The sequence below is a fragment of the Danio rerio genome, chromosome 21, assembly GCF_052040795.2.
Source record: "Danio rerio strain M-AB ecotype USA chromosome 21, GRCz13ab, whole genome shotgun sequence".
Taxonomy (NCBI): domain Eukaryota; kingdom Metazoa; phylum Chordata; class Actinopteri; order Cypriniformes; family Danionidae; genus Danio; species Danio rerio.
In genome coordinates, this window is record NC_141041.1 from 15,117,737 (window position 1) to 15,189,825 (window position 72,089).

Here is a 72,089-nt window from a genome sequence, read left to right on the forward strand (position 1 = left end):
AAACAAAATGCAACGTCCCACAACGTTGGGGTACAACATCAGTCTGACGTTCTGTGCCTGCTGGGTGAACACAAGTTTATGACACTCTGATTTACCACAGAAAATAATGTGCAATCTATAGTATCTATGGTGCATTGTATTGTAATAATGTCACAATACGCACAGATTTGAAAGAATATTAGTAAGGCTTAACAATAAGAAAAAAAAAACATTATGACTATTTATACCTGATATTGATCATGGATCATCGTCAGTTATATAGTTTGTATGCATCACTTCAGACAATCTAAAATTTCGAGAATGAAGCATGGGCGCAGCTTAAAAACAATATTTTAATGCATCTCAATTGGCAAGAAGCGCATCGTAAGTTTTTAGAAGTTTGTCCATGAAGTGCCATTGAGCTGTTTCTAAAGCACTGTACACAAATATCCTCATAACAGAGTAAACTGGTTTAGCCCAAAATGTGCAATACATTTTGCCTTTAGCTCTCTTTGATATTGATCATGGATCATCGTCAGTTATATAGTTTGTATGCATCACTTCAGACAATCTATAAATTTCGAGAATGAAGCATGGGCGCAGCTTGAAAACAATATTTTAATGCATCTCAAATAGCAAGAAGCGCATCGTAAGTTTTTAGAAGTTTGTCCATGAAGTGCCGTTGAGCTTTTTCTAAAGCACTGTACACAAATATCCTCATAACAGAGTAAACTGGTTTAGCCCAAAATGTGCAATACATTTTGCCATTAGCTCTGTTTGAGATCATGTTTGAGATACAACCTCTTCAAGCAGAACTCAGTATGCTTGTTTGGTTCGCTTTTAGTGCACACTTGAGTGCGACTGCTGCATTCACACCTGCCCAAACAAACCACACCAAATCAAAAAACAAACTCTAGTGGGATTCAATCCAACTAAATATAGCAGGTGTGAAAGCACCCTAAAGGATCAGAGAACCTTCTTCCATTGTCCAAGGTCCAGATCCGATGGGTGTGTTTCAATTGTAAGTTCTTTTGATGGTGGACAGTTGTCATAATAGGCAATCTGATTGCATTGTTGTGACCTTGATTGGCTTTTACATTCATTACCCTTATGCATCTATGAGAATTGGGTGCCGAGTTTGTGGTCCCAACTTGGCCCAATGTGCATTCTCAGCACCTCTGACCGAGCATGCCTCAATTCTCACTGTTACAGTTGCTTTGCTATAAAAGTTAGGCCCTTGGTCACTGAGATCTTTATTCCTGTCCATTTCTCCTATCCAACAAGTTTATTATAGTGACTAATTGTTATTAAGACCTTAGTCTCTGACCTTAAGTGATAATCAACAATATTCCCTTCACTTCTGACAGATTTTAAATACTTTGGTTCGTCTGGGTGTGATTATTTGAAATAGTTAAGGGCCAATCAAGTCCATTGGGCTACTTGCTCTATAGACGTCCATTATAAGAGAATTGCAACATAAAAATATTTTGATGAACAAATTTCTTTCTGTGGTAAATCAGATTCTTTCAGTCACATATAACTTGAGTTTACTCTGAATATTCAGTCAAAAAAAAAAAAAACTGAATAAATTAACCCAACTATGAGTAAATCTAACATTTATATGCCAAGAAGTGCACAGAAACAATCTTCTGTAATACAGTGTTCTTCCAAATACTGTACCTGACTAAACTACTCACTAAACCATTGTACAGGAATGATCATTGCTCGACCCTATCAAGTGTCAGCCTGCTAAAGCTATATCCCTTTTGATTTCCCCCCTTTTTCAGTTGTTGTTTTGTGTTCGTAAAAGATCACACCATATGCAGTATGCCAGTCCTAACCCATACTGCAACATGAAACACTTTTTTGACTGCTCCAGCCATTTCTGAACAAATATATGGTTTGTTTTCATGGATGTTTTGTTTTAGTCCCGTTCATCTAGTTGAACAGCTACAAATCACATTGTGTATTTGATTAGCGATGAGCAAAACTGCATGTTTACATGATAGTAACAGTTAGAGTAAAACTGATTTGCCTCTTTATGCTGGCAACCCAAGTTGCATTGTAATTATACTCCATTTCAATCAATCGAGTTTTAGTTGCAATGTAATATTCGGAACATGCAGCTTTGCAAAACTATTTGTCTAGACGTGATTAGAATAACATTTGTCTCTTAGGGAACCAAATTATATTAGTCCCTACATCTGTTTTTCTGGTGACCCTGCGACACAAATGTTTTAGGGTAGGTTGAACGTACAGTATTAGAAATGTGTTTTCAGCTAATTATCTACTAAAATTCTGTTTGTATTTACATTATTTTTATATTTAAAAAAATTATATACTGTACACACACTACTGACTAAAAGGATATTTTTTTCAATATCTCACCAAATATGCGTTTATTTTAACAACAAAGTCTTTTGCAACAAAATACATACAGTTGAAGTGGAAATTATTAGCCTCCCATAATTGATTAATAGGTTTACTGCAGTTTGGAAAAGTCATGGTTTTGAAACCACTAAAATGTTTTGTTACCGTTTCTAAGGTATATGTATGTTTTTAAATGTGTTTTTTTTAAATGTGTTGTAAAGAAATATGTGTTTTTAAAACTAATGAAGAGAGCAAAAGTCAATGATTTGTTTTAATTATTTAGCCTGACACGTTTACTGTTCCAAAATATTATAAATGTTTTCTAATATAAAATGTATTTTATGTATTGTGGGAAAAAGTTACTTATTTTCAAACCCAGAGATATAAAAATAACTTATTTTAGAGTAGTTATCACAATAATGTGATATCGTGAATCTGTGATATTTTTATCCAAGGTTATTAAACTGTCAGCCTACTGTCATCATGGCAAAGATAACAGTTATTAGAAATTAGTTAGTAAAACTATTAAGTTTTGAAATGTGTTAAAAAAAAATATGGTTTCCGTTAAAAAGTAATAATACAACTTACAATAATTCTGATTTCAACTATACATTTGAAGTCAGAATAATAAACCCCCTAAAATGATTAAACCCCCTAAATTTGACCTTAAAAAATTAATAACTGCTTTTATTCTAGCTGAAACAAAACAAATAAGACTTTCTTCAGAAGAAAAAATATTATCTGACAAACTGTGACAATTTCCTTGCTGTGATTTAAAAAAGATTTTAAAAATTAATTTCAAGAAGGGATTAATAATTCTGATTTCAACTGTACATTAATTATCATCAAAATAAATGATTATTTTTTATGTTTTTGTATTAAAAAACTTTTTTTTTCTCTATAATTTTTTACAGTAATCTAATACATCTCTGTTAAATAAAACTTTACAACCTTAAACATTTGAATGGTAGTGTTTAATTAAACAAAAATCTATAATAATAACAACATATCGAATTATTGAAATTTGATATAGATAGATAAATAGACATATGGATAAATAGCTGACAACATATTGTTAAAGTGAATCTGACATGTGTGTGTACATTTCTGAATTTGTCCTCTTTGTTTCTCTCCCCCGGTGCTCATCTATGCAGGTTCGACCCATGTCGGCGGTCCCACCCAGCTTCTGGACGCTCTTAAGGCCATGAACAAACCCGACGAGGAATAAACAAGCTAAAAAAATAAAAATAAATCACAACTTCCTCCCCAAAAACCCCCCATCGCCCAGTAACCCTTTCCCCCTCCCTCCATACGTCACCCTGTAAATCTCCCCCGCTCCTATATAAATAGTGTATGCATCTTGCTTGAGAGAAAAAAAATTAAATAAAAAACAGATGATTGGTGACAATTAAAAAGAATATTCTATAAATTTATATATATTTAAATATATATATATAATGTTGAGATAAAATAACTGTTGCAAGTATTCTTCTGTTTTACAATGGATGCAAAACCATTAGACCGAGTTTTCATTATTTCAATTGCCATTTAAAAACCTTGAAAGTACCAAATGTTATATGTTACGGAACCTGCTAGAATGTGTAAATGGTAGAATTTTTGCATTCGTTCCTTATTTAACTCGGTGTGTTTTGTTTTACGTTTTCTTTGTTTGTTTTGGTTTAAAAGTGGTTGGGGGAGGGACTGGTTTGTATGCAAATAGACCAGTGAGGCAAAACGATGCATATCACTTCCTACACTGAAGGCTAAACTGCCGCTTTGGGTTTAATCGTTGTTTCATTTTAGATGTGCATGCCATGGACGCTACTATGTGGCCCTTTTGACATGTTTGAAAACGGTAACAAAAAAAAATATTAAGCTCTAGAAAAAGAAAATCAAGCATCTTTTTGGGACTCCAGTGATGAAGAGGAAGGAAGGAGGCCAACAGATCAAAAGCCTCAAGCTGAATAAGTGAAAAAGACACTGTAAATAAATATCCGACGTCACCCCTCCTTCAGTCCCGACTCCTGGAGCATTTACTCTCCATGTGCTTTTTCTTTTCACGTCTCCTTCCCAAGAGACCTCCTGATTTAGTGTGAAGAAGGCCGTTGCTTGCTGATTTTATGGAATTTAAAAAAAAAAGGGCCAGTTGTATTTCAGTATTGTATCTCGTCCAATTAAAGTCTTATCATTGGTTAGTAAACAATGTTTAACCGGGACATGCACTGAGTAGCGTGTTGATGTATATGCCATATGTTACTGTTTTTTCGTCTCACTGTTGACTGGTGACAATTTCTGACTGTGAAGTAGTAAAACTTTCCTTTGCCAATGTGAAGCCACTGTGTTTGTGACGTATTAGCTGTAGATGTAGTGATAAACTGGGAAAAAAAAAAATTATAATAGGTACTCTCTATCTTTGGTTTGTCCGTCCGTTTCTTTTCTGGTGCAATGTTAAATCTTCCACTGGCAAATGGCTTTGCAATGAGACGCAATCCCCCCTTTTTCAACATTTTATTTATTTTTTGGGTTTGTGTTATTCTGTTCTGGCAGAAAAGGTTGTATATTGCACTACGCGTTTTCTGTGATGCAAACGCTTTAATGGTTCTCTCTCTTTTTTAATTGCTACCTTAATTTTGGGTTTGCTGCCGTATAGCCGTGTCAACTGGATTGATTTCTATTACATTGCTTTTTTCAGAGAATATCAATAAATAAGAGCGTAGTCTGTCCTAAACCTGTTGATCTTACTGGGATTCTATGTTTGCGAGTGTTGAAGCACAAACTAAAGTATACTTTATGTGTACCAATGTACTAAGGCTGTCTAATAAATTGGCTTCCATTACAAATATGCAATCAGTACTTTTTTTTGTGACCCCTATTGACTATAATAGGATCAGATTTCTTATATGAATACATTCTGTAAGTGTATCAGTGGTGGAAATACTGAAAAATCATACTCAAGTAAAAGTACCATTACTTGCCTAAAAATGTAGTGCAAGTAAAGTAAAAGTATCTGTTGTAAATATCACTCAAAGTGTCAGTAAAAAAGCTTTAAAAAGTACTTAAGAGTAGTGAATAATACGCTGTTAAAAGCTGATGCATCTACATCTAATTTGTGGATGTGTGTAAACGTAATATTCTGTAGTGCATCAAGTTTTTGGCCAGCAGGCACACAACATCATTAGACGTTAATATAAGGTTAGATTTAGGTCATGACGTCAGGTGACCAAAATTCAATGTCCAGCCAGCGTCTAATGACAACATAAGTGAAACAATCCAGCATCGAGCCAACATTTTAAACCCACATCATATTGATGTCAAATACTGACATTTACCAGGTATGACAGCCAAAATCCAACGTCTGGTTGAAGTCATTGTGGTAACATCCACACAACGTCAAGCTGTAACATCATTAGACGTTGATAGTTTTAGGTTGAACGTTAGACATTGACGTTGGCATTGATGTTGAGTTCTGACGTCAACTCGATTTTCATTTCCAAAGAGAATGCAACGTACCCACAAGGTTAGGGTACAACGTCAATCTAATGTCATGTTGACGTCTTGTGCCTGCTGGGTGTTTTAGGCCATTTCGGTCATCTTACAGTAAACATCTGTCATCTTCTCATCAGTGACATGCGTCTAAACAGTCTCTGGGTCAATGTGGGTAAAGATTTTGAGATTTCAGAGTGTTGTTAAATAGTCAACAAAGATATCAACTACCTGACACTAACCTAAAAAATAATTTTAAAATGCTTGGGTCATATTTAATCCAGTGGAACAAAGGTGAGAGCAGATTTTAGGGTAACAGGATGGTTATGCTCAATTGTACCCTGCAAACATTGGAATATACAATATGTAACACAGGGGAACATTCTATGATTTTTTTTGTTTGTTTGCGTCTTATTATAAAAGCTTAAATCTGGCAGCTTTTCACTGATATTAAATGGCCAATGAGAATAATTCCAGACTAAATTTTGTGGCATGGACTATGTTGGGCCACCAACCTTAATGACAGGATTCTGAATGCATGACGCCCTGGCTGGCTCTCAAGACACATTTCTCTCCAAACAAACACCAGCAACTACATAGAGGAGGATTGAAGGTCCAGTTCTTTATCTTGAGAAACACATCAATCAACTGTGAGGATAAATAGTAGCAAAAGACACTATATCAAAAATTAATTTATAGTAGTGAATATAGTATAAACACACAACTTTGTAAATAAAAAAATACATAAGAGAAAAATACTATTAGAGAATCTAATCAGTTAACTTGATGATGCCTAAAACCATCCATTTGCTCATTTATATATATATATATATATATATATATATATATATATATATATATATATATATATATATATATATATATATATATATATATATACAGTTAAAAGAATCTCACCTGTTTGAAAATTATATTTAAAAAACGAGGCTATTATTAGTTCCTTAAAAGGAAACTGACATCACTGCTGCTACAAAGTCTTGTTAAAAATGCTGGATTACACTGTACATGTATACTGTTATATATAAACACAGATATACATGTCTAAAATAGCTACCTAGTTTTCAAATTTGGAATATCCTGGTAAACAAATACAGCATACAATTACTGTAACACAAAAAAACTCATTCACCTACTACACTTTACAATAATAAAGAGTTAAAAATCGGTCACTGACTTGTTCACATTTACACTTTGAAAGTTAATCTCGATCTGTCACAGTGTAAAACTCCAAAGCTTATAATGACATTATCTAAAAACACACACAATTTAATTTAAATATACTGCTTACGCTACAAAATAAAAAGTTAATTACAATTCACAAAAGTTTGTCTTTCCTTCTAGCAATTTTTGTGTAATTATGTAAACTTCATGTGTTAATATCTTGAGTTTTGTGTTATATTTTTGCAAGTGAGATTACAATATATCGCAATTCAGGTTTTTTTCCCCCACGAAAAAAAAAACAGTCTAAATTAAATGCAAAATAAAAAAAATAAAGTCTTTATTTAGAATTTAGGCAGAAACAGCCTTTTCATACTAAATCTAAATATTACTATTGCATATTAGTACTTTTTCCTTTCCAATGCAATCAAAATAATTATTTTTTATTCTTTTTTAAATATTTCTCAAATGATGTTTAACTGAGCAAGGGAATTTTTACAGTATGTCTGATCATATTTTTTCTTCTGGAGAAAGTTTTATTTGCTTTATTTCGGCTAGATTAAAAGCAGATAAAAAATTTTTAAATAAAATTTTAAGGTCAAAATTATTAGCCCCTTAGTCTACAAAACAAACCATTGTTATACAATAACTTGCCTAATTACCATAACCACCCTAGTTAACCTAATTAACCTAGTTAAGCCTTTAAATTTCACTTTAAGCTGTATAGAAGTGTCTTGAAAAATATCTAGTCAAATATTATTTACTGTCATCATGGCAAAGATAAAATAAATCAGTTATTAGAAATGAGTTATTAAAACTATTATGTTTAGAAATGTGTTGAACAGAAACTCTCCGTTAAACAGAAATTGGAGAAAAAAAATAACCGGGGGCTAATATTTCTGACTTCAACTGTATTTAAGCAAGTCTTAAGTGTTATAAATATTTTTTGAGGTCACTGTATTTCCATACCTGTAAATTGGTCACTGTATTTTCAAACCTGTAAATGCTACCATAACGCAGCTACTGCATCTACCTCTAAAAGCAGCTGTTCACCTGAAACAATTTACATTTTCTTTCATTTACATGTCATCAGTCACAACGAGATTTGTTTTATGTAAACTAATAAGTACAAACATCCCTCATTTCCATATGCAACACAATTAAGCAGCAGAACTAAATGAATAGATGTAGGTGTGTGTGTGTGTGTCAGTAGCTGCAGGATGCAGTGTGGAGGCTGCTGGCCATGCGCTGTGAGGCTTCTCTCATGTGTCTCGCTGCAGTGATGGCACGGGTCAAAGCGCTGCACATAGAATCCTGATGATACTCCATGGAGGAAGAGCGTCTGCGGTGACCTCTGACCCCTGACCTCTCAGGCCTGACGGGACTTGATGAGATGTTGAGGGGTTGTGGGTATGCCTGTGGAGTCATTGGGCTGGAGAAATATCTACAGGAAAATGACAAAGAATGAGTAATCTGTTGTCAGTATTTAAATGATTTTTTTTCAGCAAGGACACAATAGAAAGTGAGATTTGCATTTTGACAGTGTGGAAAATCCATATATTCATTTATTAATTTTCCTTCGGATTAGTCCCTTAGGGGTCTCTACATGAACCGCCAACTTATCAGATGCCCTTCCAGCTGCAACCCAGTACTGGGAAACATCTATACAAACTTATTCACAGACATACACTACGGCCAATTTAGTTTATTCAATTAATCCATAGCGCATGTCTTTGAACTGGGGGAAACCAGAGCACCCGGAGGAAACCCACACCAACATTGGGAGAAAATGCAAACTCCACATAGAAATACCAACTGACCAGATGGGACTCGAACCAGCGATCTTCTTGCTGTGTGGCAACAGTACTAACCACCGAGTCACCGTGTCACCAAAATCTATATATGCGACATCAAAGAAATCTTGGACACTTAACCTTCATCTTATATTACGAATGCCAATTTTAATGTAATTTATTCATTTGCTTGGTCTAAACTACAGTTATCCTGTTATTCCTGATGTGCATTTAATGGGGTGGGGGGATGGGGGGTATATACAGGGCAATAGCTGTTAAAAGTACTTCTATCTGACTGTAAAATCTGATATATTCATTTTGGAAAATAGGATGGGACGGTGGCTCAGTGGTTAGCACTGTCGCCTCACAGCAAGAAGGTCGCTGGTTCGAGTCCAAGCTGGGTCAGTTGGCATTTGTGTGGAGTTTGCATGTTGTCCCCGTGTTGGCGTGAGTTTCCTCCAGGTGCTTCCCCCCACAGTCTAAAGACATGCAGAATAGGTGAATTGGATGAACTAAATTGGCCGTAGTGTATGAGTGCGTGTGTACAGTATGAGAGTGTGTCAGGGTGTTTCCCAGCACTGGATTGCAGCTGGAAGGGCATCCGCCATGTAAAACTGGAAAGCTGGAATAGTTGATGGTTATTTTGCTGTGGCGACCCCTGATAAATACGAATGAATGAATTTTGGGAATAAAAAATTCATTACAAAAAAAAAAGTGAGATCTGTGATGCTACTAAAGATTTGCATTTCAAACAATGTTCATTTGCATTGAAAATTCATGTTCTTGTAAACTTTATGCTCAAAGAATTGTATATAAAATAAAGAATCCACAACTCAACATTAATGCCAGTTTTGACTAATAACACAAATTATATCAAGCTATCTAGTGATGTTTGCATGTGGATTTATTTAGGGATATTTTGTATTGAAAATATTAACCCAAAGACTTACACTATACAGTCGGGTACCTATTTTTGACCGTCTTTGACTCCTAAATCTTACATTCAGCTTAAATTATACTTAAATAATTTAGTAAATAAAGATGAAAACTGGGATAAGTAACCATTTATCTAAACATGACTCATCTATTATCTGTATTATTTGCAATTTCAGTAATAAAATATACAGTTTGTGTCTGTCCTTGCTTTCTGGTCAAATGTGTTACATCAGTTATATCTATGTATGTACTGTATGTATATATGGGGCGAAACGGTGGCTAAGTGGTTAGCACTGTCGCTTTACAGCAAGAAGGTTGCTGGTTCAAGTCCCAGATGGATCAGCTGGCATTTCTGTGTAGAGTTTGCATGTTCTTCACATGTTGGCCAGGGTTTCCTGCAGGTGCACCGGTTTCCCCTACTGTCCAAAGACATGTGCTATAGGTGAATTGGGTAGGCTAAATTGTCCATAGTGTATGTGTGTGAATGAGTGTGTACAGAACTGGGCATCTGCTGTGTAAAACATATTCTGGATAAGCTTTCTTCTGTGGTGACCCCTGATAAATAAAGGGACTATGCTGAAGGAAAATTAATCAATTATATATATATATATATATATATATATATATATATATATATATATATATATATATATATATATATATATATATATATATATATTTATTTATTTATTTATTTTTCCCAGTCATTTAATGTGTTGTGATGTTTAATTTGGTCCAAATGGTGTGTTGTAGTACTGTTTATGTGGTAATGGTTATGTTAATGGTGGAAAATGAGTTTCCCCTCACAGGGATTCATATAGTTCTCTCTACTCATAAAAAGGCAAAGCAATAAAGCACTAATAGATATAGCATGTGACTTGCTCCAAGTGATGTCACTTCCTCTGGCTGGAAACTCTGGAAGGCATTGAGGTATATCATTATTCTTCTCTCATTTACTTGTACAAAAAGTTATGTTGTTGATACATGAATAGTAGTTTAATTATGTCAACTCTGTTATTAGGATATTTCAGTGATTCTCAAATTCACTTTATGAAAACAATAATATGATGAAAATACAGAAACCCATTTTAAAAAGTAGTGATGGAAATAAAGCATTTCATTTAAAATATTGAAATTGGTTTCCCGGTACTGGGTTGTGGCTGGAAGGGCATCTACTTGCCAGTTCTACTTGCTAGAGTAGTTGCCAGTTCATTCCACTGTGGCGACTTCTGATAAATCAGGCACTAAGCCGAAGGAGAATGAATGAATGTTTCTTCATTTTGCATTTTTCGAATTACCACAGAAATACTCAGACCAATTGCATTTAACTCAGAACAGAATGTTGAAATTGTTCAAAAGTGATAATTCCTTTCATTTCTCTAGACAGATCTATTGCCAAAGCAATCTAATAAACATTTTTTTTTAAATAGTACTTACAGAGTTGAAGGATATACAGGCACATATGGGACAACTGGAACAGCTCTCTGCAATAAAGGGGGAGGAGCCACTGTCACGTTCACGCCTCCTTTTTCTCTCTGTAAGGATCTCATTGGCTGACTCGCTCTGGGACTGGAGACTGGAGCTAAATAGCCACACATATAGTAAGTGTTGTTTCTTAAAAGCCATATTAGATGAAAAGTTTAATGAAAGCATTTCATATATAGATAATGAAGCACCAAACCTGGCTTAGAGGCTCTTTGAATGGCTTGTAATGCACCACACAATGGGCAATGGCTACAGGAAGTCTGTGCAAGATGTGGAGAGCTCCTGCTCCTCAGGAGACCTTTCAATAATAAAAGAGGTTTGCTTATAAAAATATAGTTTTTGTACAGACCTGTTTTTTTCATATAATGAACAGAAAATGCTTACGTGTCAAAGCACTGGTACGATCGGATATGCAATCAGGACACAGAGATTCTGCTCCTCCGTTTGGTTCTGCTTCATCGCTGTTGTCAGATCTGCCTGCTGATGTTCAGTTAAAATGACCACAAGTTATTAATGATCAGTGTTGGGTACTCTTCAGTAATTAATTTACATTAAGTCATCGATTTTACTAATTTAAGACCTTAATTTCTAATATCTATGCTTTAACAATTGAGTCAAGAAATTAAATAACTTCTCAGACAGTAATAAGAAATTAGTCATTAGAATTTAGAAATTAGGCAGCATGGTGGGGCAGAATAGCACTTTCGTCCCACAGCAGGAAGGTCGCTGGTTCGAGCCTCGGCTGGATCATTTGGCATTTCCGTGTGGAGTTTGCATGTTCTTTCCTTGTTCGTGTGGGTTTTCTCCAGGTGCTCCGGTTTCCCTCACAGTCCAAAGACATGCGCTATAGGTGAATTGGGTAGGCTAAATTGTCCATAGTGTATGTGTGTGAATGGAAGTGTATGGGTGACTCCCAGCAATGGGTTGCTATTTGCTATTATGGCAGACTTTTTGTAAGTGGAAAAACTAAATGCTTCACTAGCAAGGAAACAGTTAAACAGACCATCTGCAGCGCAAAGATAAAGAACAAGCCTCCTCCATACATCCTCTTTACTTTCTCTTTACTTTACTCTTACTCTTTACTCCTTTACTTTTTTGGATAAGGAAACGGTGTTGTACTCAATCCACCGAAGGCATCCATTAGCCTACATCTTTCATTTCGTTTGATAAGGGCAAAGATTTGTTTAAAAACTATTTCTAAATTCAGCTCTAATTTCCAGCAAACGAATAATGAACAATAAAACGAAGTGTTATATCCAAACACACGTCCTATTCTTATGCCCCATATGATAATGTATACGTCTCCAAAACCCGACAGGTAGACAAACCTATCTTGTTTTTATTAAAAAATATATAAATATGCATATAATAAATAATACTACTACTAATAATAACAACATGATACAAATGCAAATTGTCATGAATAAACTGAAAAAACAACAATTCGCCTTAACACACCAGACCAGCACACATGAGTCCACAAAATGGCGCAAATGGATTTGCTATTCAAAAAACGTGGCGCAAAACGTGAAAATTAGTGTTGCACTGGTCTAAAAAAAGCAACAAATGGTGACATACATGTATTGTGCCTTAGTGCACTGGGTGTATTATAGAGCCCATTATGTATCAAAACCTAAAATGTTTTTTTGTAAAAAAACAAAAAAAAAAAACAAAAAAAAAAACAACAGCATATTTCAAACACCTCTATATATTGTCATTAATTAATTTCAGACTCATAGTTTAGAATTTATAGTTTCTAAAGCATGTGAAATTGTCAGATAAATGTAACCTTCTTTAGTTGAAAAGCTTCATTATTATAAAAAATATCGGAATAGCATAATAAACGTTTGTTGCTGTTTCTCTAAAATCATACCATATATTGTCAGGAACTAATTTTTGATTAAAATTTTTTTCTTAATCATGTTCAGTGGTCTTTATAAATATAACCTTTCTTTAATCAAGAAATCTAATAATTCTGCAAAATATATTTGTATAACCAAAAATACATTTACTCTGCTCCTATGAATTGATTTATACAGAACTGTTATATTTGCATACAGTATTTTAAAGAGCCCATATTATACATGAAATAGGGTCATATCTTGGTTGTAAGGGTCTCCAACAACAGTCTAATATGCATGCAAAGTCAAAAAACACTTTCATGGTCTTATAATCTGCATTTATTTTTACCTAATTATCCCAGCGACTCCTGTATGAATCGTCCACTGATTCATTTGTTCCCAAACCCCTCCTTAGCGCGAAGCTAATCTGCGCTGATTGGACCGATGACAGTCTGTCACGATTGGTCGACTGCCTTCAGTCAGAGAATGAAATGCCCAATAGCTAATCAGCAATATAAAAAGTAATCACAGTTCATACGCGCTCCATAGTGTAGGCGTGGATTTTAGCTGCCACACACACACACACACACACACACACACACACACACAAACACACCTCTGGACGGCAACGCTCCCGCTTCCGCCCGCACCCGCCAGGTTTTAGCCACTCCCGCTTATATTTAGAATTTCTTGTCCCGGTGCCCGAACCGCCCCGTTTTCTGCCCGCCGCGCCCGATCCCGCTAAAGAGCGGGGGAGAACATAACCGAAAATCACCCAGCTAAACAGTCCAGAGACAGCCAGACAGAGCTCTCTCTCTCTCTCATACGCGCGCACTAACACATACACACAAGCGCCAAGCAGACACACAGGCAGGCAAAGCTCTGTCCCATTCGCATAGCAATATCCACGATATTGCTAGACAGCCCGCTCCCGTCCCAAATTAAACCTGTTACCGACCGCTCCCGCGATTGATTCAGAAATTTATTCCCGCGCCACAGAAATCTGGCGCGGGGACAGCCGCGGGAATGCAGACCTCTACCACGGAGCTCCGTAAACAAACAGCACGCGTCGCGTTTTTAACGTGACTTTGCACGCGATAAGAGAATATAGCCAGTTAACCTGATACAGTACACGCGGTTACAAGTAACAAATCACAACTAAATACATTTGCAAGCTAGAGTAAACGAGGCAACTTTAATCGCACGTACTTACACTTGAGAAATGGAGGAAGAAACTCATCCTGACGTCCATTAGTAAGTTATTCTTTACTGATCCTTACTTTAACAAACGCAGATGAAGTATTCTTTGTAGCATGTAGTTTCCAGTAGTTTCCAACTGCTTGGTTATAATGCTGAGGTTTCATCTCTGGGTAGAGAATTGATAATGTCCATCTGCAGTGTGACTTCAATCGACCGGCATGTTTGTGTGCGTGTGTTTGTGGGTGTGTGTGTGTCTGGGTTTCTGCGTCAGAGGGCGGGGCCTCAGGTTTGAAATCTCCCGGGTTTGCGCGTGCACGTGAATAACTTGGTTTCGTTCATACGTCATGGCGAAACACCAAATGAATCGGTATCAAGGCGACTCGTTTGAAGCACTATGAGTCGACTCTTTTATAGATGAATCAACCGTTTTAAACACTGTACACTAACAGATTTAAGCCTTAGCTGGATACTTCACTTCACTTAGAGCTGTGTTACACACTACATGGAGGGGAATTTTCAAAAACCCATAATATGGGCTCTTTAAAATGTATTTATTTACAACATTCTTAGTAACTGTAATTAAATTACCTCATTATGAAAAGCAATCCTTTACGTTTTCAGCAGAAAAGTAATTAACTTACAGTAACCCAACACAGTTAATAGCCATATTTTAAAATTGTATTAAATATTTTCTTACATGTACTATCCTCTTTGTGACATTCAAATCTCCTGGTTTGTCTTCTTCCTCTTGATTTCACAGGCGACACTGGGACATATCTAGACGTTGATGGTCTTGGCTCAGATTGAGCATGCTCAGAATCAGATGCTGCAGGATTAACAAGAACAATAACTGATGCAAACAAGCAGCATCCAAGTGTTGTCATGTATAATCATTTAAAAAACCTCTCTGTTCATCCATAAACAATGTCAAGCAATATACTGTACTTATTCCACAGAGAATCTCAAAGATGTACATATAGTCAAACATACTCATATCAGTTTCAGGCCGATGTCGAGGTAAAGATGCTGATCTTTGTCTGAGGACTGGTCTAGGTGAAATTCCTCTCTCTTTTTCTCCATTGCCAGCTCTCTCTGTCTGCCTTCTCCTCCTCTTTAAAGACCTAATTTGTTTAGTTTGAACCAAAATTTAAGGAGTAAGTCAAGTTCTGTAAACACACTGTACAATAATTTAGCTACCAACTGAAATGTGTTGTATTTATAGTGGTTGAAATTATCCAGTTGTCTGCTTTTATTATTTGTTATTAAGTAGTGGTTTTGAAGGTGACATCAGATAACATTTTCACTTGTGTAGAATATTTTTTGTTAGCTGAAAAAGTTGAAAAGAAAACACAGCTATTATATGTGTATGTACACTCACCGGCCAATTTATTAGGTACACCTTACTAATACCAGGTTGGCCCCTGTTTTGCCTTCAGAATTGCCTCAATCCTTCGTGGCATAGATTTACCAATGTACAAAAAATATTCCTCAGAGATTTTGGTCCATATTGACATGATAGCATCATGCAGTTGCTACAGATTTGTTGGCTGCACATCCATGATGTGAATCTCCTGTTTCACTACATCCCAAAGGTGCTCTACTGGATTGATTTCTGGTGACTGTGGAGGCCATTTGAGTACAGTGAACTCATTGTCATTTTCAAGAAACCAGTATGAGAAAATTCACGCTTTATGACATGGCGTGTTGTCCTGCTGGAAGTAGCCATCAGAAGATGGGTACACTATGGTTATAAAGGGCCGGACATGGTCAGCAACAATACTCAGGTAGGCTGTGGCTTTGACATGAAGCTTAATTGGTGGTACTAATGGGCCCAAAATGTGCCAGGAAAGTATCCCCCACTCCAATACACCACCACCACCAGCCTGAACTGTTAATATAAGGCAGGATGGATTCACGCTTTGATGTCAAATTATGACACCTACCATCTGAAAGCTGCAGCAGATTGTCTTGACCATGTCTGCATGCCTAAATGCATTGCATTGCTGCCATGTGATTTTCTGATTAGAAATTTGCATAAAAGAGCAGTTGGACAGGTGTACCAAATAAAGTGGCCAGTGGGTGTATGTGCCATAATTGACCTGCTTGACGTTTTTTTTTTTTTTTTACCTACAATTTGTCTGAAAGATGTAAGTCATTTTTTTATACATAATTTGTGTTCATTTCGTTTGGTTATTATCTAAAGCCAGCTTCAGGTCACTTGTGTTTACAATCAGATCATCATCCTTCATTTGCAGAGTGTTTGTCAGTGTGTCTTTGATTTACACAGTAACCACCTCAGAAACTACAGCTAAACATTTGTTTGTACAGTCACCTTTCATAATGTATAGATGTTTGTTTGAATACATTTTACATCGATAATGGAAAGCTGTACTGTTAAGCAATGACAAATTATACACAAGTGACAGTGAATATTGTGGAAAATGACATGAAATAATCCTAAATATAGGATAATATGTGTATGTTTGTGAGACAGAACAGACTGTGTAAACAGAAGTATACCCAAAGCTTTAGTTCAGAATGCCTACAATAGTTTACCTTAAATCATGCCTCTGAGGTGTTGATGTCTGTGGATGTGTGTGACCTCTGGTGTCTTCAGAGGCAGAAACTTCTGTTCTCATAGGTCTGGCAGGTTTTGATAGTCTCAGATTTCCCTCTAATCTTTTTTTCAATCGGTTCACTTCTTTTTGCAGAGATTGAAGAGCCTCTCTGAAATGCATAAATAAAAAAGCCATTTTTAATATTTTGAAGAGAGAACAAAATAAGATGTTCAGTTCTAATTACATTTTTACAAACATATCTTTATCAGAACGTCAGTTGGAAATTATAAGAAATGAGAATAATTAGAAACTGTGACAAAAACAACAACAACAACAACAACATGCCATTGAACATCTAAAAATGGCATTTTCTGGATCTTTTTAGGTACACTAATATAAGAGTAGTTTTCACATTTTGCACCACGTTGTTTAAATAGCGAATCCATTTGCGCCACTTTGAGGACTCATGTGCTGATGTAAAAAGGAGGTGTGTAAAGGCGCATTGTTGGTGCCTTGCTATTTTGAAGAACTGAAATCAACCACACCATTGACCAATTGAAAGCAGGTCTAAAGTCCAGCGCAGAGTGTGTTAATCATGCGCCTGTGCAGGTCCAAATGCTTGCACATTGCCTTCTTCACCTCAGGGTGCTTTTTTCACTTTATTCATAACAATCTGCATTTGTATAATGTTATTATTATTATGAGTATTATTTATAATATGTATATTTATATTTGTTTGAATAAAAACAAATTTAGATTTGTCCACCTGTCAGTTTTGGAGATGTACCGTATGCATCATCATATGGGGCATAATAAGACGTGTGTTTGGATATAACCACACTTCATTATTTTCATTAATTGGTTTGCTGAAAGTTAGAAATGAATTCAGAAATAGTTTTAAAACAAATATTTGCATTTAACAAACAAAATTAGATATGTAGGCTAATGGATGTCTTTAGTGGAGTGTGAACAACACCGTTTCTTTATTCATGAAAGTAAAGGAGTAAAGAGTAAAAGTAAAGTTGAGGAGACTTGTTCTTCATCCTCTCACTGCAGATGGTCTGTGTAACTTTCCTTGCTAGTGAAGCATTCAGTTTTATCACTTACAAAGTCCACCATGTAAATAGCAAATGCGCCATGACGCAACGCAACTGACTTTTAAAGGGAATGTGAGAAGAGACTCTGATTGGTTTAATTCACGTTATGCTCAAAACACACCCATAACTCATTAAGAGAATAAGCACAACCATGTTAGATCATGTGCCACATACTTTTCCATCTTTAAAATAGCAAAAGTGGATTCGGATAAGCCCTGAATGCTTTTCTGCACTGCGCTTTAGACTTTGCGCATAGATCGTTAAAATTGAGCCCTTAGTGTTAGAAGGCCACAGCAATTTTTAGACAACTTTTTAGTGTAGAAAACAGAATACAATGTAAGTAATAAAAGCATTGTTACTATTTTGCAATGCTCTTTACAAACAAATTGTACTTCAAATCATGTTGCATGTGGGTTAGAGTCAAGTGGTCAATGTAAGCTCTAGTCTGGACCAGACCTATTGCTGGCAGTAAAATGGTGTGATTAAATGTTTTACGGCGCTTGAGTGTTCATATTGGATCTGCAGATATTTTGAGTCTCTGTTAGTGTTTAGATCAACACAGGTTTTTAGAAATAACCACTCCATTTTTGGCAGTGCCAAACATTGTGGGTGTGTGGATGTGGGTAGGTGAACCATTCCAACCATTAAAACGCATTCCAACCATTAAAACGCACATTTGGCTAATGTTTAATTAATAGCTAAAAGTGATAAATACTGATTTATTGATGCGCAGCTGAATACATACTAGCGAGCTTTGACATCGACTCCTGCTGAATCAAAGAAAAAGGAAATAATAAAAATTAAATCTAATTATCCAGATGGAGGTCTGGCTGCTGGGAAGTGAAAAATTATTTCATGGAGATCACTTAATATGGCTGTAGATTTTCCCAGCAGTCCCTTTTACAGTAGAGCATTTGCTCAAAAGAGTGGCTGTAAATCTCTGCTTGTTTGTGCTGCAGTGGCCGGGTCAGCCTTTAGGAAACTCACTGGTGATTTGTTAGCTGAGCAGAACTGTGGTGATAAGGCCTGTGGAGGGAGGGGCTTCTGTGAGAGCGGAGTTGCTGATTGGTCGGTTGTGGGTATTTGTCTTTCTGTGCTTTTTCTTCTTCTGATAAGAAATGGACAGAAGAGAGATGATAAAAGAAGGATATGGAGAGAAAATATTCAAATATTAGCATTATATACATTGATTGTATGGTAAGTTCACTAAAAGACAACATTTTTGGGTATAGACCAAAATAGTTTTTTTAAATATCAAATATAAATATATTTTTAAGCATAAATCAGGGTTCCCACATCTTCAGGAATAATAGATTCAAGGACTTTTTAAACCACCTTTAATTTTAAATAAAGCAATCACCTTTGTAATTCATACCCCAGCATATGTAGTGCCATAAAAGTCCTTACTGTACTTAACATTTACATTTAAAAAAATTATATTTATGTTAAAAACTTCAGAGGAATTTTCAAAAATTACAGTTTTAAAAAGTAAATTTTAAAGAACTTTAATAAAATTAATATTGAATTCAATACTGTTAATCTTCAATTGTAATTTCTGAAATATTAATTAAAAATGCTTTATTTGTCAGTGTTATTGTACAAGATTTAAACGTTAGATATATAATTTAAGAATTTCTCAGTTTTTTTGTTTTGTTTTTGACAATGAAGTACAACTGTTGAATAAAACCATAAACAGTTTATATTTTATATTTAAAATGTAGTTCAAGCATTATAAAGGACGTGTGTTTGTTTTTAAGTACTTTCCAGACCTTGAATCCATGTGTCTGACATTTAAATACTTTCAAGAAGCGTGGGAACCCTAATTAATAAAGAGCTTTAAAATATATTATCCTAAAATATTGTCCTGTTTAGTTAGATGTTTTTTCTACTTTTGATAATTTGCAGAAGACACCTAAAAAATGTCATTAATATTAAGAGTAATTATAATTGTAAAAATCATTTGACATGTTAATTGTAGAAATTTCCAAATAAAGAATCACAGTGCAGCCTCCAAAATATTGATTAACGTTACCCTTTCACACAGTAGTACTGGTAAATATCCGGAAAATTTCCTAAATGACTTTACTGGTAAACTTAAATAAGCACTGTTCACACAGGCAGGGATGTTACGGAATTTTTCCGGAAAAGACCATTCACACATCCATTCAAAAATACCGTTAAATTCTGACATAATTAACCAGAAATGAGCTCTAAACGGCTACACTTGTATTCGTAAACATTTTACTACATTACAAACTGTGTGGATGGATAGGTATTGTGAACAACTTTGATGAAAACATAGAGAGGAACTCATCACATGTTGAGATGTTCATAATATGTGTGTGTGCTGGTGCTCACTGGCTGCTTTACGTGTACACACGTCAAGCAACTGAAGAAAGCAGAGCTTGAAGGTAAACAAGCAGCGGTTTATCTTAAGCATTTTATCGGTAATTTTTTTTTCACAGTTGGCATTAAGAAGGAACATAGACTATATCTGACTAAAATCTAGCAAATTTTCTGTAATTTTCTGGAAAGGTCTGTATGTGTTAAAGGGGCTTTTGACTCTATTTTTCAAACTACTAGGTTTCACCCATTTGTGAACTCTGTTCCACTGTTAAAGATCTATAAAACATTAATAAATCCAACAGATTAAGCCTCCTTATGAAATGCTATGAAATACAATCATTTGACAACAATCTAAATACAGATTATTTTGATTTGATTAGGTTTTAGTTCTTTCTTATGGTGACACCCACCCTCATCAGCTCCACGCTCTGATTGACTGGTCAGGCTGCTTGTCCAGGGCAGAATGCTGCTACGTGGCCAGTGAAGGGGGGATAAGGAGGAAGAAAGACTGGAAAAAGAACACCTTTCCTCCCCTCCTATTTTCTTATAAGGACCTGTGCATTTTCCTGATGTATCAATGTGCTTTTTTGTGGTGTTTGGAGAAGGTTGGGATGGAGAAGGAGAGACAATGAAAGGCTGACCAGAAGGAGAAGCAGACTCTGGTCTCTCTGTGTCCTTTGTGTGAGGGTCAGACAGTCTGATGGAGCTAAAGAAGATATCACACAAAGAAAAATGCAGAAATAAAAGATGAGTATTTGAGATGTTTTTTTTTTTTTAAAGTGATAGTTCCAGGAATAACATTTAACATCCATATTTCTTTAAATAAATGTTTAGAATTTTACAATGTTATAAAATATACTGCTAAAAAAAAAAATAAAGGGAACACGGAGTTACATTGTGTTGTTTAAGTGTTTCCTTCATTTTTTTGAGAAGTATATATAGAAAAACAGCTCTTTTAAGAACTGTTCAGTGAATGGCTCTTTGGGAATGCAAAGTAATTCTTCAGTGTCATCACTGCCTTTTGGAACCTTTATTTTTAGGATTGTAGGAATGCAAAAACTAGATCTGTAAATTGGTCTGAATAAATTAAAGTGTTTATTTTTTTTTCAGGGGAATTTTTGCCCCCCTACAAAATTCTATCGTAGTAAATAAAACATTAACTGTCAGAATACCAACATTTAAAAAACATTAGATTTTTGTGAGCTGAAAGGCCGTCTGCTGTGTAAAACAATTGCCAGAGAAATTGGTGATTCATTCCACAATGGCGACCCCCTGATAATGCAGTGAACAAGTCAAAGAAAAGTGAACAGAAGAAGAAACTCTGATTATGAATAATTTGAAAGTGAGTAAATGTTTATTTTTGGGTGAACTTTGCTATCCCAGTGTATATGCCTATAATTATTATTAGGCCCACACGGAATCTGTGTGCGCAGAAACCTGCATACAGTATTTTCAGCCCATCATTAAGTCTACTTATTTAGTTATGTGTAAATGTGTGTCACATATACTTTTTCAGTTTTTAAATTGGTTTCAGTAATATTACTGACTAATATGATTAAATTACAATGCAGTTTGTAAAGTAATAATTTCTGTCTTTTAGTAGATATAAGGTATATTATATGACACTTGCTTTGTTTACCAATTAAATGGCTCTAATAGGATTTGCATTGTAAACATTCAATAAAAGTAAAAAAATAATAATTTAATTTATTAACTTTATAATTACAATACACCCAAAATCATTCTGCATAAATCCACAGATTTTTTTCAATATTTTGCACAGATATAGCAAAAATGTCTGCAGATTCTGTCTGGCCCTACTTATTACATATATTTATAAGTGGAACCTTAGAATTTTCTTATTTCACTTTTTTTAGAATAGAAAAACACACTACATTTTTTAGGATGCACAAAAAAAAATTAAGAAAAGATGTCTCTTTTAAGGAAGATTTGTTGAACGTGAAATTACTGCATCTACTGAAAAGCTTTGGACAGCTAAAAATAGCTATCCTCTACATCAGTGTTTCTCAACCACGTTCCAGGAGGATCACCAACACTTGCATGTCTTCCAGTCTCTCTGCTAATGAGCTGATGATCTGAATCAGGTGTGTTTTTTAAGGAGAAATGGAAAACGTGCAGAGCTGGTGGTCCTCCAGGAACGTGGTTGAGAAACACATAACTTTACACCCTTCTAGAAAACTGAAACCATTATTTATGGTAGGATGGCAAAAAAAAATGTTTTTACATTTCCAGAATTAATCAAGATGTTTTAAATTGTTTTATGACACTTTTTTTTTTAGCCCTTTTGTCCTTCTGTTGAACATGACAGTTTATATTTTGTATAATACTAGTAACCATATTTGATTTCCATAGAGGGAACACATAATATGGAAGTCAGTGGGTTTCCTATTTCAAAATATATTTTTTTCTTCTTCAAATGTTCAAATTCATTTGTGAAATTTTAAGCTAAATATCTGTTCATCTCATCTTGCCTTACTAAACATCACATTAAAGTTCACCTGGGGTTAGTTTACCAACAAATTTGCGTTTTATAAATTAACCAAAAGTCTACAATCTCTGGCATGACATAAGGGTGAGCAAACAATGACAGAACTGTCATTTATTTGGGTGAAAGTCAGTCTCAGTTGTCCACAAAGTGAATGCATATCATACCTTATTACTGCCCTCTGGTGGAGAGGACTGTGTAATGCAGGAGTGAGCTGACTGCTTTCAGAGCCCATAAAGCCACTGTCTGTTTCTGGAGACATGACCCCATCCTACATGGCCATAAATATATGCAAAAAAACAATTAAATAATATTAAAAAATAAACATCGAAAATAATATTTAATGTCAAAAACTGACCATAGGGGGCGCTCTTAGAGTCTTGGCCTTCGCTTTCAGGCCTACAGTTCTGTGGTGTGTTCTCTCTTCCAGGCTGGTCAAGCTAGTGCTTTGAGCTTTCATGTTTCCTGCTGTTTTACTCTCTCTGGTCGATTCTTCTGCCAATACAAAGGAGTGGCAAAAAGCCTCTGGGTGAGTTTCCATAGAGTCGCACACCTGTGAACTGACAGATGGGCATGAGGGAGGGACACAACCTGCTGCCGGCTGCCTAGAAAAGAGAGAACAGAGAGGTGAATGAGAGAGTAAACAGACAGGTGTTGATCATAGTGAAGCACACAGAAACTGCTGTAACCCTCAATTATCCAATAAAGCTTGATAACAACATACAGCTGATGTGTAGAGCACAAACACAGAGTATAATCATTATATCTATGTCAATTACCTTCATTTGTACAAGATTTAGATTTATATTAGAGCTTTTTAACACAGAAGATTCATATACCAATGGTTCTCTTTCCTATAAGGGCTTTTATAATGTTTTTTTTTTTATAAACATTATAAAATGGAGGGGGGAAGCAGGGTACTTCGTTTTTTTTTTGCTCTACAAAGTAAATTATAGAAATCCAATAGACGAACATGAATATTAAATGATGTATTTTTACCTTATTCACTCATGTTATGCTCCTTGTTAGTTTTGTGTATTTATTTTCCTCACCCTCCTCTCCGCTTCTCACTTCACTTTTAGGTTGCCTGTTGGTTCAGTTAACTGTCCATCATCGTTATGACTGTGCCAGTTATACCAATACCCGGACAAGCCGTGAGCATTTAAATATCTGGCAGATAATTGTGGTGTACGCTCTGCCTCAGCGTACCTTTATGCTTCACGCTTTTGTGTTTTTGGCATGCTTAGGCATTTTGGTGATTTATTATCTCAGTTTTACTGTGGTAATTGGAGTTTACTTATTAAACTGTGTTGGCTTTAAGTAAATGCTTTGATGGTTGTTGTGTGATTCTAACCTGAGCCTTATGATAATCTTGTTAGGTTTGCTTTAGTTTAGCTTGTTTTTGTTAGATTAACGTGAGTGTTTTGCCCACTGTGTATTTTGAGTTTTGTAGTTTAATTAGTTTAGATCGGGTGTCGTGTGCACTGAAGATATCGGGATTCATTTTCACTATTTATTTTTGTCGCCTAGTTTAGACGATAGATTTAAAAATTGTTTTGTTTTGATCATTTTTTGATTTGGCTTACACTCATTGTTTTCGTTAAAAGAGAATTTTGTAAATGTTTATTTCTTCTCCCATTATTATTGTTACATCTTTTGTTTAAACCATTGAGTAAAACGCTCAAATTCACAATCGATTCCTGCCTCATCCTTGATCTGTGGCACACATAACATTTGTCTCACCTAATTGTTGTTACAGCATACTTTTTAAACATCACAAACTTGTAACAACTCAACTGTTTAGTGTATGACCTTTCTAAAGTTATTTTGACCTTTTGAAAACTCCTCTCTCTCTGCTTGTCCCTCATTTCGCACATTTATTATTATCATTTAGTTAAAAAAGCAATTCCGGTTATTTAAAGTGCACTTTTTTAATTTTGTAAATTATAATAGGGTATTTGTTTTGTTTTTTTTGCTGACAGAATGTTACCCCACAAGATAACATATCAGAAGCCATGGGTACTATTCACCACATGTTAAGTTTTCCTCTGTTGGGAAAAATGGAATATATATTTTATTATTTTTGTCTCTTTTTCTTTTAATTCAACAATTGTATTTGTATTGCTTAAGGTGATATTAACCTTAATTATTAGTATTTGTATAATAACGAAGCATTTTTGCAGATGTAGATGAAGCTGATAGAAATGCAAAGGCCTGGCTGTCTAAAATTAATTTGAGCTCTGCAGCAAAACTTCCTGTGAGCAGAGATGGGTTGATACTGAACACAGAATATGTGCAGTTGAGAAGTCTTTTAATGTTGGGCAGAAAAATCTTAGAAAAAGAGGATGTACGTATGGGTGCGGCCAACAGAGGACTGGAGAATAATTGACAAGTGACGAATTCCACTAAACTCTACCTGTTAATATCAGCTCTCAGAGTCAGAAAATGAAAACTGTACCTTTTCATTTTGAAAATGTAATTCTGAATGTAATTCTTGCATCGCATTGAGGATACCACAATTCTGTGAATTGAATTATTCATTTGTATCTAATAAATTACTAATATTTTTGACATTGAAGAAAACCCTCCCCTGACCTTTTTTTATTAAACACGCATGGAATTGATTAAATATTCCAACATCTCCTAAAATGTCCTCATTGGACGGGACTGAGATTAATTATATTGACTGTAAAAATTTTTTTGGTATCTGGTTAGATGATGAACTGTCATTTGAAACTCACACAAATGAATTGCTCAAAAAGATTTTATTTACAGAAACAAATTTTCCTTTACACACTCTTCAAAGCAGCATTTGGTCAAATTTACAGTATTACCAATTTTGGATTATGGGGATTTAATTTACAGATCAACTTCAAAAACTCCTTCACAAACTGGATGTTATTTACCATGCAGCAATTCGTTTTTTTACTGGTACTCATCACTGTCAACTGTATTTTTTATTGAATTGGGATTCTATTCAATCACATCGACTAACTTATTGGTTTCTGTTTATTTCCAAAATTCTTATTGGGAAAACTTTACTTTATTTACAGTCACTTTTTAACATTCAGGAAACATGTTGAAATCTGCGCTCTGGTAGTTTTATTAACCTTTGCATACCCAAAGTCTGTACTTCATTTGGTCACTGCTGCTGATGCTTGGAATCATTTACAGCAGACCTTAAAGCTCAACATTTTTATTCCACTATCACTATTCAATCCAGTCAATAGTAAAAGATCACAGAGCTTGTATTTAGTTTTTCCTTGGTTTTATTTGTTATTATCAGCATTTGTGAAATTTTTATAGTAATTGTCCCTGCTGTTTTGTACTATATCTGTTTTTATGTTCCCTCTTGGCCAGGTTGTCATTGTAAATTGACTTACCTGATTATATAAAGGTTATTATTATTACTAATTTAGCATTTTGCATATGATATATTTCTCATACTTTTGGATGTTTTTTTTAACTCTCAAAAGAATGGCAGATTTATGAAGAGCCAAGAACCATAGTTTCAATTAGAATTTTCTCAAAGAGTCCTACTGAAGAAAAAAAAAGTAACTTACAACTTGGATAAAGCAAATTAACAGCAAATTCTATTTATTGGGTGAACTATCTTCTAAAAAGTCTTGTTTTAAATTTCTTGTAAAAAACACATATATTCACAAATAAGAGTATATTCATTTAATATTATATTCATTCCATTTTGCAGAGCAACAGTGAAGCTATTATGTGAAACAGGTTCAGGACTCACTGCTGAGCTGGTTTTCTCATCTCTCTCTCATTAACAGTCTTGAGTGGTTGTCTGTCCGTTACACTTTTTTTCCCAGGAGGAACAGAGCTTCCAAAATCCAGCAAGTCATGGCTCTTTAAAGTCACAGCCTGATCCAGTGTCCCGGGGAGCTCTTTAACACTCTGATAGCTGAAGGTGAGAAGACCATGAGAAAGAGATATTGAAATATCAAGCTGTTTATTTGAGATACAGTAAAGAGCCAACCAATAATATTGGCACTGGTAAATATGAGCAAAGAAGAAAAACCTATATTTACTGTTTAAACTTATGATCTTTTTTCTTTCAATCTTAACAAAACAATTAAACACATTTAAGTTTGCCTGAATGTAGTTTTCCAGAATGTAGTTTGAGACTTTTTGACCTTAAAGAACCTACTAACTTGTGCAGTTCTTCTGCTGTAAATCTTGGATTTTTGTTTAGCCACTTAAACCTCTTCAAAACAGTTTGTTGGGACGCAAGACAGGAAACTTTTTAGTCATAATTTTATTGGTGGAAATGGGCAATTTCAGTGTTTTAGTTATTTTCTTATAGCCACTTATATAATTAATTATATAATTTATTAGCAGCTATGTTTTTGTTTAACTAATGTGAAGAAACTGGGTTGAAAATAAAATTTTATTATAATAAGTTTTTATGTTTTTCATTTGTGTTTTAGTACGCCTAGAGTTACAAATTTCAGCTTTTAAGAATAATCTAGACTATTAGTGAAGGCTTGTTTTTGAGGTTTCATCTCAGGAGAGGATTACAATTATTAATTATTATTAATGATTACAATTACGGATAGCCTAATAATAATATATTACAGTGTGATGTTTACGCTGTAATATATTATTATTAGGCTATCCGTAATCATAATCATTCATTTAAAGTGATAAGACATTTAATAAACTTTGATTCCATTCACAGGTTCATTATTAATTAAGGTTAAATAAAAAGTACACACATTCACATAAGTAAATAAAGACAGAACGATTAACTCAATAATCAGAGCAAATCTGCAGAGTTCCTGCAGGAAAATTTATCATTCATTCATCGCTGAACAACTTCCTGTTCTTTGTCTTTTAATGTTTTTTTTGTTTGTGATGTATTTTATATTTTATTTATATATAAATAAATATTATATTTATATTTTGTTAAAAAGAGACCAAAGTTGTTTTTGTATTTTATCTTGAGCAAAATATCAAAAGACTAAACGATAAAGAAATTTTTTTCACTTTGCTCATGTTTACCCCGGGTGCCAATATTACTGTATGCGAGTCAAAGACTTCTCACCAGTCCATGAGTTCACTGAAATCTTTCTCCACACGTTGGTGTTTGTTATCGAGGGGATGAAGAACAAACGGAAGCATTTCCATTTCCTCTCTACCACTATCACTCTCTCCACTGACTGAACTGACCTCCACACCAACACAAGCCTCAGGACAGACTGCTGACAGGGGGATCTGATAACAAATGAAGGTGAAAATCACTTTAATATCTGTGAACCCATGAGGTCATATGTGAGTGATGTTTAGGAGTCATTTTGAGGAACCTCAGGCACTGGTTCAGGCTCCAGCATGGATGCAGAAAGCACATCTGAAGGAGGATATGGGGATAAAGTAGGTTCAGAAACAGGTTGGTTCTGTTCTGCTTGTTCCAGCCACTCTTTCAGCTCCTCTAATCGCATCCCTGACCTGAAGATCTGACCCTCTAGATCCCTGTGTCACACACAAACACACAGCTATTAATATAAGCACTCAAACAAGTCACAGATTTTTTAAGGTTTTTAAAAAGAAGGTTCTTATTTGATCAAAAATACAGTAAGAGGCAGTCATATTGCAAATATTATTAGAGAAATAGTGTATATATATATATATATATATATATATATATATATATATATATATATATATATATATATATATATATATATATATATATATATACACACATATATATATATTTATAATATTTCATTTTTAAACACAAGCAAATACCAAAATAATAATAATAATGCAAATAATAATAATAATAATAATAATAATAATAATAATAATTATATTATTATTATTAATAATAATAAAATAGAAAAAACAAAGTAGTAAAGAATAAGATAATTTATTTCTGTGCTGGAAATAAAATTTATTTTCAGCTGATGTGGTAAAAACAGCTATACTTAATATATTTTCATTCCTTAATTCAAAAGAACCGAATTAATTAATTGCAGAAATAAAGTGAAACCTTTTATACATTCTAAACAATCATACTGAAATTAAAACAAACAATAAAAACCACATAACTAAAGAAAAATGTATATTAAGTAATAAAAGGACATTTAAAGTTATTTAAAATTAATTGAAATTCAAACAAACATTATATCTTTGAAAACTATGAGGGGAGCCCTATTACTTGCACATTGCTCAAACATTTTAAGGTACAATCAACAGCAAAGACTAAACATTCTTTAGAACATTCTTTAACTTGAAATATTATATATCATTATACCTTTATATATATATCTTAAAAACATAACAAATATCTGTACTATAAAACAAACACACTAAAATTACACTGAAATTAGAACCGTATGAACTAAAAAAAATTAGTTGCCTAAACACACACACACACACACACACACACACACACACACACACACACACACACACACACACACACACACACACACACACACACACACACACACACACACACACACACACACACACACACACACACACACACACACACACACACACACACACACAAATTGTTGGTCAAATATTGTGATTTAAGAGACTTTTTGAGAGCTAAAGTGGCAGTGTGCCGATTTTCTTTTGATCTTTTGCTACAAATGTTTGTTTATGATCGAGCACCTGCCTTCGAGATTTTCTAGATGTGCGCACATTTCTGTTTTTTACAATATCTGTACACCAACATTTAAAAAATGGCTACCTGTCTGGGTCAAAGATGGCATGTCCGCCTTGTTGTTGCTGCAGCATCTGATATTGGACTTGTGCATTTAGATAAGCCCTCTCAAGAGACTCCTGCCCCTCAGCCAGAGTGGAGAGACCCTGTAGAGAATTCCCACTGAGCCAATTGACTTCATGTGTTAAAAAAATACACAATTCGCAAACATCATCATACAGTACCTTTGTCTGCTCACATGGCTTGAGCTTCCCACCCTTTAAAAGCGACTCAAATGCATCCACCTGCACAAAAGAAGAAAAAAATACATGTGAGGATTCAAAGTACTGCTTTGAAAATAACAAATCTCCAGCTGCTTGATTTAAAGATGGTGACCTGTAGCTGAAATCTTTGATTCTGTTTGGACAGAGTGTCTGTCAGATGGTCTGGAGAGAGAGATCCAGACCTCCTCCAGCTGATAGAGCCCACAGAAGAAGGCTGAGTTGCTGCTTTTCTGGAGTTTTCTACAATATGAACAACATACATTTTCATATTCAGTTCGACTGCAAATGAGACTTACTGTAGAAGTGCTAGACAGTTCTCAAATTGACATTTTCTTGAAAGGTTTAAATGCTTTGAAATTAAAACAATAAATGTCAATTTAACGCTTTACAAGTTCAAGTGGCACATAAAATGATCATTTCCTGGTCTTTACTTCTAGTTATAGCACAAAGATAGAAAGATAGAGTAAAAAAAGATCGATGGAAATACACAGGGTCAAATGATTTCTGTGTTATGGAAAATATAGATAGAATGGCGCAATTACTTTTTTTCTCCATAAAGTGGATTTAAAGTTGGCTCATTTTGGATGAGTAAATCACAAGTAGGTTTGTACATGTAATCAGTGAAAAAAAAATCAATGTCTATGAATAATAAACTGCAAGAAGACTTGTTAAATATGAAGTCTGGATGCTGTGTTCCTAAAATGATAAGCTTGTTGCAAGCGAAAGTTTATTGCAACCATTACAATTAGTGATGTGTGGGTCATCTTATAACCCCCTAGGTTGGAGCGTGTAAAGAAATTGTAACTTTATTTGCGGGGAGGTCATTAAAAACAAACTAAAAAAGTCCTTGTATGTTGCGTGCAATTCTTTATAGCCTATATTTATATTTAGGAATATCTTTATTTTATTAAGTTCTTTGATAAGGTTACAACAGAAAGGCCTAGTACATAGCAAAGTAACTTTTGTGATGTCCCCAAACCTTTGGCTTATACTGGTGAGGTTGCGGGGCGGGTTGTAAAAATAGATACAGTGGTGAGGGAAGGCTAGGGCCCGACCCATGCACCACTAATTATAATAAAATCCAGGATAATATCAATAGGAAATAAAAGGAACTCAACAAAAATATGGAATTTGGAATATATATATATATATATATATATATATATATATATATATATATATATATATATATATATATATATATATATACAGTTGAAGGCAGAATTATTAGCCCCCCCGTTTATTTTTTCCCCCAATTTTTGTTTAACGGAGAGAACATTCTTTCAACACATTTCTAAACATAATAGTTTTAATAACTCATTTCTAATGACTCATTTATTTTATCTTTGCCATGATGACAGTAAATAATATTTTACTAGATATTTTTCAAAACACGTCTATACAGCTTAAAGTGACATTTAAAGGCTTAACTAGGTTAATTAAGATAACTAGGCAGGATAGGGAACTAGCCGAAATAAAACAAATAAGACTTTCTCCGGAAGAAAAAATATTATCAGACATACTGTGAAAATTTCCTTGCTCTGTTAAACATCATTTGGAAAATATTTAAAAAAGGAAAAAAATCAAAGAGGGGCTAATAATTCTGACTTCAAATGTATATATAAAAAACCCTAATACATAAAAATGAAATCTGAGAAAAATAATACAGGCTTTATAGGGCCTTTATATATTAATACAGCTTGAAAACTAGGCCATATTAAAATACCATTTGCATTTATAAAAGCTTCACACTCAAAGGTTACATACAAACTGGAGAGAGGAGAATATTACTGAACATATGTACTGTTACACATTCATTATATTTTTACAGAGGGTTTTATCCTGTTGAACACAAATGAAGATACTTTGACAAATGTTTGACATTGACATCAAAAAAGTACAATTGAAGAATATATTTTGGTGTTCTTGTGTTCAACACAAGGAAGAAACAATTTTTTGGATCAAGATTTTAGTTCATTTAAATTGTTGGGTGTACTATATCTTTACTCTGTCAGCGATTCATTAAATGATTCAATTTGAGTGTTGATTATTAAATAAAACATACCAATTACTTTTTAAATAGAATTTTTATCTGGTTTCAGTTTTTTTTTTATTTTTGCTGAATAAGGTGATTCTCCTAAAACATATATAAAAGTTTCATTTCAGTGTACTGCCAAAAAATAAAGCACTGTTGTGTTTTGAACTATTACATAATAGATAGATCTGTTTGATAAGGATTACAGTGTGATTTTACATACAGATATTCAGAATGTTAACTGTCGGTGTGATGTACCTGAGAGCTCCTTCTGTTGGGTCAGATGAACAGAACCTGTACTGAACTCTGCCCTCTGTGCTTGAGGAAAACTGATGGTTATGACCTTTGACCCTTCCTGAATAACTCCCGACAGGACAGCTGTACTGGGTTTGGGTGGTTCTGAAGAGAGACCCACCTAAAAACAAACAGCATTCCATAACTATCATAAGTTGATGGGTAAAGCGCTTCTTTGGACAAAAATAATTAAAGAAATGAGTGAAAAAATATGAAAATCTTAGACAAAAAATAAATTATGTAAAAAAATCTAATTAAATGTATAGAAGTACATTTATAAACATAAAATGCAATTAAATGCTAGTAAAGAGTGTACTTTGATGTCTCAAAAAACTTTGGTAACATAAATTAATAAAATGTCAAACTATTTAGGGAAATGATGTTGCAATGTAGTCATTCACCGTAACAGATCAATGTAATACATAAAATTCAACATCGATTCGAATACTTTTTAGTTATAGAATAATAATTGATCATACTTTATTTTAAATAATTAAATGAATTGGTAAAAACAAATGGGTGAAAGGTAAAAACATTGGTTTGAAGGAGAGTGCCAAAGTATAATGATGTAAAATGACAATTAATCAGTATTTTGTATTCTGATTTTTAAAAAAGGGCTTTTTAATGTGTCATCAAATTATTCTTGTTCTATATGTACACACATATTTTGGTTTATAAAGTATTGTTACTAATAGTGTTACTAAAGAAATATTACTAATGTTAATGTTATAAGTGGTACCGTATAAATGTATAAATCAGGCCTATAATGCACACCAGTTTAGGAAAGTACAATCTAAAAGGACTCATTTTAATTTACAGAACAATTAAAACTGCATTAACCTTTGTTTTGATGCTTGAAAACCTTTTTTACCTTTGAACCTAATAAAAAAAAAACAAAAAAAAAAACATGATAATTCAGTGTAAGTACTCAATGTCACCATTCATCTCACTAAATGCCTATTTCATCAAGTAAATTATATTTATTACAGGAAATAATTCCATTTTGGGTGTCTACACTTGGACCTGGAATTTAGTCAATAATTGGTGTCTGAAGCATCTCAAATAATCAGTGTGTTTTCCAAAATGCATTAGGAAAATCACACAACAAAATCCATCACCACCCACTGCAGTATGTAGTTGCTGAGCCCATCAGAGATATACAGCCCTGGTGTGCTCATTCACTTGACAGACCCTCAGATTTACTGCCTAGGGTTATTGTTAGACCACAATGGAGGATGGAGGAGACTTGCATACAATAAAGGGCTCATAAAACAGGGAATATAAAGAGAGTTTTCCACTACTGTGCGTACCGATAAGATACTGGATAGAAAGGTACACTGAAAACACAATGTCAATAGGCATCTTTCAAACACACAGACACACATACATTTGATCAAAGAGTAAGGTAATGGATTTGCATGCTGCATAAAGTCTGATGGAGACTGAATGACTGTCGTGTCCTGATAAGACACTAAATCAAACTCAACATAACCTCAAAATGACCCCTTAGTCCTTTTAATACAGCACAGTATATTGTTGCAAGATCAGAAAAAAACTCAGGTTCTACCAGTCAATTTTTAAAAGTTTCTCATGGGGAGAGGGATAGAAGCATATATAGTATGTTTTAACCTTCCTACAACTAACATCTGACCATTTCCCCACTCAGGTCAGAAATGAATACCTAAAATCTAACGTCAGATTATGAAATGATTGCTACTTTAGACATTGCCTATAGGCATTCTATAGAATCCTAAGTTGTCGTGGAGCAAAGTATGCAGGGCTTGACATTAACACCCGCCAAATGCAGGTAGATTTCAGCGGTGGCGGGTAAGACATTCACTGGTGGCTGGTTGAAAATAATTTCCCCTGGATAATAATTCTTAAAAGCAGGGTTTGACAAAAAAGACGGTCCAATATGCATACAAAGGCGATCTTAGAATTAAGAAGCTACACGACTGACAAAAGTAATTGCGTGTGCGCGAACAATAGAAAGCAGGTGAATACCGAGAGGATAAACACTGGTGCTAACAGCTGAGGTGATGCTCGTGACTGTTTCAAACGCGTACGCGCTCCCGTTTCCTTGTGTGAAGCAACTGTGTCTAGAAACACAACTGATGTGATTGGTTCTCTTTCAAATACAATAGAAAACAAATTATGAACCTGCACCCACAGTCTTACTGCTTTTAAGAGTTCCAGATTTGTCTTTTTGTAAGCAGCACCGATTGCTTTCGCTTTAACCATTCTTTGAACAGATTATTTATGGGTCTAACGTTAACCGTGTGTGTGTGTGATCATCCTTTCATTATCACACAGTATGTTATTTTGCCTTCTTTCTTTTGCATTAATATGGTTTGATTATAATTTTTTACAATAACATTGCTTTAATGGGAGATTTACTCCCCATTTATGTGTTAACTGTTGATCGGGGACCTTGAGCCTGGACAGATCACTGTGCATATGTTTTGTTAAATTAAAAGCATAGAACAGCTATATTTTGCTTGTTTTGACACATTTAAATTTTTGACTAAGAAATTTATTGTTTATGTTTGGTGTGGTCAGATATCAATTTGGTAAATCCTTCATTTTGAGCTCTGAAAATTATGTTAAATAAAAACTAATTGTAATACTATGAAACCATGACCCATTTGCTCATGATTATTGGGAAAGCTCATACATGACACACAAAAAGTGAAATGAATGAGGTATGTGGAGATAACACAAAATCTAAATCAAATAATTTTAGCATGTCAGGAAGTCATATTTATGTGTATAAAATATATTTTCCCAACAATAAAATTGTGGCTAGTGAAAATGGCTAGGGGCTAGTAATGTTGGAAAACTATTAGCCACAGTGGCTGGTGATCAAAAAAGTTATGGCCCTATCATACACCCGGCGCAATGTGGCCCAAGGCCACAATATTTATTAAAATATTACAAAACATTAATTTCTAGCCTACATGAATTTAAAAACCACTGCCTTCATACTTTCTTCATCTCGGGAGGCTTTTTCAGTTCATTCAATTTGCTTTTGCATAATGTCATTATTATTAGAAGTATTATTTATTATATCCATATTTATATTTGTTTTATTAAAAACAAGCTTAGATTTGCCCACCTGTCAGGTTTTAGACCATATGGGGCATAGTAGGTGTATTTGGAAAAAACTCAGTATTTTGACCACACTTCGTTGTTATTGTTCATTTATTCGTTTGCTGGAAATTAGAACTGAATTTAGAAATAGTTTTGAAACAAATCTTTGCGCTTAACAAACTAAATTAATTGTTAATAGGCTAATTGACGTGTGTGTGGTAAGGTTTCCCTATCCACGAGAGCAAAAGCGAAAGTGAACTTACTTTACGTCATGTTAATAGCAATGCGCTTATGGCGCGACGCAGCTGGCTCTTAAATGGTAATGGAAGATGAGACTCTGATTGGTTTATTCTCAAAACACACCTATAACTCATTAAGAAAATAAACTGAACACTTTTAGACCATGCACTATGGCGCACAGCTGATTTTCCCATCCTTAAGTTAGCAAAAATGCAATCTTACACACCCTGAAAGCATTTGCGCCCTGCGTTTTGCGCTCTGTACATGGACCGTCAAAATAGAGCCCTTAGTGTCAACCGCTGATGTTGGCGGTGGAACCTGGGTCGTTGTTTGATGATGGCTATCAAAGCACATGAGTGTTGAACTTTTTTGTAAGACAGCGTATTGCTGGTACAAGGTTCCACCACCACATCACAGACAATATTGTAACAAAGACTTTAATCTTAGTTCGTAGGGTTAGGTGGTAGATCAATAGAAAATGCAGTTTGTAAGGAGGCTGCATAATATATAGTTTCAACATCGATATCACAATGTGTATGTTTGTAGTAGTCACATCGCAGAATATGCAATGTTGTATTTGAACAGCACAACTGAGAATACATGAGATTTGTGAGTCATTGCAAAATATAACCATAACAGAGTGAAACGGTATAATTTGCATGTGTTGTAAAGAAATTTCACGAGACTTTAGAGCAAAAAAGTACATTTGTAATTTTAATGAAGAATAATTTGACTAAATTATTAATACAATGAAGACTACACAGTGTTATCTTATATTTCATTATTCATTTTCTGTACCTGAATACTGTTTGACTGTCCGGAAAACCATAAAGCACTGTTTATTTGACTTTTTTCTTAGCTCTATTGTAATTATTCTTGCTTATACGCGATTCACACCCTTAGAAAAATCACTCCAATCTATCTAAATGAATGATTTTATTCCAAATAGAGCCATTCAAGCCATCTAGTGAAAATGTATTCATATCACAATAATATATTGCAGAAAAACTAAATATCACAATGTCAGAATTTTTCAATATAGTGCAGCTCTAGATTGTAAAGTATTAAAACAATGGAAACATATGCAATGTCCCCATAATTTACAAAAACAAACAAGTGTCTCTGTGTGTATTCTTGATGTAATTTCTGCAACATGTTTGGTAATGTATTTCTGTCTGAATTTTAGCTAATGAAAAGGCCATTTCCTAATCACAGTTTCTAAAGGTTTATCATTTATCACTCAACCCCCATTTCCACACACAAAAAAGCCCACAAGAAGTCAATAAGGGATTAAAGTGAATGAACCCATTCTATCTCAAGCTGTTGTGTGTGTGTTAAAGCAGAGGCAGATGGTCAGGGCATGAGGGAGAACAACTTAATGAGCATTAGAGCAACTGCAGCTGGAGGTGCAAAACTGAACAGTGGAATATCAGGAAATTAGCTACTAAAAATAGCTACCCTTAAATAATTAGTAATGGCTCTGTAAAATCAGCCAGAGGTTATGCGCTGCTGAAATTAGTTTAGATGAGGTTGTGACATCTTGTGACACTGACCTCTTATATAACGATAAAGGTAGACGTGACATCACATTCTGTTTTAAACCTGTGGGTAGGGTGCCGTTCTGTATTAATTAACTGTTTATTGTTTATTAAAAAGAAAAGAACGGATAAGAATTTGTGACATGTGGCAAAGTATGGTGACCCATACTCGCAATTTGCAACCCAGGCTCATTCTGAAAATGTACCCCTATATACATTTCTGGAGTGCGCCAAATACATTTCAGAAGCTACATTTGTTTGCAGTTTTTGTTTTCACCAGAGGCCGCTGTGCTTGCTTTTGAAGATCTCTAATTTCTCTTGCAAGTGCCATTCGCATCTGCTGTATGCATAAATCCACCAGAGGCCGCTGTCGACTGACTGACCTACCCTCTGTCTTCTCTAAACCCAACCAATAGTGTTTTCAAAAGCAACAATTGACCTGGCCACCCACTTCCCTAAGCCCAACCAATGTTGTTTTCAAAAGCCCTCTCCAGATTTTTACCACGTTATCAGATTTTACCACATTTTCACCCTGCAGTTTCCTTGTTGATTTTATTTTTTGGATTCTTTTTTGTCTTACCAGCTTTCTGGAACCATTCTTCACTGGACTTGAACCTCGTCATTGTGGCCAACTTCTCTCTGCGTCTCAAGTCCACCAACGTACATGGCGAACCTACTGGACTAACTGGTAACAGCGGGAAAGCTGTCCATATGGAGATAAGCGGTCAGCTGGTAAGCGTGAAAAGGAATGGCATCATTCCACCCGGTAGCATTCATTTTGAAAACTAAATGCAGCCATACGTACTTCTGTCTACATAATTCACAATCTCCAGAAATGTATATAGGGGTACATTTACAAAATGAGCCTATGTTGGCAATTTGTGCTCTGCTGCATTTAAACCATCCAAGAGATCACACCCAGAGATGTCATACATCATTACATGTATGATTTATCAGAAAGACGCGTAAAACTAAGCCTATTCTACCAAAATAATGTAACATTTTTAAATAATGCTTTTTTTAAGTAAATACATAAATAAATAAATAAATAAAATATGTAGATTTTTATCCATTTACTTTTTAAACTTTTTTGCATTATTGTTTCATTATTATACAATAATCACATCCAAAATAAAAGTTTGTTTTGACATAATATATACGTGTGTATTATATGTATTTATTGTGTATTATTGTGTTATATATATAGGGCTGTACGGTGGCACAGTGGGTAGCACGTTCGCCTCACAGTAAAAAGGTCGCTGGTTCGAGCCTTGGCTGGGTCAGTTGGTGTTTCTGTGTGGAGTTTGCATGTTTTCCCCGCGTTCGGGTGGGTTTCCTCTGGGTGTTCCGGTTTCCCCCACAGTCCAAAAACATGTGGTATAGGTGAATTGGGTAAGCTAAATTTTATGTGTGTGGATTAGCGTGTATGGATTTTTCCCAGTATTGGGTTGCAGCTGGAAGGGCATCCGCTGCGTAAAACATATGCTGAATAAGTTGGTGGTTCATTCCGCTGTGGAAACCCCAGATTAATAAAGGGACTAAGCCGAAAATAAAATGAATGAATGATGTATATATTTATTATGTATATTTGATACACACTCATAGATAAGAACAAAAATATAAAAAAATTATTTTGTTTCATGTATATTTACATTTATATATAATTTACATATATATATTATATCTAAATATAAACGATTATTTTTTTTGAATACATGCATGTGAGTAGTTACATATACATTATAAATATACACAGTACACACTTAAATTGTCAAAACTAATTTTATTTTGGATGCTTTAGGGTTGCCTTAATTCGGCTGTGTAAAAAATATAAAATAATGTTAAATTTTACAGGAGGGTTAATAATTTGGTCTTTTTTGCATAATAATCCTACAATTTTTTGCATTAAATTAATTTTAAAGGAAAGAAAATAAATTATGCAATTATTGTATTTGAGCACTAATACATACATTAATATAAAAAATACCATAAATTTAAAAAATACCATCTATATTTTAACTGAATTTTTAACTGAATATTTAATAACTAAAAATTATAATAAAACTATAATGCTATTTACTATGAAATCTAAAGTATTACGTTCAGCTGCATATAACAGCATGCAAGTATACAGTAGTATGCATAAAAGCATTTGTGCTATTATTACTTTTGTATATACACTTCTAATTGCCTCAGTTGGTTCGTTTGCTAGCCTTTCTCTAAAACGGTTTTGTGTCCTATGAGGTAAGCCTTTCAAAAAATATCACAATAAGAAAGAGCCCTCAGTTTGAAAATGAGCCTGTGTTTGAATACGGTGGTGCTGCTAAACCAAGGGCTGTGATTATGGCCGTCACACAAGAGATTCTGCATTTAAATAGTGTTGACTCAGCCTGAGGAGTCTAAAAATAACTCTGGTCGACATCAGAGCAGACGGGGAAGGGAGACAGGCCTGCTGATATGAGCGAGAGTATTGCACTGAATTCATATCAGCCTTTAAATGAAGAGGGAAAAAAAGCACAAAACTATAAACACTGTCTGTGAAGCCAACCTTTGCTTCAAGGCGAAGTCGATCAATAGTATTTTCAGCTTCTGCATACTTGGTAAGAAGCCTGTTATAGTCCTCCTGTAAGAAAAAGAGAGAAAAGTTTAAAAATTCAAGAGAAGGATTAAGAAAAACAACAGATTGCTGCATCTTTCATTTTAGCTTCTTAGATAAATTAGCATCATGAGGAATGTGTTGGATTGTTTAAATTTCAATACTTGGCATTATATTCTTTATAAACTATGTATGCTACACCTAAATCTTACTACATTTGTCAAACAAGTGATTTACTTGCTTGTCTGTTGTGAGAACTTTACTGTAGGATTATCCGGTGAGGATAGAGGTGTGCAATATTTAATTTCTCTGATAACATTTCTACTATGGTTTCATTGATGTGCAAGCTAACATGGTCATTTGCAAATCGCTTTCTGAATGAATCAGCTTCTTTGAATGAATCGCTTGAATTATTGATTTCAGAAATCCCTTAAGACAAGGACTTGTTGCCACAAATTGGCAGTTTTAGTGTCATTTTAATCACAAAAACCATGTTGTCAAAATATGAATTACTGTTAAAAAAACAAAAAAAAACAAAACAATTAAACTAAAACCAAAAAAAAAAAAGTGAATACAAAAAACCCCCGAAAACATTTAAAGAAAAAAAAATGCTGTTCTTTGTTTTATTTTGTATAATTTCAACACACATCTTCAACAGCACAAAAGTCTGCAACAAATAAAAAAAACTATTTTATGGTTGGTTATTTTGTTGGGAACCAAATAAGTTTAAAGCGAAAAAAATTCTGAAAGATCATATGACCTCTATGACTTCTGGTGTAACATATTTTAATAAAATGTGCCTTTACACCTGAACTAGAATTTGCACTATTTGGGTACTCTCTTTCTCTGCTGGATTATAAAGTGTTCATAGAAAGCACCTCATTTTTTGGAATGATTATTGCCAAGAGTCTCATTCTAAAGCTGTGGAAATCAGACTCTATTCCTCAATTTAAGACATGGTTTACTTTTCTCACTCAAATATTGCCCATGGAAAGTGTCCATATGGAATTATGGGTAATCTTGCTAAGTTTTACAATATAAAGCAACCATATCTGGACCAATATAATGCTGATTCTGATAAGCAAAGTAGTGCTTAATATGTTCATTGCTCCCTATTAAGTGCCTTTTTGTATTTTCATTGAAACCGATTTTTAGGTACTTTATTTGTTTGTTTTTCCCTTTTTATTACTTTTATTTGCTTAGTACTATCATTTTTATTTCTTGTATTTTGTTCTTTTATTGTTGTTGTGTTGTTTAGTAGTTATTGTAAAATGTAAAACTAATGAAAAATACCTTTTTTTTAAAAAGATCACGTGACCCCAAAAAATTAAGTATTGGCTGTTAAATAATTTATTTTATAATTATTTTTTTCATGGATTTTACCTTTAATGGACAGGACAGTAGACAGTATTGACAGGAAAGCGTAGGGAGCAGAGAGAGGGAAAGGATCGGCATAGGACCTCGTGATGGGAATAATACGGTAAACACAGAGTACACGTGTTGACGTATTAACCACAACGTCATTGTCTCTGAGCTGTTAAAATTTTTTAAATGCAACTTTGATATCCTAACAATTTTAAAGAACGCTAAAACAAAAAAAAAAGTTATTGTAAATTGTAATAACATTCCACTAATAAAATAAAATAAATTATCACAATATTTAAAAAAATGCAGCCTGAGTGAGCAAGAGTTTCAAAAACATTCTAAAAATTGTATCAACCCTAAATGGAATTACGCAGACAACGCATACTACGCAGTGTACTGAATAGTAGATATGCATCACATGTGAAACAGCATGTCACAATAACCCAGTATAATCTCAGTGTTTCCTGATGACTCTTTACCTGTAGCTGCTGCATCAGTGTGCTGGCCTGCTGTGGGCAGCGAAACTCTTCTGGGACAATATTGTGCAGGTGCTTCTGAGTCTCGCTGGAGGATGGACTCCCAGTAGTCCCATCATAGCTGCTCAACAGGACCTCTTTCACAATCTCAGCAGGAGATTTGAACACCACTGGAAGACCCGGGTATGATGTTCGAACATGAGGGGGTCTTCGGCTTTTGGGAGGTTTGTATTCACTTCTTTTTGGGAAACGCACCTTCGGCTCTACTTTGGAGAAATCAGGCAAGGCATGATTCAGCTGTCCTTTCCTAAAATAACACACATATAGCAATAATCAGTTCAAAATTGTTATGGCAATTAAAGTAAAAATCATGTTGCAAATTGTGTAAAATACAGGTAAAAGAAAAATACAATAAAATCATCTCAAATGCTAATAACACAACAAATACAGTAACTTTTATGACTAAATCTAAAGTAAGACTAAATATGTGTTCCATCATCAATCAGTGTGACAGTTCATTTATGTAAAAATGAACTAACATATTTATTCTGATCTGTGCTTAAAGTCTGATGGAGGCTGAATGACTGTCGTGTCCTGATAAGACTAAATCAAACTCAACATAATCTCAAAATGACCCCTTAGTCCTTTTAATACAACACAGTATATATTATTGTAGGATTATTGCAAGATCAGAATATTTCAGGTAAATTATGCCAGCCAGTGCCTCAACATTTCTAATCGAGAGGGGGATATAAGAATTTTTTAAAACCTTGCTACAACCAAAATCTGATTACAACATTTCCCCTTTCAGGTCAATTTGACCTTCAAAATATAATATGTACAGTTGAAGTCATAATTATTAGCCCCCCTGAATTGTTTGCCCCCTTGTTTATTATTTCCCAAAATTTCAGTTTAACGGAGAGAAGATTTTTTTCAACACATTTCTAAACATAATAGTTTTAATAACTCATTTATTTTATCTTTGCCATGATGACAGTAAATAATATTTTACTAGATATTTTTCAACACACTTCTATACAGCTTAAAGTGATATTTAAAGGCTTTACTAGGTTAATTAGGTTAACTAGGCAGGTTAGGGTAATTAGGCAAGTCATTGTGTAACGATGGTTTGTTCTGAAGACTATCGAAAAAATATACAACTTAAAGGGGCTAATAATTTTGACCTTAAAATGGTTTTTAAAAAATTAAAAACTGCTTTTATTCTAGCCGAAATAAAACAAATAAAACTTTCTCCTGATGCAAAAAAATATTATCAGACATACTGTGAAAATTTCCTTGCTCAGTTAAACATAATTTAGGAAATATTTAAAAAAGAAAATCATTTAAAAGGGGGGCTAATAATTCTGACTTCAACTATATGTCACATAATTTATGCCTTTTATTGACAAGTTAAATATCATTAAATGAACCTTGTATTAACAGACAATGAGGTCATACTGACCTCTTGGATAGTATGAGGGTTAGATATAAATGTATTATTTAAAAAATTTATTCAAAATAGCTTTACATTAAAAGAAGAAAAGACTGTATATATATTATATACAAACTGACAAAAGGATAAAATTGAGGGGTTTAACTGATATAGGTAGATTTAAAATTTTTAAAAACAGTAAAACAATAGAAAACAATATATTTTATTTTGAGAAGCATTTATATTATTTTGTAAACATGTCAGGCTAAATTATTCAAATGATTAATTGACTTCTGCTGTCTTCATTAGTTTCAAAAACACAGATTTATTTACTATTTAAAATGACATCTTTGGATATGTTCAGTGCTAGAGATACGAAATTGTCCTAAAAACTTAACAACAAAAAAATAAATCATAAATAAAACATCTTATATAAACCATAGGAACGGTATAGCATAACATTTTGGAGGTTTTTAAAACCTTGACATTTCCAAAACTGCAATATACCTTAAAAACGGTAATCATACCATGACTATTTGCATGCATGTTAACTTGGGGGTTATAAAGTATCTGGTAAGATTCCTCCAGCAAAAATCTTGCCACATACCACAGCTGGAAGAGGTGGCCTGTACTGAGCAGAAATTCAACCAATCTTCCTCCGAGTTAACCAGGTTGGATTCTCTCTCCCATTTTAATCTGATGTCATTTGTTAAGAGTTCCTGACACGATTTTTTGATGCACTTTCATGGTATTTGACTTCTGTCTTTCATGCTTAAAATGAATGATGCTCATAATTCTTTTTTTTTTAGAGAAAAAAACTGTAAGCATTCTAATGAATGCTGAAAATTAAACTGTGTATTACACTTTAATCATTTTAATTCCTATTTTGTCTTTTGACACATATGAATATATACAAAATATGATATAGTCCAAGTGTGTGCAAGCACTTTTAGTGCAAAATTAATTTAACCCTGGTATTACAGATAAAAATACAGGAAGTAATTTTTACCAACAGTGATCAGATTGTGTAATCAAAGTCATACTAGATGAACTATGCTGAATTGTAATAGCATTACATATGGACTATAGTGTCTACTTGTAGTTTAAAACTAAGGTGTGCAGTTTTAATCCAATGGTATTATTGTTTTATATATATATATATATATATATATATATATATATATATATATATATATATATATATATATATATATATATATATATATATATATATATATATATATATATATATATATATATATATATATATATATATGTGTGTAATTTATGTAATCTAGCTTTAGTATGGAGAACTCTGCTGTGACATGTGAATTTTCTTTTGGGATTAATAAAGTCAAACAAACAAATAAATAATGTTTTTTATTTATTATTTTCTATAAAAAAATTTTACTTTTTCACCATTTTTGAAGCTAAAAAATATTGGCAAAAGAAATGTATATTGATACAAAATTTATAATATAATATATAATTTATATTATTGTAATAAATATTATTTAGTGGTCAATTAACAAATCATGAACCACTTTAACGGTTCCAAAATGCATCATAAATCACATTTCTGCTTATTGCTGTTTTTCCTCTTACCTGATGTCATCTGGATCCATGTGAGAGGTTTTGCAGTTTCTGTGATTCTTTATTGCTGAATTTCTGTGAGGTGTAGGAGGAGGCGATCGCTCTGAGGGGGAGACGCTTGCTTTAGAAATAGCCTGCGCTGGAATGGAAACCTGAGTGTTGCAGGAAGCAGAGGTTGTTTTTCTGGGAGAGGCTGTTGGAGGCTGCAGATTGTGGTAAGGCCTGTGTAACCTCCCATCTAATTTTTCGCCACTCGTAGCACCTTGGTATATTTTTTCAGCGCTGTTTTTCATTACAGGGCTTCTGGGTGAAGTTTGAGGTGAGATCTTGTGTTTAATCTCTTCCTGGTTTGATCTGAAAGTGTGGTTTGTTTTAGAGACAGGACTCTGGTAAGTGCCAAGAGATGAATCTGACCTAATTTCTAGCTCAGGTAACGTCTCAGCTTCAATCCCACAGTCATTCATCAGTTCCTCAGAGGATAAATGGGGAAAACTGATGGGATTGGAAGTGTTTCTAGAGAAATGATGCGAGACTGGAAGAAATCGGGCATCAAGTTCCTCGCAGTCACTTTGATCAGAGTACTCTGGGACTCCTGAAATTGGATGATCTTTGGAAATCCCACTCATTTCCTGACTGAAATCAAGGGTTTTCAGAGTTTGAAACACAGCTTCCCTCTCCTCTGTGACATGAAATGATTGATCCATGAATCTCTGAGCATCTTCTTGTGTGTTTTTCTCTTCTGTCTCCTCATCGGTCATGTCTAATGCAGTGTCTCTCTCAGGGAAAGAGCTTAATTTGTGCTTTACTGGGCTCCCTGTACCACCCTCATCATCAGCCCAATCCTCAGACAACACACTACGATCATCGTCTGTTTGGTGTTCTTCCTCTAAAAAAAATTAAAAATAAGATAAAAAATGGTGCAATTTTCAGAATAAGATATTATATACAGTGAATAAACATGACATGAATTTACTTCATTGAAGTACCTAATTGCAAAAATTGCTTGTGCAATTCGGTAGTGGGCAGTAATTATTATACAGTAAGTATTTTTACTTCACTACTGCGCTTAAGTATCCTACATATTTGAAGTATCTATCCTTTGTAAGAGCATTACTTTTTAGGAAACGTTCACTTTTACTTCACTTCATTCCAAAACAAAATGTTGTACTTTTTACTCCACTACATCTCCTTCATAAAGCAGTTAGTAAAAAGTTATGTCGAAGGGGAGAAATCATCACCTGTTCAGAGACAAGATAGTGGTGTTTAAAGGTATAGTTCACTCAAAAATGAAAACTTTGTCATCATTCATTCACCCTTTATGACTTTCTTTCTTCTGTTGAACACAAAAGAAGATATTTTAAAGAAAGCTGAAAACCTGAAATCACTGACTTCCATGGTAAGAAAAACAAACACTATAGGTTTCAGCTTTCTTCAAAATATTTTCTTGTGTGTTCAACAGAGAAAAAAAAAACCTCAAAGGTTTGAAACAAGTCAAATGTGAGTAAATGATGATAGAATAGACATTATTGGGTGAACTATCCCTTAAATTCATGAACGAGCTGAATTTGATAAGTCCTTTATTAGCACTTGTTAAATGACTTCACATATTGCACTGAAAAAAATTTTGTTAATTAGACTGACATCTGTGAATGTGTTAACTCGTTGATTCGAATGATGATGAGTCTTCAGTAAATGATTCTACAATTCAATTGATTCATTCAGAGTGAATCTTCAATAAGCGATTCACTGATGTTACCATCTAATCTGAATGGGGTTTAGCATGTGAATGCGTTTATCAGTGGTCATTTAACTTTCTTGCAAAATCAACATTTGTAAGTACTTTTAATTTTATTACTAAATAAATTTTTTTTTAATATACTTTTGTACTTTGATTTAGGTAATATTACAAAGTATGACTTTTTTTATTTTACTGGAGTAAGATTTTACAAAGTTTTTCTGTACATTTGATCAAGTGGATAATTTCTGTATTCCTCCAGCACTGGTTTATACATACACATCGCTATTTTCAGATGCTGTCTAAACTGTCCTTTTGTTGTGTTTATTAGGTTATTAGTTGGCGGTTAATTCTGCTGCAGCGACCTTAATGGTGACCTCAGGGACTGAGCCGAAGAAAAACGAATAAATAAATAATTTGGTTATTGGGTGAGGAAAACCCACAGCACAAATGTCACTCTCAGCAGTGTGAATGTCCACTTAAAGTTTTTAAATTAGTTTTAAACCTGATCATCAACACGTACAAAACGCGCTGACACAGATACATTGTGCAATACTCTGATTTATCCACTATCCTTTCTAAATAAATAAATACTGGTCATAAAAATCTAAAACTTCAGTGTTTGGACACACAGCAGTGAATATTAAACCAAACTGAACTGAACTGAATGGAACTAAACTGAACTTAAATTCTCAAAAATGAACCTTCAATGTTTCAAATGACTATAATCTTCTATGTGAAGCTGCTTTGACGCAATCTACATTGTAAAAGCACTATAGAAATAAAGATGAATTGAATTTTTAAAAAAATATTACCATATCAATTGATGAATAATACCTTTGCACAAAAACACTTTTTATTAAATATTACTATATTTGTAAAATTAGTTATGGATGTTTAATTAAACTGAGCCTTTTACGCAGTGATGGAGAGTAGTAGTGGTCTCCAGTGGCCTGAGAGAGCGGTTCAGAGTCCAGCAGTTCGCTCAGATGACAGCTTATCTCCTCTACTGCAGGCGGCGGCCCATGCTCAGGCTCAGGGGTCTTCACATCCCACAACAGCTCCTCTGCAACCTCCTCCTCTTCTCTCTGATTCACACAACCATTACATGTTTAGCATACAGTTTTGAAAGCACCATTATATGAGCAAAGAAGGCTTGTGGAAAAAAGCGTTTTTACTGTTTGATCTTTTGTTCAAATATTAGCAAAAAAACTGTTTGTTTTAGGATGAGAGTGAAGGCTTTCCTCTTGATCCCTTACAATTTGTGTTGATTGAAGTGACTGAATTGGAGATCTGGAGACATTTGACCCACCCAACTTCTTCAATTCTCCAGCTATTTGGCCTCCAAAACCATCCTTTAAACTGTTCATTTGGACAAGACACATGTCATTTTCCAGGTTGATTCATAACACATGGAATTTCTGAATTATTAGCTTTAAAGTGGATTTTTAGTGTTTTTGTTCATTTCTTACTGTGACTTTTGACTACTGTGATCATTTTAAACATAAAAATGTAAATGTAAAGCATCAATGGGAACACAGAATACTTTTTTATTCATATTAATTCATAAAGGAGACTTTGCCACACATGTAGTATTTAAAAGGGTTAGGTTATTCAGTATGTGGTGGGTTTCTTAGATCATGGTGTTTTCTGTCACTACTCTTTTAGCCTGCAGTAATGCATTCAGTTTAGGCTACACGAATAAAAGATCAGGATCTCAACACTCACGCAACATAAATTATAAATGATGGTGATTTGCAGATGTTTATTAATCCTTCAAATTGCTGCATTCAAATCTTTGTTTGAAAAATGCAAAAATCAAGAAAGAGGTTCAGTCTTTAGTCTTTTGAGTTAGTTCTGAAGTTACAAACAGGCAAATAACACAAAAGTACTGGGATAACAGTTTATAGATAAAACCACCAATGTTTATGATAAAGATTAAAATCACCATCAATAACTTGACGCTCAAAAATAAAAGTTGTAGGCAGCAATTACATCGTTTAACCAAAATGGGGCGACAACCAGCCATCAAAAATATGCCACTGAATAATTCTTTAGAAATTATACATTTAGCAATGAAACATGACGTTTTGTTATAAAGTTAATACAAATTATAAAGTTAGATCTATAGCAACAGTAGCAGTGAATTTTTCACAGTACTGAATATTTTACTATTTATTTTTAATCTGCTGATTATTTTTTCATTTTATTTTTTAATAAAATTATAGGTTCTAAGTTCTGTTTTTTTTTTTTTAACTAAAAGTTTCTAGCAGTACTTTTACATTTGTCTCCTTCCCATTTTGGCTGATAAGAAAAATGGTCCGATCCATGACTAAAAAATCCTAACGCCCCATTCACACGGGGCGTCGACGTCAACGCTCTCCATTCACTTTGAACGGGTGGCGTCAGGTGTTGCCGCATTTGGATCCGTCGGCGTCGCTTCAGAGGGGTTGCTCGCTGCAGAAGTTGGGACTAGCTCAACTTTTCAAGCGCTGATGGAAGCGTCAGCCAATCAGATCGCTGTTTGCAAATACACCAGCTAGACAGTGGCCTATTGCTGACTGAATTTTATTGGCTGACCCTGCCATGACGATCAGCCCCAACTTCAGACATGCCTTCAGTCAAGCGTTGATGCTGAAGCCCCGTGTGAATGGGGCGTAATGTGATCTGAACCTTAAGATTTGTGATCCGTTACACCATTAAGAGCCAGAGAGCTCTAAAATACCTTAATTTGCTTCCCAAAGAAGAACAAAGTTCTCAAGTAATTGGAACAACATGAAGGCAAGTAATTAATAGCAGAATTTTCACTTTTGGTTGAACTAATCCTGAAACATCCTGTTTACAATTGTGAGATCACAGATTTTTGTTAATATTTTGAGCAAAAGATCAAAACAAATAGACTTTTTTTCTGTGTCATATTTATCAAAGGTGACATTGTTAGTCAAGATCAACACTGTGGATGCATTTGTACTCCGCCATCCATTTTTTAGTGTAATGAGACTCTTCAGATCTAAATGAGAAATTAATAGACAGACATCAGTCAAACGTCTCTGCTGTCCTCACCTCCTGCTGCCCTTGCCTCTCTGCCAGACCAATGATCCCATTCTCATCCATCTGGCTTTGGAAGTCCTGGTCCGGTTCTTCATCCCAGCTGAAGTCTGACCCCTCTGAGGCTGAGGGAGAGGAAAGCTGTGGGGCAGGTGTCCAAACCAGAACCCCTGTAGAGGTGCCACCTCTGCTCCGCTCCATTACCTGCCCCTTTTATCTCTTTCTTTTATTCCACCTTGAGCTCCTCAATGATCCACACCTCTGTGACATTGATATTGACGTCATCTCTCATGGCTGACCAGTTATGAATAGGCTGCTTAATGTTCAGTCACAGAGCATCAACCTGTTATAAAAAACACAGTTACACATTTAAATTCATTTTGTTAAAAGTATAAGTGTACACAGCAGGTATACAAGCAAAAAAAATGCAGTATGTATGAACGAATAAGTATGTATGATGAATAATCAATGGAAACAGAATGTACCTAAGCTCAACTTAGAGCTTCACAGCAATACTTATGTACATTTATGTGTATTTCTTTTAGTTTTTTTTTTTTAATACATTTGCAACAATTTCAAAATTTGTTTTTCATATTGTCATTATGGGGTATTGTGTGTAGAATTTGGGACAATGAATGAATTTAATCCATTTTGGAATAAGGCTGTAACAAAAAATGTGGAAAAAGTAAAGCGCTATGAATACTTTCCAAATGCACTGTAAGTAAATATATTAGTGTATAAATGTATTATTGTTAAAGTGTAGCAAGACAATGATAGTGATAGGGCCAAACATATGACTTAGTAGTAATTATCAGTAGTAATAATTAATACTAATAATTAATTCATAGTATTTTTTGTGAAATGAGGCATTTTTTAATCTAGTGCTCTTAAGCGATTAATTGCATACAAAATAAAAGTTTGCATTTAAGTAAGTGTGTACTGTGTATATTTATTTTCAATATAAACACTTACTTACTCCCAGGGCCATTTATATTGCAGTAGATTGGTGTTTCCTTAGATCTAGTTTTTTCATAAAATGGGTTGTTAGCCCAACACTCAACCCCCTTGGATAAAAATATCACAGTTTCACGGCATTGATCACTGCTCTAAAATATATTCTTTTAAATGTTTGTGTAAAAAACATAAACATTTTCCCTTTTGAACAAAATATATTTTATTTTTTGAAAGATTTATAGTTTGGAACAGTAAACATGTCAGGCTAAATAATTTAAAAGATTAATTGACTTCTGCTGTCTTCACTTGATTTAAAAGCACAGATTTCTTTACAATTTAAAACAACATCTTCAAATATTTTTTTCTGTTGAAGATACTGTTGTCCTAAAAAACTATATATAATATATAATATATAATTTGCATAAATGTCTACATATTTTGTTTACTTCTTTGACATATTAAAGTTATTTCAGAGGTGATTTTAATTAATTATCACCCAATACTGCAAAGTGCAAACAGACGTTTTTATTTTTCAATTCATGTATTATTCTGCATAGAAGGCAATTTACGTATGCAAGAACAAAAGCCTCTGTAAACATCTTCAGAATACAGATATAAATAAAACTATAAAGCATGGTTCATGAAGTAGATATTTATAACTCAATATGGAAGAACAAACTACTTTTTTAAAGAGGTTTTGTAATGAAATCTATTGGCACAAATTGACAAAATGTGACATAAGTAGTAATTGAAAGAGCATATTGGATGTTGAATTTACATTAGCCAAAAAACCCAAAATCTCTGTTAAGTGCATGAAAAAAAGTATATTTTCCCTGCATCTTCTTACCTTAAGAAAAACACCATGAAATCAAAAATACATAATTTTCAACTGTTTACAGAAGCATTAAGAATTAATATATCCATTCAAGCAGTAAGCAGGGGAACTGTTCTTAGTAAACACATCCAAAAGCAACCCTCTACAATAGTCTAATTAATTCTGTCATTCATGTACTGTAGCTCTATGCTAATTGAGCATGATAAAAGGCTACGCTAAGTCTGTAACCAGCTGCTCTCAAGTGGAACAGCAAAACATGTGAATAAATAATGCAGCTCTTCACCTGCTTCACCTTGAGACATAGCAACAGAGAGCGTAAACCTACCAGCAGATATACAGTATATTATTTATATATTGAATTGTATATTTATGTTCAATTTGATCTGCTAAAATGGCAAAACACTACTCCAAAGTTGCATCCGCATGCTTTTTTTTTATTTACTTATTGAATGGGGCGATAGTGTCTACAAAAAATCCTTCATCTACCATGGTGCCATGGTGACCACACAACAACAATCTCTGCCCTGCACTACCAGCCACAAGCATTAATGTATCTTTCTAAGATCAGCCAATCAGCTGATCATCAATTCAGAAAACTGCTTCATGGAGAAGAAGAGTATCTGCTAGTAAAGAACTTCAAGAAAACCCCCTTTCATAAGAAAAGCAGCGTCTCATTATTTACTTTTGCTAAAGTAAATTTAGAAGCCTTGATTATGACACAACTAGTTACAAGCTTTTTTAAAGCTTTTTAAATCAAATAAAGGGCATAAGTTTGAAGATACATACTTGTTAAACTCTTACAAATTGACAAAACAATTTTAAAAAGATTATTTTCCACACAGCGCAGTGCACAAAAATTCTAGTTGTTTATTTCTAAATCACAACAACAAATATCACGTTCATCTGTATGTACCTGACCAACAGTATTTGTGTATATTAGGGCTGCATAAAACTGGGAAAACATACAATACGCATTTATATATAAATTAAATATTTTTTATATATTTTTATATTTATATAAAATATATGTTTTTATTTAAAATAAAAGTATATATAAACAATATGCAAAAGTTGGAGAGAGAGATTGGTTCGGGAAAGGTCCACAAGCTGGGAGTCGAACTTTGGACGCCGAACCACACTAACCACAATATTAGTGTCAACAAATTAAATTAAATTATTATTTCTTTCCAAATAGAGAAATTAAATTAATCTGATGAAATTGTATTAATATCACTATATATAAATATATAGCTTACACACACACGCACATATATATATATATATATATATATATATATATATATATATATATATATATATATATATATATATATATATATATATATATAGTTGAAGTTAGAATTATTAGCCCCCTTTTGATTTTTTTAATTCTTTTTTAAATATTTCCTAAATGGTATTTAAAAGAGCAAGGAAATTTTCACAGTATTTTCTTCTGGAAAAAGTCTTGTTTATATATATATATATATATATATATATATATATATATATATATATATATATATATATATATATATATATATATATATTCATGGTGCAAACATTTAGAGAAAAAAATTACAATAATTTGCTGTTGTCATTTTTCTCTCTTGTCTCTACAACTCCCACCATTAGTATTTATTTTCAACCCTCAAACACTTTAGTTTAACCTTTGGGCTAGTCTAGCCAATACATAATAGCAGCTTATAGGGAGGCAGGTATCAATATAGTAAGCACCCATTTGATTGGTCAAATATGGATAAACAACCTATGAAAGAATCAAATGCATGAAATAAAATTCATTTATAGCACCCCTCTACAATAGAGATATAGCAATAATAATGGTTTTTCACTATATAGTGCAGCCCAGTTTTAAATGCAACTTCTGTTTGTGGCAAGTAAGAATTCCACAAAGACACACAAACCACAGCAATCTGTCAGCACACAAACACACTCACCGAGGGAGTCTGCTAATCTCCAGAGTGCTCTGTGTTCTGCAGCATACACTAATTAAACACTCGTCTAGCTCCCGACCATTCATTCAGCGAGCTGTGGTGAGCTCAGCCAAGAGCAACACACACACACACACACACACACACACATATATATATATATATATATATATATATATATATATATATATATATATATATATATATATATATATATATATATATATATAGATATATAGATAGATAGATAGATAGATAGATAGATAGATAGATAGATAGATAGATAGATAGATAGATAGATAGATAGATAGATAGATAGATAGATAGATAGATAACTCACTGTTACTGTACTTAATAGTCTACATAACAGGGCCCGCACATACAGACTGAGCGAATAGGATTAATAAGGCACACAGTGAGCCGTAAAGCTCCTTATAGGCCAAGAAGATCCAGAGAGTCTGAGGAAGAATATCTGTTCACATAATCAACTCTAGTATCTGTGCAATGCAATGAATGTGCCATATAAACCTTGAGCTTTCCTTCTAAGATGATAAAGTGTGTTTGGGATTGTTTCGCCTAAAAAATGTACTGTTAGGAGACATTTTCAGCCCAACAAAACTTTTTTTTATTTTAGTTACCTACAGTAAGAAATATATTTCAGCACAGTAAACAGATTTTAGTTCATATCCCATGTGAAATAATCATTCGCAGGTTCATGGATGAGAAGCCCTTGATTAAGAATAGTAAATACTGGTGAGACTTTTAGATATAGGCATTCTGCTTTCCTACTCTATCTTTCATTTATGTAACATTATAGTAAATACAACATATTTAAATATATGGCATATAATGACATATATCTTTGCATATAATGTATAATATATTATAATAATATATTAATAATAATAATTAGAATAAATAATATTTTATATAAATATCATAAATGCTGCTTATAACAGTTTTTTTACAATCACATTATAGGGTTATTGTTGCTACTTCACATCATGTCAACAACCCATTGTTGGTTTTCATAAACCCACATTTTTACTATTATTAGGCTTATTTTATGCTTCTTATTTTATATATCACAATAAAAATGCTATTAATAAAGCATATCCAAAAGCATGTTATAAAGGATTAATATTTCATAGCTCTGGCTGTAACTAACACAATAAATAAACATATCTAGCTTCATTTTGTTAATGTTTATTATGTTATATGGGTCAGAACCAAGATGCCATATGTTGGTGTCTACATCAAATAAAATTGTCTAAAGTGATTTAATATGGATAGAAAACCTATTAAATGTGGGTAATATACTTATATGTTAATATACCCATTCATATTTCATAGAACTTTCTTCACAATATGGAGTACATCAGATACATTTATGTAGAAATAAAATCTGTTCTGACCTGTACAGAACAAAAACAACAAGTGGGCATTAAATGTACTATACTATAAATCAAATAAAAACTTCTCGCAGACAAATTGATAAAGCTTTGTGGTAGGGTTGCATAGTTTACCGGTACTATGGTAGTATTGCAAAACTATGGCTCCAAAATACTGGCGGTGTCACTGTAGTTCGTTAACGGTAGTATAGTATAGTATAGTATAGTATAGTATAGTATAGTATAGTATAGTATAGTATAGTATAGTACAGTATAGTATAGTATAGTATGAATAGTATAGTATAGTATAGTATACTACAATAGTGCAACAAGACAATTTTTTTATTTATAAAATTTAATGGATTTAATTTTATTTTAATAGTTTGTGAAGCCCTTTAAGATTGTAAAACTGTAGAATTTGCGCCTTTTATGGCAGCCTATTGCACGTTCAAATGTACATCTGAATCAGTTCATATCTGTTCTTGTTAAAATGATTTAGAAGCTACAACAACCATGACAATCTCTTTAAAAGAACGACTCGCATAGTTAAATATTGAATTACTTTGACTCTTAACTGATAAGACTAAAAGAATTTGTATCTTTGTTTTAATGTATTTTTGTTGGTCAGTTATCTACCAAATAATCAAAAAGATTGAATACATTTAAAAGAAGTGACATGCAAATAATACTTTTTTTTTGCCTTGAGGGAATTATGAATTACATTCAAGTAGGCCTATTATAACATACAGTATTTCTCACAATTTTCTTTATAATTTGAGTAAAGAATTACAGTATCGCAATACTACTTGGTATCGTGATACTTGAGCTGGTGTAGTATAGTAAGATTAATTAATGGTATCGCGACAACCATACTTTGTGGTTTAAAAGGAGTGATGTATGAATAATATTTAAAATTACAATTAATAAAGATATTTGGGCATTCACCATTTTTTAGAATATGTTCTATATTGTTTATAATAGTTTATCAAATGATTTGTTTATCTAATCTAAATATGCCTGACAAGATTATTATTATTATATAAATGTTTTGCTATGTAGCCAACTATTATACTAAATTAGGGGAGCGCAGGGCATAAAGTAATGCAGGGTAAAATGTAACACAGAGTTTTAGGGCATTTACTCAGGGTTAACAATTCCAAGGTTTTCACCAGAATCGGCAGACGTCTTCTTGCCAATTATTGAAAAAGTTCAGCGAAATTTGGATAGGAAACACAGAAGAAACCATTTCTGCAGCATACAAGTAGTTTATATTATAGTTTATATTATACTCCATATTTTTTATTTTGAAAAAATCTGTGAAAAGTATGTTAGTAAAATATTATATTGTTGTGATTATCGTCTTCTAGGCTAAAAGACTTAACCATTTTGAAAGATGTAAAAAAAACAACAACCAGTGACCGCTAGCCAGTTTTGAGGATAACACGACACAGCGGGTTAGTTGTAACATGGTGTTATATAATAAAATAAGCCACACACAAATAAGCCACACACGGTTGGACACCAATTAAACTAAAAATATCATTTTTGAATTTTGAGTGTAATGTTGAGAACTTTTTATATGAAAATGGTTTTATAAGAAAATATTTTTATTGCTAATAATGCAAATAAACGCATCGTATAATAATCTAAAATAATGCAAATAAATCCAAATGTGTTTATCCAATAAATAAATAAATAAATAAACAAATAAATAAATAAACAAACATACTGTGCTATGTAGAATAAAAATGTTAAGTACTGAGGAAAAATAGCTAGTAAAGTGGATTTAAATTAATTGTGTGAAATCTGCCTTTTTAAGCATGTTACAACCCTAGACAACTAACCCTCTGTTACAACTTGCACCACTGGTGGGGTAAATAAACATTTTTTCTCCTGGCACCTTTGCCAATACTGCACAGAAACCATAGGTCTGGCGATCATGAATTCAGTGCTCATTTAATGCAGGAGAGGCTTGTGTGTCGTTGGTACAAAAATAAGGTTTGTAACCTCATTACTTTGTTCATTATTTGGCCGAAACCAAAAGGAGTTAACTTATTTTGTGCCCCGCTCTCCCCTACATTGCATGGGTGTCTTCCGTAACGTTAAATCAGGTTTAAAAAATGTGAAAGCTATTACTTTATGTTTATTAAATTATTTAAAAGGACACATTCTGAAAAATTGGGAAACATAAATCTGTAGTAAAATTTTGTTTTGACATTGATATAGGAAGCTCTTGTTTCTGTGTAGTTCTTTAACACTTGTTTAACTTGTCTAACGAGCAGAGGGAAGTTCTACCTGTTGATCAAGAGGAAAAGTCCTCTGTATATGCACGTCTTTCAGCAAAAGCATTTATTTGAAAAATGCAATATGTTATGAGATACTTTAACAAGCAAACGTCCCAACGTCTGAGGTATTATAAGACGTCTTACCTCTTAGCATCTATAAACTGCCTTCCGGTGCAACACAAGCGCCCTTAATGTGAACATATGAACTTCAGACGGTTGCCTTGAGAACAGGACACAAACACCACCATAGTCTCTCAGTCACCAAGCGACGAGGCAAACACCAATTTCCATCACCTGCTTTTTGACAAAATGCATGAAACTCAATGTTCCAGGTCGCTTTTACCTTTGTTATTGTCCGGGTGTTCAGCTCGAGTGCGTTGTGTTGCTCTCGAGCGAGCCAAAATCTGTGTTATTCACTTCACGCGAAGAGTTTTATATCACTTCAAAGCAAAATGTTGAATACAAAAGCAAGTACAAGCAGGTTTTATATCCTGGGGTGAAAAACGTGAACTCTTTCAGCAGAAAAAAAAGTTCCTAATAAAGCTAGAACAAAGATTTGGAGTATTGGGATTAATTAATTATTCACAAGAGAAGAGTGAACGACGTCGGTTTGAGGGCGGGGCTTCGCTGTCAAATTCAACAAAATGCTGAACTGGGCGCTTTGGTTGGCTCAGCAGGGAAAGGGGAAGGGCTAAACTTTCAGATAATTTATAAAGCTCATACAACAGCATTTTTTTCTTTAACTTTAATTTACAAAGAATAACATGCTTTGTCATGCTCAATATTCAAATGTAGCTCTATTCTGGGCATCATTCTTTTATTATAGTCTTAAATGAACGTGATATCACTATCAGCCACACGATGGAGCCATATGTCGTCTTTTTAATATCTGTACAGATCAGTAATCCACACATTTTAACAGTATAGTGCTCTTATTCATCAACTTATACTTACAATCTCATCCAGTTATTGTACATTCGATGCTTTTGAACACAATTACAATAATTAAGCCTGCAATTAATTATTTTTTCATATGTGTTATTCATCCAGCCAGGGTGTGAATTACAGGGGGGTTTGACCCCCTACTTAACGCTTGATCCCCCTGAAGGACTTCATAACAACATGTTAGCTATAGTCAGCTTTTCAAAACTGAGAATTAATTTGCTCTGCTTTTTATTTTAAACAATGTTAATAATTACAATATAAAAAAATCTTATTATTATAAATTTGACCACCCCTATAATGCAAACAAACTCTTTCAACAGTCTGGAACCAGCAGATCTAGAGCACCGATAGACAACGTAACTGTTCACACGACTGTTTTTCTCATAAATAGCTGTTTGTTTTATATATGGCCTAAAAGTAAAGTGAAATTAGATGCACCTCAGAATTAGCTAATTGGATACTGTAGGCCAGAATGCACAAAACAACCCACAAAACACTTAAAACTTAAATATATTTTATTAATAAATTAGATGTAATTTAAATAAATACATACATTTGATTCACTGAAGGATGTTTTACACCGACAGAGGCAGATTTTGTGATTTTGGGACCCTAAGCAATTCAAACCGTAGGGCCCAAGTCCTGAAATGCACCCTTTCTACTTTTATTTAATTGTTATTTATATTGCTATTTTATTTATGTCTTCTTTTTGACATTTTAAATGATTAGTTTTCTTTAAATAAATGTACAAATATATATATATATATATATATATATATATATATATATATATATATATATGTGTGTGTGTGTGTGTGTGTGTATATATATATATATAGGTATAATTTATACTTCGATAGTTTATATAGCTGAGGCCAGCTCCCAGCCTCCACCGCAGAGACTGCAGCTCTGCACAAGACTTTTGGCCAGCGGAGAAATTAAAATGATCGTGCCCAACTGAGTTTGGTTTCTTTCAAGGTTTTTTTTTCTTCACTCGCCTCGGTGAAGTTTTTTTCCCTCTCCACTGTCGCCACTAGCTTGCTTGGTTTGGGATCGGTAGAGCTACCCATCGATGAATTTGCACCCTGCATCCAGCCATGTGGTATATGGTTTATGAGGCTTTCTATTTGCATTGTACACCTAATGGATTTTCTCTGTTCTTTAACATCTAATAAATGAATGAGAAAGCACAATGTGTCTCCTGTTTTGCAGATAACTATAACCAGTCTAGATAATCGTGTGTTTGTGTGTGATTTGATCAAAAGGGAGTGTCGCTGGGGAATTAGTTCATTTTTTAGACAGCAGCGAGGGTCTATTAATTTTACATTATCTCACAGATTATCGTTAATGAGATTTGTACCTGAGAGATGAGGAATGGAAACACATGGGAGTTATTCTGCTTTTTCTCTTGTTCTTTATCTTTATTAGAACATAAAACACTTTCTGTGGGTTATGAATTGTGTTTTCTGTCTATTGTTTGAACCGCACAAGAGTCAGAGGAATAAAGGTGGGTTTTTTGATGTAAAATTGCAAAGGGAATAAAATAAGATGATGAAAAACGAATTAATACATGAATCTATGCTGCTATGTTTCAACAGATTGTGTATTTTTGTTAAAACACCAGCACTTCTGAGGAGTGTACGAATTACAGCGAGGTTTAAGGGGGATTGTCCCCCCTAAATAATGCTTGATCCCCCAAACAACATGTATGGGGGGGATGGTGGGTTGGGTCTATCCTTTAAATCTTTTAAACACTGCTTTTCTTACTTAGATTTTTTGTCTTGTTTCTAATCCAAATATTAAAAAATTTCTTATATCAAGAAGCATTTTCTAGACAAGCAAAACATATTGTCTTGTTTTGAGAAATAATATGCCAATATTAAGTGAGTTTTTCCTTAAAACCTGCAAAATAATCTGCCAATAGGGAAAGCAAATTAATCTTGTTTTTTTCTTTTGACGTAAGATTATTTTGCTTACCCCATTGGCAGATTTTTTTTTGCTTGTTTTAAGGAAAAACTCTATAGACAAATATCTATAAACAAATATTGGCATATTATTTCTCAAAACAAGACAATATGTTTTGCTTGTCTAGAAAATTCTTCTTGATTTAGGATTTTTTTTTTAGATATTTGGACTAGAAACAAGACAAAAATCTAAGTAGGAAAATCATTTTTTGCAGTGTAGTGAGAAATAGTTTCCTCTGATCTGTATCTTATAGAATATTTATAACTAAAATAATAGTTAATATAAATATACATTTGACCACCCCTATAACAGTTCATTGTGAAAGCAAATTCATGCCAATCAGTCTGTGAAAGAAAAGAATCATTGAAAAGTCAGACACCGGCAGATCTAGATCACAGATAGACACGTGTTTAAAAAACACTTTTCATGTCAAATAGCTGTTTGTTTCTATACAGCTAAAAATTAAAGTAAAATTGCTGGGCAGTTTGTATCATTTGACAAACAGTGACCTTTTTATTGCGGTTACTACACCAGCTATAGCAGGAGTAAGGAGACAGTGAGCCAATTCGGTGGATGGGGGTGATTGGGAGGCCATAATGGGCAATCGATGGGACCAATGGATGTAATTTGGCCAGGTAATTTCTCTTAATGAGAAGTGTCATGGGAATTTTAATCCTGAGTCAGGACCTCAGTTTAACGTCCGAAAGACGGCGCTCACTGACATTATAGTGTCCCCTTCAATTTACTTTACTGGGGCATTAGGACTCACACAGACTGCAGGTTGAGTGCCCTCTACTGGCCTCACTAACACCTCTTTTAACTGCAACCATTGTGGTCTCCCATCCAGGTGCTGACCGGGCTCAGCTCTGCTTAGCTTCAGTGAGTAACCGGTCTTGGGCTGCATGGATATATTCTCATGGATGTGCAAACATGACTAAATTGCTGTAATACACATGCCAGGCCAGCAGATGGTGCTGTCACTTTGTTTAAAAAAGGAGAGAAAAAAAAAAAACAAGAAATACCAAGCTCTTGTGCAAATACAGTCATTTTTTGGTGTATATATGAACATTAATTCGGCTTAGTCCCTCATTTATCAGGGGTCGCCACAACAGAATAAACAGCCATCTCATTCATTCATTCATTTTCTTTTTGGCTTAGTCCCTTTACTAATCCGGGGTCGCCACAGCAGAATGAACCGCCAACTTTTCCAACACATGTTCTACGCAGTGGATGCGCTCCAGCTGGGAAACATCCATACACACTCGTACACTACAGACAATTTAGCCTTCCCAATTCACCTGTACCGCATGTCTTTCGACTTTCATGGAAACCAGAGCACCCGGAGGAAACCCACATGAACGCAGGGAGAACATGCAAACTCCACACAGAAACGCCAACTGACCCAGCAGAGGTTCGAACCAGCGACCCTCTTGCTGTGAGGTGACAGCACTACCTACTGTGCCTAAAGAGCCAACTATTCCGCCGGCAACCCTGTATTAAGAAGCACCCACACATTCTCACATTCACACCTACTCATACACTGAGGCAAATTTTGTTTACCCAATTCACCTATAGCACATGTCTTTGGACTGTGGGGGAAACCGGATCACCTTGAGGAAACCCACGTGAACACGAGGAGTACATGCAAACTCACACAGAAATGCCAACTGGCCCAGCTGGGACTCAAATCAGAGACCTTCTTGCTGTGAGGCAACAGTGCTAACCACTGAGCCACCATGCCATCCTATATGTATGAACAATGACTATTCGTTTTCAACAAGTCAGTTCAAGCACTATCATGCCAAAATAAAATTGGCACATTTAAGATATGATTTCTTTAAAATCAACTATCTTTACTGCCTGATTGATATACAAAATAATGTGGGTCTCATATCAGACAAGAAGCACTGTATTAAACTTCACTGTTCTGCGTCTTTAAATTATGGAAATTTATTGTCCCACAATATTTTCGAAGAAGTTTGTTCAATGAATGTTGAACAACTATTGAATAAGTTTATTTAACGGGTTATATTTGAATTAATTTACATCATCGATGCTGTTAAAGAAACCTTTTTAAATTGAAATAATAGTAACATAAAATGGAATTTCATTGAAGGCTGAAAAACACTTGTCGTACATATAGGCCATTAAAGTTTTTGAATCTTCTAAAGCATAAAGTTACCCTAATATGTTTGCAAATATTTAAGAAAGATGCCAAGTGAGCATACTTGTTTTTCTGAAAAACAATGCTGAAAAAAGATATTCTGCATTTAAAATGTGTTTTCTGTGCCGGAACGTTGTCTTTGTTTTGGTAATTTTAACGTGTAATACATTATATTTTATTGATGCCTTGATGGAAAACTGTGTACTGTATTTCATTCATTCATTCAGAAAGGCTCTGAAAGCATGCGTCAATGCATGACCAAAATGTGACCTCAGGTGGACAGTAGTGGACTCCAAAATGAGACACAGATTCAGTTCCACATGAGGTGGTTATTATTTAGCAAATAATATAAATATTATGAACGTAAACATTAGGTGAGCAGGTTACATTGTAACCCCGTAACAACACGCGTTGTGAGTCGTGACAAGATACGCAGAGATAAGCAATTTGGCTGCTTGCCTTAGACAAAACACGGCAGAAATTTAAAAACAGCCATTCATTCAAATTGGTAAGGTTTATAATCTATTTAATACATAATAAACCTCTTTAATGTTATTAAATGTAGCTGCTGAATCACTGATATGTGTTTAATTCTAAAGTTCAATTTCAATTTTATTTTATTTTCAAGATCTAAGGTGAACTAGCTGCTGCTGCTTTCAGTATATGGCATTAAATGGCATGTAAAATGGCATTCAAGCTTATATTGTTAGCATTTAATGCTGAATAAAGCACATGAGGATTGCCTGAGGTGATCATTGTCAGTTTTCTGTTGTTTACCTGTGAGAAATAGAAGCAGTTTCTAATATATCAATTCGAGGTGTTGTTTAGGACAAAAAATCCTTTTATTATGGAAAATATTCCTTTTCTCGGGTGTTGTCGCTTTTATTAGGAACACAGTTTTAAATAACTCGCTCCTGTCCTCAATCTGGCAACCTGCGTATGCGTTTGTTTGATCCAGGAATGCAATACCTAGTTCAGCCACTGGGTGTCAAACTTACATACTGCACTTTTAAAAGTTTGCATAAAAAACCTTTCAGGATGAATCTTAAACATGCAATCTCCATTCTGTAAATATGTTTGGGTACTTGCATGTTAAAGTGCATTTCAAGGTCCGTCCGGTCATGCTTTGTTCCTGGATCTGTATTCTTGTCCACCTACAGAAAACACAGCAGCTCATCACGTGCTGCACAGGACTGATCTGCATTTGAAGAGCCTGTTGCTTTGGGATGAGACACTGGTGCAAAGACGACCCCTTCTCCATTCGGATGCCTTTCATACTGATACCTTTGTGCATTCAAAATTTCTGCATTCGTGGGGCGAGTGCTGAAGCAATGCTTTGACCGAGAAGTACACATCGTTCCTAATGCGGTCAGACAGATATCTGCAGAACTGTTGTTTCTAGCAGAAAATTTAACTAGATAAATGCTGCACCGCGTTCAGGTGATTAATAGAAGCGCACATATAGACAAATTCTCCCAGAAATAAGATAAAAAATATAGTTATAAACAAAACTAACAAGTTATACAATTGAAGCAAGAAATTTGGTGGATTTGACATTCCAGATAAAGCTTTTGGTCATTCAAACTTTCTTGTGAACAATTCGGGAAAAATAACAGTGTGAGGTAACTTTTACAAAAAAAAAAAAAAAAAAAAAAAAAAAATATATATATATATATATATATATATATATATATATATATATATATATATATATATTTTTTTTTTTTATTTGTTAAAAGTTACCTCACACTGTAATAGCCCAATATATATATATATATATATATATATATATATATATATTGGGCTGTTGGGAATAGGTGGTATTGAGGGGCGTTGGATGGTGGAGGGGTGTCGCGGACGAAGGACGAAAGTGAAGAGCAGGAGGTTGTCGTGGACGAAAGTGAAGAGGGTTGGGCAGTCGCGGAAGAAAGTGGGTGGGTAGAAGAGCGGTTGGGTAAAATGAGCATCCGGCATGTTCCGGCACAAATTAAGCCCTGTATAATGCTAAAAGGCATGTTCAGTTTTCCCATAAACAGTTAAAAGTGACCATGGCAAAATTAAAAAATAAAACAAATAAGACTTTCTCCAGAAGAAAAAATATTATCAGACATACTGTGAAAAAAGTCATGAATCTGTTTAAACATCATAGTAAATATTTAAAAAAGAAAAAAAAATCAAAGGAGGGCTAATAATTCTGACTACAACTGCATACACACACTTCCGGAGCTACTGTATGAGTAAGATTGTGGGCATACAGTACATTAAGAATTTGATCACTTGAATTTGAAGAAATCTCTCGTTTGATTAAATCAAAGCCATTATTTACTTTTTTTTGTTTAATATTTTTGTTTCATGTCAATTTAATAAACTGTGGCCGCCAATAAAGAATTAATACCCATGATGACCTATTCATTTTAATCCCTCCTTTAAGTAAACCACAGCACCAAATTTGTCATCTGTTCACTAGTTTAACTAAAATAAAAAAATTCATTCTTTCATTTTTTTAGTACACTATGCATCCAAAATTTACTACCTTATTCACTCAATTCATTAAACTGTGCAACAAATAAAGAATACATTCCAACAACTTATCTTTGGGTGACACTGTAGCTCAGTGGTAAGAACAGCAAGAAGGTCGCTGGTTCAAGTCCTGGCTGGGCCAGCTGGCATTTCTGTGTTCGCATGTTCTCCCCGTGTTCGTGTGGGTTTCCTCCAGGTGCTCTTTCCCCCCCACAGTCCAAAGACATGCGCTGTAGGTAAATTTATTAAAGATAATTGGATGTAGTGTATGAGTGTGTTTTAAAGTGATAGTTCACCTCCCCAAAATGAATATTTCATCATGATGTTTCTAAACTTTAATGAATTTCTTTCTTCCTCAAGAACACAACATGTATTCTGAAGAATGTTGCGAAAAAGCAGCCATTGATATCAAAAGTAGAAACAAAAAATATGAAAGTCAATGGCTGGTTTCCCCCCAACATATTTCAGTATATTTTAGAAAAAAAAAAACTCAGACAGGTTTTGAAAAAGTGTAGGAAATATGACAAAATATTAATGTTTGGGTGAACTATCCTTTTAAATGTTCTTCCACACAGCAGTACTTACTACTTTTCACCTGAAAACTGCAGAAAATGAGATATGGGGGTATAGTGACACATTTTCCCAAAGATTCTTGAGAAAAAAATGGAAAAGATTTCAAGTTTTTATAAATAATTTACTTAAAATATATAGATATACCATATATACACTGTTCAGATGTCTAACAAGCAACACACTATGTGAGGGTTTGTAAAAGTGGGATCCAGGTGGGCCCAAGAAGGCTGTCATATTGAATATAGTGGGAATAAGCAGTCCTGTGCTTTCACCAGTCAATATTTCAAAGCTTCAGGTAGATTTCTTTCAAACACACACACACTCACACAGAAATATCTCATCTGGGCTCGGTGGGACTGTTTCACACTCTGCCTCGCTCACACACACATTACAATAACACCATTTCTCAATTTCCTCTCCCACTTGTTCCTTCTTATGTAACATGACTGACACACTGTTGCTTTGTGTTGCCACTTCTTCCCAATCTTTCCTTTCTTTTTTTTTTTTTTTTTAAATGCATGAATCAGATCCCTAGCCAAAGATCTAAACTTTTCATTAGTTTCAATGGCTGCTTGTCTCTTGATTGCAATGTCAAGTTCCTGCTTCGTCACTCATAACTGGATAAAGGGTCTGCTCATTTTCTGCCTCCATCTAAATAAAATTCTTTGTAAGACCCCAGTGAGCTTGCTTGCTGTCTCCAGCCTGTATTTCTGTATTTGAAGCATGCTATAGTGGTAGTTTGAAGATTTTGGAGTGCTCGGCGTAGGCAGAAAGTTGAAAAGAATGCATGGAGTCTACCGGAGACTCTGACTTTGATTTCACTAGATTTAAATTGATTTTGACAATTTGGGACTAGCATGCTGCTACGCTGACTTTAAATGCTGAATGAATCATACTGTTTTCTTGCTTTGTCCATCAGCCTCAATGTATTTTCATATTGCCTTCTCTGTGAATGATAAATCAGAGCTCAACAGTAAGGTTTTTTCTTTCTTTTCGCTGTAGTTAGGTCTGTAGTTCATACTATTTCTCCCGCCATGTTTAAACTACTCAGTATACATAAATGCACACAACCACATACAATTTTATATTTACTTTTGTATTTAATTTATTTGTTTAAATATAATATAAACGTATACTTTCTATTTTAAAATATATTATTTATTTATAATATTAATGTTGTCGTCACACATACAATCGTGTATGAAAATAAAATAAATAATGTATTTGTAATTAATGTACACTCAAAAAATGATGTTTGGTGTTTGTTATTGCTACTCATTCAAAATGAGCTGAAACACAATTCTTTAGCGTTTTTTTTTTTTTTTTTTTTTTTGCAACAACTTAATAGTTATGTTCAATCCACATACATTTATTTTTATTTACTTAATTCCTTCATGTTGTCCCAACACAAATTAATTGTGTGGAGCCCAGCATTTTTGTAGTAAATTAAGAAGAAGTGTCAATAATATCTGGAAATTATAAAGTTATTAAACAGTAAATGGCAAAACAACCATAAATAACATTGTAAACACTTCTGGCTTAAAATAAAACTACACTTTATTACACTTTAAAAATTATTTGTTGACTTTAAAAAATTGAGTAAACCTAACTTGATAATGTTAAGTTAGCTTAACTTAATTTTTTATAATTATGCATTTGCTAATTTACCTAATCATATTAAAGCAACAGGTTTACTCACTTTTTTAGGCAATGTCAATTTATCACTTTAAAAGCAACAGGTTAACATTATTTTAATAATTGAGGTCAACTAATTGATCTTTAAAGTGTAAATACATTTAATTTTATAGTAAAAACATGGAGTCTGTGATCTTAATCCTTTCGTTTAAAATATTTGTTTGCCTGGTCAGTGTTTTTCTGGGTTTTCTTTTGTTTGATGTTGTAATGGGCTATCTCATATTTGAACCAATCAGATTCAAGCTTGACTGACCCATAATATAATACTGTAAGAAAACTACTCTTTTTTTTTCTAATCAAATACTGTCAAATGAAGGATCTTTCATACACAAATGTTTATTTTTTTTGCTTGTTCAAACTTCTTAATTAAAATAAGTGGAAACAACACAACTCTTAAGATTTCCCTGGGACAACTTGTTATGTTCAATTCACATAAATTTGTTAAAAGTGTTAAGTTAACTTAATCGGTTTGTGTTGGGTCAACATGAATGAATTATGTGGAACCTAGCATTTTTTTACTGTGTACGATGGCAATAGCTATGTTTCCATTCAAAAATGCAAATTAAATTTATGCGCAAAACTGGAATATGACATAAAAGATGTGTTTCCATCCAATGAGTCAAAGAGAACAAAACTGTCACTTCTTGATTATTTGGTGCCAAATATCAAAAGTAAAGACGGAATTTGCTATATTAAGAGAAGCTAAGTGTATTGTTTCTTCATTTAATAATTTACTTGGACCTTAGAAGACAACGCAGACATGCAATGAATGCGAGGTAGCATTTGAAGGTGTGAGACATGAAGCACAGACGCACTTGACTATTCTGGAGGTAATAATGATATTATAACACTCATACTGAAATAGTTAAGGCAGTTTAGAATGACCAAAACAACATTTCAGATGTTTTACAATACATTCAGCCTGCTGGTTTGACTATTCACACATTATTTTTATCTTCAAATGACATTTTTAATGCCAATATCCTGGAATTTGTTAATTTTTTCTTATTGAATCAAAAGTTTATCCTACTCAGTTATGAGTATAATTTTTTAATGTGCATTTAAAAATGTATGTGCATCATGACGTTTCCATCAACCAATTTGTTATGCGCATATCCAAAAAGCGCATAAAAATAGGCGAATGGAAACATAGCTAATGATACTCTTCAATCAAAATAACAGATCCTCTATGATCAAGCACAGCATGACAAAGCATGTTTTTTTCTCCAGTTTGCTCATTTTGAAAATTGTGATATGTCGCTTAATTAGCACTAATGCACCGAAAGTGATCAATTACTTCACGTTTGGTTTGAAAACACCATTCATCTGCAATATTCTTACATTTAAATCATCATACTTAGTGTGAAATGGCCTTCAGAAAGCGTAACATACTTCTTTGAAAGATGTAAAGTGCCGTCCTTACTGTTGAGCCCTGATACATGTTTTCTGCACCTGGAGATATCTTCAAATAGCAAGAGCCTATACTGTCCCTGTAGGCTAGACACTAGTAACCATCTCTGAAGATTCCAGCATTTCTGTCCTAATGACAGATAGCCATGGTTTAATAATTACAGCATGATGCAAAAAAAACTGCAAAACAATAATCAGAAAAAAAATGAAACAGGCTAACTAGTTTTAAAAAAGACAATGACAGATGTTGTAGCAGTTCTGCTTACTGAAGCACTTTAGTTCAGGTCTCTATGGGTCAGTTTGTCACTGTTTACTGGAATCAGTGGTTGTATCCACCTCTTAAACATTTTAATATATATATATATTTAAACACATTTTATCAATTTCTTATAAAATAGCTATGAATTAAAAAAGAAAAACAATGATGATTTCCATGACGTTCACGCAAACTCTCACACCAGGATAACAGTATTGTGCATCAAAAACAATACACAGATCCGAGCTTGATAAAGAGTCTCTTGGGGTCAGGTGACCAAATTTCATTATAGGATCTCATATAGAATAAGCCAACTGAAAAGATGGCCCAATCTTCCAGAACAGACTCAACTGCTCTATCCTGGCATTTGCCATCTAAAAGGTCAAGATGGGGTTGATCCACACGGGATGGCCTTTCAAACAGCGACTGGTTTCAAAACATCACAGAGGAGGATGAGACGAAGTGCGCCATGGATCAAGATTCTGGGGGGTTAATCATGGCAAGACGTGTTGCGGATCCATCCCAATGCTCTTTAATCACGGGGTCCTACAGAGCCACATTGAACTCTGTGATCAAGAAGTCAATGTAGTCCTTCTCTTTGGTTTTAAAGGCCTCTGCGATGAGACGTGCCGCTTCCCGATGCTCCTTTCCTCTGAGGGACACTCCATTCACCTCTAGGATTACCTGACCCACCTTTAGCTGTCCACAGTTGTGAGCTGAACCACCTCTCTGTGGAAAACAGATTTAGAGAAAATATTAAAGTAATAAAGAAGAAATTGTAACAAAACACCTGAAGGAGGTGTTTATAAGACTCTTGTCACATATTTACAATAATGATGAATTAAGGAGATTTTTATGCATGCTTATGACAACTGCCATTAAGTGTAATTTACTTTTTCATTATAAATGCAAAGATGACAATGTTTGAAATGATGACAACTTGACATCACTAAATCAATCATAACCTGTCTTTGTTATGACAATTGGGCATTAGCAAGACAACCTGACTTGTCATAAATCTGTCATAAACATAATCATCTTGAAGCATTATAAGTGTGGCTTGAATGTCACTTTTACAGTGGAACAAAATGCATTTGTCTTTAAAAATTCTCATAAAATGTGTAATTAATCTGTCAAGTGAAGTTTCATAAACTAATTTCGAGAGGAGCACGTGATATGATTGTGCACCGCTGGCCACTCATCCATAATCAGTAATCAGGTTCTCCTGATATGCTTCTTGACCGGGCGGGAGCCCTGGGCTCAAATATCTCCGAGCTCAGGGTTCTCTCCCGGGACAGCATGCCAAACCTGCTATAAGTGCCAAGCATATCTAAGTGGGAACTCTTGAAATAATTTTATAACAGCGTCATCAATATGACATTTAATGGTATTTTGATGACAAATTCATTTTGTTATACTGTAATCGAGGTTAAGAAAAATATTAATAATGCTGTTATTGCAACAGTAGGACGCTGGGTGACAATGTAGTTGAGGATCCAAATGCAGTTTCTTTGATAGCTTAATCAGGCAGGCAATGGTCAAACAGGAACAAACAGATACACAAGAGAATCTAAAATCGTAGTTGTGGTCACAGACAAAATGGTTAATACAGCCAGCAAAACAACATACATGAGAAAACAAGGCAAAGGTCAAAAGCACGGCAAGACTAGACAAGAGAATTTTTAGGAATGTTAGAACAAACAAACACAACTCAGCATTGTGTGCATTGAGAGGTGAATATATAGGCCAGATAATCAGTCCATGATGAGTTACCAGCTTTGTGTGTACTGGAACAGGAACTGGCGTGTGTGTGTGAAGTGTATAATTGGATTTGAAGTCCAGTTCCATGACAGATTTGTAGTTCTCCAGTGATCTGCAACTGCTGGATCGTTGGTGATTGTGACAGTTATTCATGACACATTTATAATGGCCTCTTAGCAATCATGTTTATGACAGATTTATGACTTATTAACAATTTATCATGACAAAGAATAACAGGCCATGATATTTTTTTATGTCATGTTGTCATGACAAAGACATCTCAAATATTGTCACCTTTGCATTTAAAATAACTAGTGTAAAAAAACACATTAGTATTACACTCAGTATTAAGTTGAAAATTCTTCCTAGAATAAAAACTGACAAATTGTTTTCATGTTTAAATCAGACTGGCTACAGTACGTTCACACAGAAGTAGAATGCATCAGAGTGGTCTTGGTGCTAAAGGTAGTTAACATTTACATATTGCTAAGTATTTAGAACATATGTTTGTTATAAATCAACAGTAAATGTATGTTTAAGTAAAAACGATCTGAAAATCGGCCTGGAATGGACGATAAATACAGTTACATACACATGTGCATGGTTTTAGAGGATTTTTTAATTTGCCTCTGAACAGAGTCATATTCCCAATAGGTAAAATCCAAATTTACATTGAACATGTGCCATTCGTTTAAATTCAACAGGGAAATCAGAGAAGGATGTAATCAACTAAGTTGAAAATGAAAAGGTATCAATTCATCACTGAGTGGTCCCAAGTGGAGATCTGATTGATAGTTTGCTGAAAACCCAGTTTTAATCACATTAGAGTTTTGGGATATTGTTCAGCTCTGAAATTGACTTGTTAATTTAGCAAGATAACGTTATGTAAAAGCTGAAATGGATACTAAGCATATTTTTCATACTGTAGAGTTAGACTTGACTGCTCTCTCCTCTTCAGTCTGGTCAGGAAGTATCCCTGAGTCCTGAGTCCTTTAAGCTTGTTTGAAACCTACAGAACCTAAAGGAACCTCCAGAAAGTTTGACACCCAGGGATTTATGCATTTTTTGTTATTTAATTATTTCGAATTAAGTTTTCAACTGAAACAAAGCTGAATATATTCTGTGAAAAAAACTCAACCTTAATAATCTTAAATTGGCAACTAAGCTGACTGTTATTCAGTAAAATAAGCTTGAACTGAGGTAGGGTTGTTATTAACCAAATGGAAATCATTTTCACTTGGTTTAACCCAATATACTAAAATAACTAAAACTAAAATGGAAAGAAAAAACAATAAAACCATTTAAGTAATATTCTAATTCTACAATAAATGCTTTGCAGTATTACAGATACAAAAAAAAAAGTATTTTGGCGGTTCATTCCTCTGTGGCAACCTCTGACAGATATATTTCTGAAAACTGATTCTTGGTATCAGTAGCTGTAGGTATTACTCTGGAAAACTGGTTATATGGTTTCTACTGATGCTACTTTGAAAAACTGTCTATCGGTCTGCATATATTACTCAAATAATTGGTTCAGGGTATTAAAATCAGCAGTTATTCTCTTGAAAAACTGTATATTAGTATCGGTATAGGCAGATATCACTCTGAAATTTGGTTATCGACATCAGCAAATGTTACTAAAAAAAAAAAAAAACTGGATATCAGTATCAGTATAGGCAAACATCACTCTGAAACTTGGTTATCTGTATCAGCAAATATTACTCTGAAAAACTGGCTATCAGTATGGACAGATATCACCCCGAAACTTTGTTAACGGTATCAGCAAATATTACTCTGAAAAAAAATGGCTATCAGTATCCGCAGAAATCACTCTAAAAACTGCCTATCAGTACCGGTATGGGCAAATATCACTCTAAAACTTGGTTATCGGAATCAGCAAATATTACTCTGAAAAAACTGTCTATCAGTATCAGTATTGGCAGATATCACCCTGAAACTTGGTTATCGGTATCAGCAAATAATACTCTGAAAAAACTGTCTATCAGTATCAGTATTGGCAGATATCACCCTGAAACTTGGTTATCGGTATCAGCAAATATTACTCTGAAAAAACTGTCTATCAGTACCAGTATAGACAGATATCACTCTGAAACTTGGTTATTAGTATCAGCAAATATTACTCTGAAAAACTGGCTATCAGTACCAGTATCGGCAGATATCACTCTGAAACTTGGTTATCAGTATCTTCAAATA

General features: G+C 34.0%; 3 protein-coding genes across 13 annotated transcripts in view; 1 reads left to right on the plus strand and 2 right to left on the minus strand.

Annotated features, from left to right (window-relative positions):
• stxbp1a (syntaxin binding protein 1a) overlaps positions 1 to 3,769 on the plus strand; it is a 55,199-nt gene extending 51,430 nt beyond the window's left edge. Inside the window, exons 19-20 of one of the 3 annotated variants that reach the window (XR_015519673.1) lie at positions 1 to 265; positions 527 to 1,589. The exon at positions 1 to 265 is cut by the window's left edge and continues 1,639 nt beyond it. Coding sequence is in view for 1 of the 3 variants with exons in the window: in NM_001025182.1 (NP_001020353.1) it covers positions 3,504 to 3,577 (74 nt within the window). In the remaining 2 variants the exon portion in view is untranslated. 3 annotated transcript variants of the gene reach the window in all.
• A 4,065-nt stretch (positions 3,770 to 7,834) lies between these two features.
• akna (AT-hook transcription factor) lies at positions 7,835 to 57,198 on the minus strand. Of its 6 annotated transcripts, none has more exons than XM_087300939.1 (25): positions 56,930 to 57,198; positions 56,731 to 56,806; positions 49,188 to 49,515; positions 47,044 to 47,212; positions 44,402 to 45,275; positions 41,368 to 41,671; positions 39,476 to 39,550; positions 32,024 to 32,180; positions 29,843 to 29,970; positions 29,692 to 29,751; positions 29,495 to 29,613; positions 28,095 to 28,260; positions 27,836 to 28,005; positions 26,525 to 26,692; positions 23,132 to 23,378; positions 22,941 to 23,044; positions 20,678 to 20,973; positions 18,909 to 19,026; positions 16,823 to 16,993; positions 15,257 to 15,387; positions 14,964 to 15,092; positions 11,610 to 11,705; positions 11,422 to 11,523; positions 11,178 to 11,322; positions 7,835 to 8,455 (listed from the first exon to the last, which is right to left on the minus strand). In XM_087300939.1, the coding sequence occupies exons 3-25, from the start codon at positions 49,371 to 49,373 to the stop codon at positions 8,218 to 8,220; spliced, it is 4,353 nt and encodes a 1,450-aa protein (XP_087157065.1). In that variant the 5' UTR covers positions 49,374 to 49,515; positions 56,731 to 56,806; positions 56,930 to 57,198; the 3' UTR covers positions 7,835 to 8,217. The 6 variants fall into 6 exon arrangements, with proteins under 6 accessions (XP_087157065.1, XP_087157061.1, XP_087157064.1 ...); XM_087300935.1 differs by having other exon boundaries at positions 18,909 to 19,029; XM_087300938.1 differs by lacking the exon at positions 56,731 to 56,806.
• A 10,910-nt stretch (positions 57,199 to 68,108) lies between these two features.
• Positions 68,109 to 72,089, minus strand: part of whrna (whirlin a) — a 189,986-nt gene continuing 186,005 nt past the window's right edge. For all 4 annotated transcript variants that reach the window (XM_087300944.1, XM_087300942.1, XM_087300943.1 and 1 more), the window contains one exon: positions 68,109 to 68,843. In XM_087300944.1, the coding sequence (XP_087157070.1) occupies positions 68,661 to 68,843 (183 nt within the window). In that variant the 3' untranslated portion in view covers positions 68,109 to 68,660. The remainder of the gene's footprint in view (positions 68,844 to 72,089) is intronic.

Bases quoted from the DNA above. Each gene is read 5' to 3' on its own strand.
- akna (XM_087300936.1), bottom strand. From the start codon at position 49,373: ATGGAGCGGAGCAGAGGTGGCACCTCTACAGGGGTTCTGGTTTGGACA. The intron at 45,276-47,043 runs GTAAAAGGCTCA...AATTTTTTTTAG, and splicing joins CTACTACTCTCCATCACTGC to AGGAAGAACACCAAACAGAC. The intron at 11,706-14,963 runs GTAAGAAAATAT...ACTGAACATCAG, and splicing joins TCACAAAGAGGATAGTACAT to CAGGCAGATCTGACAACAGC.